At 36.6% G+C, this 63457-nt stretch overlaps 4 protein-coding genes across 4 annotated transcripts; 3 read left to right on the forward strand and 1 right to left on the reverse strand.

Annotated features, from left to right (window-relative positions):
• Positions 1-3192: 3192 nt before the first annotated feature.
• Positions 3193-12641, forward strand: LOC107808522 (SNF1-related protein kinase catalytic subunit alpha KIN10-like). Its single transcript, XM_075234391.1, has 11 exons — positions 3193-3500; positions 4471-4664; positions 5995-6179; positions 6268-6450; positions 6636-6767; positions 7239-7424; positions 9643-9732; positions 9813-9896; positions 10134-10271; positions 10660-10902; positions 12247-12641. Exons 2-11 carry the CDS (start codon positions 4475-4477, stop codon positions 12358-12360), a joined length of 1545 nt encoding a protein of 514 aa, XP_075090492.1. The 5' UTR covers positions 3193-3500; positions 4471-4474; the 3' UTR covers positions 12361-12641.
• Positions 12642-13340: 699 nt separating this feature from the next.
• Positions 13341-19743, forward strand: LOC142171413 (transcription factor DYT1-like). Its single transcript, XM_075233770.1, has 4 exons — positions 13341-13541; positions 13647-13820; positions 13915-14107; positions 19742-19743. Coding segments are annotated over exons 1-4 (570 nt in total).
• LOC107808521 (uncharacterized) lies at positions 15038-16410 on the reverse strand. Its single transcript, XM_016633059.2, has one exon. It carries the CDS (start codon positions 16290-16292, stop codon positions 15141-15143), a length of 1152 nt encoding a protein of 383 aa, XP_016488545.2. The 5' UTR covers positions 16293-16410; the 3' UTR covers positions 15038-15140.
• A 33608-nt stretch (positions 19744-53351) lies between the features above and the next one.
• LOC107760178 (ARF guanine-nucleotide exchange factor GNOM-like) lies at positions 53352-60727 on the forward strand. The gene is made up of 3 exons (XM_016578194.2): positions 53352-53479; positions 55491-56316; positions 56661-60727. Exons 2-3 carry the CDS (start codon positions 55579-55581, stop codon positions 60264-60266), a joined length of 4344 nt encoding a protein of 1447 aa, XP_016433680.2. The 5' UTR covers positions 53352-53479; positions 55491-55578; the 3' UTR covers positions 60267-60727.
• Positions 60728-63457: the final 2730 nt, after the last annotated feature.

Here is a 63457-nt window from a genome sequence, read left to right on the forward strand (position 1 = left end):
GATCGCTGTGATTCTCTTTAATTCAATTATATGTTGTTCATAGTTCATTCGTATTAAATTAAATCACGTATCCTTTAACCGCATATAAATTTAAATGTTACTCATTTTAAGGGTAAACAAAAGTAATCCTTGTTACCTGTGAGTTACATTTCTTATCGTATACTTATTGAAAACTATTTGAATCACCATATATCAAACTAAACAAATACACACAAAGAATACACAATTTTTTCAAAAAGCAATGGCTATATTAAGCACCAACGACAGAAATATGGCTCTTGGAAAATGGAAATACTAAACCCCTTAAGCAAAGACAATGCACTCAAATTCAGGAAAAGTTCTTGAAGTTTAAAGTAATAAAATCTTAAAATCCATGTCCTAATTTTCGAACTATAAATTTTCGAACTCTAGCTCATTCTTCGAGTTTTTTCATGTTTTAAATAAATATATTTTTGTTCAAATTTTATTTTTGTATTAAAAAATTAATTACTTTACCAATATAATTTAAAATATGACTAAATTCTAAGAGCCGGCCTAAAAAGTGGCCATGCCAGCTAATATTTTTCGTATAAGCATGCTGGATTAAGTTTCGAACTTTGAATATTGGATAATTGGCTTTTCTTAGCTTGTTGTTGGGCCTTGGGGATATCTAACAAACTTGTTAACCAAGACGTGGGCTGACCCGTTTAAGATTTGTTTCTTACTTCTCTTATTTGACAATCCAGGACGTTTGTTCTGTAAATTGATGCTGATTGTTGATGTTATAGTTGGCTTCTTCCTTTTGGTTGGTAACAATTGTGAATATTACCGTAACAAACAAAATAATCAATACACCTAAAGAGTACCTAGTTCCACAATAATCTTCTAGGAATAGTATTGTAGATCACTAGGGATCTCCGACTGCAAACTAATTACAAGTAAGTTTTCTAATACTTCTTTTCTAGACACTTGGACTATCTCTATTTTCTCTATACTTTCCTTTTTTATCTGTGTCACAACTAACTATATTTTTACAATTATTCCTTTGAAGATCTTCTAATTCCTTCCATACATGATATGCCTTTGCACTTCATATTGTTGTTACCTCCTTTTTGAATTTTATCCGACGCCTACAATCGATCCACTCCAATACTTATTTTGCTTCTCCCAACTGTATTTGAATTCCTAGCCATAGCTTTAGCTTTTGCGTGATTATTTTTATCCAGAAACACTCAGCAAAAAAGATGTTTTGATGTTTCATGTGTTTGACTCTCACATAGAAAACAACTGTTATCTACTACATTAATTTGTAGTCTATTTAACCTGTCCTTAGTTAGCAGCCTACCCTGCATTGTTATTCATTTGTTTGAATCTGTGTTTTGGTTGAGATATGGTGTTTCATATGAGGTCACATTAGTGCATTATAGCTGTTTGTAATAGAATATTTCCCATCCGGGGTGAGTTTATATTTCTCCTGGTTATACCATATTTTCATCTTCTCTTTCAGTGAATTGATATTCTTCCAATACCAGTTGCAGTCCTGTGGTAGCTTTTACTAAACAATTAACTTCTTATGAAAAACATTTTCTTAAATTAAGGTCATCTCCAACCTTTACCTCCATTTTCTCCTCCAAAATACAGTAATCTCCAAAATGCAGGAAAGTTACTTCAATCATTACTCCATTTTTTACTCCAAAAAAGAATATTCCATTTTATATTCTTCTCCCTCTTCAATATTTTATTAATATCTTTATTTAAATTTTATTTTCTTATTTCTATTAAAGAAAATCTATCTTTTTTTTTACATATTCATCACATATAATTTAATATAAAATTATTTTACACCATAAATTTTTAAATAATATAATTTGTAAGAAAATATTATACATTATATATATTAAAGGATAATTCAAATAAAAGTGAAATCATTGAGATACAAGATAATTCAATACATATTACATAATGGTAAAATTCATATTATATATTACATAAATATTCAACTTCCACCTCTAGTATGCTCCAATAAATGATCTATTAATTCATTACGAAGTGCAAAATGAGCATCCTTGTCCTTAATTTTTTTTTTGTCGAGCTAAAAATTGTTCAAATCGATGATTTTCATCTACTACCATTTCTACCGTTGGATGTGGACATTCTCCCATTCATCTTGAATTGGTGCATTAAGATCACGTTCATCCTCTATTATCATGTTGTGCAGTATAATACATGTAGTTATTATTCACACCTTTCAATTTTAGCAACATTTAATATTTTATATTTGCACCATTCATTTTTTGAGATGATTATATATTCTTTGTACAATTATAATTTATAATAAAATTAACTTACAATTTTACATAAAAATAGTAAATACACGAAAATTAATTTATCAAAATTATACGTCAAAGTTAAAATATAAAAATAATATTATAAAGATATTATATAAATATAATTAAGTATATATAAATAGATAAATTAAAATAGTTAAATAATAAAAATAATAATAAAATATGCATGAATAGTAATAAGGAGATGAATTGTATCCCTTAGAGGCAAAAATGGAGGAGGGTTGAAGATCCGTTAGGAGAGGTCGGAGATGGTGAGTTGACATAGATAAAGTAAATCAGATGGATTCGTTAAAGAGGCAACAATAACTTGATAAGATCAACGGTATGGATGTTTTCTCTAAAAAATAAAGGAGAAAAGTAGGTGTATGTTTTAATTATTGCTATTTCTTACAAAAAAAATAAAATTAAAACATCACATCACAGTTTTTATATGGACCACGTTGGCCCAAAAAGACACACTACTGATTAGTGATTATATGTGCCAGATTCCGTGGAAGGAAAAGATCGAAGGCTGATTCTCTCAAGACAACAATTTTATCATTATAATTCACATTTTAATAAAGTTAAAGTATATCATACTATTGGAGGAAATGGATTTTCATGTCATTTATAATATTAAAATTAAGAAAATATTATTTTTAAATTTTTTATGTGTAAAAAATTGATAAAAAATATTAGATAATTAGTGAATAAAATTATCAAAAACAATTAAAATTATTCGATACGAGAGGTAAAAATATACATAAACTTTAGCTATAGAAAAAATATAACATAGAATCTTTAAAAAATACTATAATAACTATAATGTAGAAAAATATACTCATACAGAATCTATTTTTTTAATATTGTCATTGTCATTAATTATACAGTAACTAATATTATAAGGCTAAAAAATGTTCTGTGAATGCGAGGGGGGAAATTAACGGAATCGAAACCAGTGAACTCTATTCTTGAGCTTCTGCTGTTCTGCAGGCATCTTAACACCCTCCCCCCACGCCCCCAACACCATCGACCCCACGACTAACCTCAACTTCTTCCCCTGTAATCCAGGAAGCCACTGCCACTCTCTTACATATGCCATCTTCCAATTCCATCCCCAAATGCTAAAGATAATTGCTTAATTTCCCAATCTGCCTTTTTCAATCTGCTTCTTGAGGTTTCAGCTTCTGCTAGGTGGGTCTGCATGTATTTTTCTTTGTTTCTTCCTGTCTTTTTTAGATCTGTGTTTGTTAGGGTTTTCAAGAATATGCCCCACTTGTATGTTACATATTTGGGTAATTTCAAGATTTAATTTTGATGTCATGGAGTTGATAATTTTTGCCATATAGGGTTTATTGGGGTTTGGGGGTGGGAGAAAATTTGCTATACAATTGAATTTGCTATACAAGTTAGCTCCTTTTCATTTCTTTAGGGTTTTGGTTCTATTTTGATAATTTCTCTTTTGATTTTTCCCAATTGGAGTGATAAAATGTGCCAATTTTAGCATAAGGGGCCAAATGAAGCTTTAGCCCAGTGGTTAACAAGTTAAGGTGGAGGTACTAAGATCAAGATGTCTTAGGTTTTTAATTTTTATTCTCATCAACATTTGGGTTTGTGTCCAATGTATATGTTGGTATTCTTTTCTTTCCACTAGCGTGTGAAAAAGGGTGTTGATTCGTATCAGTTGGCATAACGAATTTAGCATTTGGGGTGGGGGGTAAATCCAATTGCTCATTATTCATGTCTAAAGAATTTCTTCATCAAAATATTTTGTTATTTGAAGGTGTTATTAAGTACTTTTTTGGCCATCCGAAAATTCTACCTCTTTTAATTATCACGGAAGGCATACATGTTGTTTTAAGTGGAAGTTATGTTTTGATTCACTATCGCCTTGTCAGCTTGAGACAACTCGACAATTAAGCTCTCTGCAACTACTAGTGTATGCAACTTTAATAGATGAGCTTGGCAGTTGTGCGTTGTGCTTCCCAAATTATCGTGGTGTCAAAGGGAAATTCCATTTCGAAAATTACTGCAAATTTATTAACTACTATCAATTTTAAATTCTTTTTTGGGTCATTACTGGAAGGTGCCTTTTGGCATTGTTTTGTGTGCCCTTTCCAGGTGATGAATTTCTGATTCGCCTCAAAATTTCTCATGTTGATAGGAAAATGGATGGATCAACAGTCCAAAGCAGCAGCAGTGTGGACTCATTTTTACGGAACTATAAGCTCGGGAAAACTCTTGGCATTGGATCGTTTGGCAAAGTTAAAATAGCTGAACATACCCGAACTGGGCACAAAGTTGCTGTCAAGATTCTTAATCGCCGAAAAATCAGGAACATGGACATGGAAGAAAAAGGTATAGGAAAACAGGGAAATGCAGTCACTCTTTCCCTCACTATCCAAAGGATATGGGCAATGTCTCCTTTTTTCCCTTTAATTTTAGAAGGAAAAAAAAGAAGCAAAAATGTTTTTTTGGTGTGTGTGTGTGTGTGGGGGCAACTTGTATCTTTATTATGATAAAAGATGCATTCACCAAAGTTTTAGAATTACGACAAACCTGTGTGAAATATATTGCTGATTTGGGCACTATAGCCAAAACAATTCCTATTTTGACTATCACCTTCTCTATTACTGTGTTCTCATATGCAGGAATATGTTAGCTGGTTTTGTAGCAAGTTCTTTTTCTCCTTCTCTGCTTTGGGTTGTGGGGTTTACTTCCTAGACCAATGGTAGTGGTGACTAGCCTTTTAAGGTCGTTTGGCAGCCGGAAGGTTGCAATGAGTAAGTAAGATTGGGAGACCAAAGTCAGTTCTCCGTGCATTGGACACGTAACATACTTAATCAGTTGCTACATGGGTTCAGACACCCTGGTTATAGCATCCTCTTCTGCTGCGCCTAAATATCTATTTCTGCTAATATTTCACATTTTTCTATTTATGGTTCTTAAATAGCTATATGTCAACAAATCTTCTTTTCCTATGGCATTACATCTATGATCGTAGGAGCACTGGATTCCATGGCCCAAGCGAAAGTAAAGGGAATTCTAGCTCATAGTTCAATAGGATATTAGGTTATATTCGTACTGGTTTTTCATAAGGAACCATTGAAGGAATTCAATCTCTGCTCCTTTTACCTATATCTCAGTTGAAGCACTTAAAGGAGAATTTGGTGTCTTTTTGGTCAGTAATGGAAGCAATCGTCGATGAAGACTGATGTTTAACCTACTATTCGGCATGTTTGTTGCTTTATCATTCCTCCTCCTTTAGCTTTCTTTTTCTTTTTTCTTTTTCTGTTATGTCTTTTCAAGAACCCATATAAGTTGGTAATTACACTGTCACTTGATTTTATATGGGATTGAACTTTTCTTCCACTTAAACTTAACGAAAGGAAGAAAAATGTTCACTCTTCGTGATTAAAAAAATATTTTCCCTGTTATGAAGAAAACCTTTTATTCTTCCTGACACAAAGGTTGCAAGAAACTCCATATTCAAACTTTAGATCTCAAATCTCTAGGCGCTTGCATTTTGATTAGACTAGTTCCCTATGGGTTTTACCTTGATGGAGAATGATTTTGTTCTCAATGATTGACGATTACTTCCTCTTGGTTCTGGGTTGCAATTATCAATTTTATGCTGTTTATGGATGTCTGGACTATTTAAAGAGTTAATATTGTTGACATATTGCAGTGCGAAGGGAAATCAAAATATTGAGATTGTTCATGCATCCTCATATTATACGGCTTTATGAGGTCATAGAGACACCTTCAGATATATATGTTGTGATGGAGTATGTGAAATCTGGCGAGCTGTTTGATTACATTGTTGAGAAGGGCAGATTGCAGGAGGATGAAGCTCGTAATTTTTTTCAGCAGGTGGATGTCCCACTTCCTTTCCTGAGTTTTATCGTGCTGTTTAACTATTTTAAAGTAGTGATAGTATTCTAATTCTTCTAAAAAGCAGATAATTTCTGGTGTTGAATACTGCCATAGAAACATGGTGGTTCATAGGGACCTTAAGCCCGAAAACCTCCTTCTGGATTCCAAATGGAATGTGAAGATAGCAGATTTTGGTTTGAGCAATATCATGCGTGATGGTCATTTTCTGAAGACAAGTTGTGGAAGCCCGAATTATGCTGCCCCAGAGGTACTGAAGCTTCTAATAGGAGTTAATAGCATTTACTTTTTGTGGTTCAGCCCTTTACTGATTGATTTTTTTTTCATTGTGGTTCAGCCCAATACCTAGAGCGTATGCTGCATTTTGTTACCTGTCAGCATTATTTCTTCAAAAAAGTGCTTCTTGTGGTCATTACATTTTTTATTTTTCTGTAGGTTATATCAGGAAAATTATATGCTGGCCCTGAGGTAGATGTATGGAGCTGTGGCGTTATTCTTTATGCTCTTCTCTGTGGCACCCTTCCATTTGACGATGAAAACATTCCCAACCTTTTTAAGAAAATAAAGGTATATTTCAATATATTTGAAATCCAGCATGTTAATGTTGATTCTTAATTTGATTTTATCCTATACTGATTGAGCTGCCCCTTGGCTTGAATTATTGTGTTTCCATATTTGCGTTGTCGCAAATTCCGTTTCATGTGGGCATTCTACTATTTTGGTGGGCCTAAATTGACAACCAAATTTGGCCCCATATCCTAACTTTTAATATTACATACATGAGAAGTCAGATATTCTGATGAAATTATTCTCCCTGTCCCTTTCACAAAAATACAGAGATGAGTTGATATATTTATTGGATCCATCGGGGCTGACGGGGCTCGACCCTGCAGCTTCTGCCTTGATATGGCAGTGCTCTACTATTGGGTAGGGGTGTGCTAGCGAGCAAGAAAACGGATGGCACATGAATTATACGATATTATTTCTGTATGAACTGATTGCAGATGATTGTTTAACTGTATACCAATTTGTCTTTAGGGCGGAATATATACTCTGCCCAGCCATTTATCAGCTGGTGCAAGGGATTTGATTCCAAGGATGCTTATAGTTGACCCAATGAAGCGAATGACTATTCCTGAGATTCGCTTGCACCCTTGGTTCCAAGCTCATCTGCCACGTTATTTAGCCGTACCTCCACCAGATACAATGCAACAAGCCAAGAAGGTTAGTTCGAACGTACATCTGACTTATTAATGATTTGTCTTTTCTGCCATTATGTTTCATATGGTGCAAGTTATCTGCGGTGGAATAGACTCAATAATTTCTCCCAGATTTCACTTCTTTACTTATCTCATATAAATGGAAGTATTCTGTTCATCAAACAGAGAGCTTCTTTCTTGACTGGACCATTATGTGATGGAAACTCTGAGAATTGCCTTAAATTATTGCTCAGTTAGCTATAGAATCAGCTTAAAAAACTTTCTCTCCTTTTTCTTAAATCTTGGTTGCCATCGTAAATGGTAGAGCCTATTTGTTTATCCTATATGCACTGTCCGCCCCCCTCCCCTGCTCCCAGGAAAAAGAGTGAAAAGGTGAAAAGAATGATCAGAATTGCTCATATAATTTTATCTCAGTTTGTATAATTTTGGAAATGTTGTAAGGACCTGAAAATTGGGAAAGTTTACAATTGCTTTAGAAGTTACTGTTATTAAAGCCACACAAATCTACTTTAGGTAAAAAGATACATATTTTTTAAAGTTCAGAATAAAGACTTTAAAACAAGTGATCAGCAAGTTCTCCCTTGGGACAAGCGCACAGTTGCATATCTTACGAAAAGATCACATTTGTCGTGCTGTCACTACCATTCTTCTTGCGCTAGACACTCTCATTACATGTTGGTCAGATCATCAGAATATCCTTGTTCTTTCATCCAACTTTTAATTTATGACTTCCTTCACCCTTTTGCTTGCAACAAAGTCCCACTCTAGTTTCGCTGCTGTAGTTTTACTCCAGGTCCACTCTGCGAAATACACCTGACAAATATTAGTAGAAATTTTGCAACAACAACAATAGCAACAACCCAGTGTAATCCCACAAGTGGGGTCTGGGGAGGGTAGGATGTACGCAGCCTTACCCCTACCAGGAAGGGGAGAGAGACTGTTTCCGATAAGACCCTCGGCTAAAGAAAGGATGGAAGAAGCACCTATAGCAAGTAATATCAATACAAGGTATTTAGAAAACAAAACCCAAGAAAGCAAAAGAGAGTTTGAAAAAAGCACTAATAGTCAGTAATAACAATACAAGGAAGGCAAGTAACAACAATGCAAAATATGTGGTAATAGCAAACTTAGAATAAAAGGGATACCAACTAACAGTAATACTATTGAACTAAGGAAGACACATGGAAACGCTCGATTACCTACTAACCTTCTACCTTGATTCTCAACCTCCACACTCTCCTATCAAGGGTCGTGTCCTCGGTTAGCTCCAACTGTGCCATGTCTCGCCTGATCACCTCTCCCCAAGACCTCTTTGGTCTACCTCTACCCTTCCTCTTACCCCCAAGGGCAATCTCTCACACCTCCTGACTGGGGCATATGTGCTTCTCCTTTTAACATGCCCGAAACATCTTAGCCTCATTTCTTGCATCTTTTCCTCCACGGGGGCCATTCCCACCTTGTCCCGAATAACTTCATTCCTAATTCTATCTAACCTAGTATGCCCACACCTAAGTTGCTCCGACATGGCAGTTTAGGTGCCGCACTCGTGTCGACACGACACTAGTATGGGTGTGGGTATGAGATCCGTACCGGATCTGGTCAAACAATTGGGTGCTTTGACCACCGCGGACGAAATCAAAACCAAAATTAGGGTAAATTTGAAAAAAATAGCATATATTATCTAGGAAATCAATCCTTTACTTATTTACAACTTGAAAATAAAAAAGAAATCCACACTTTACATACTATACGTACGTATTCCACGAAATTTCTCGTAAGTTAGAGATATTTTTATATTTTTGAATTACTTTTAGCCGGATCCCCGCACCCGTATCCGTACTAGGATCCATATCCCCGAATCTTAGAATTTAAATCTCGAAGGATCAGATCTCTAGATCCGCACCCGTGTCGGATACCCGCACCCGTGTCCGAGCAACTTAGGCCCACACATCCATCTCAACATTCTCATTTCAGCTAATTAGGAAATTGATGTATTCATTGACATGCATGTGATGTGTAGGTGCATCACTGCATTTAGTTTTTTTTTTTAAAAATGCTTTTCTTTTCGGTCACTCAAATCTACTTGTATGATACCTGGGGCCTTTTTTTGCAATGAATTCGAGACTTGAAGCTTTTTGTATGAATTTTTAGGTCCAAACATGCTTTTATACTAGCAGAATTCTCGCCTAGTCAATTTCTTTTTGAGAATTATTTAATTGCAGATCGATGAAGAGATTCTTCAAGAGGTGGTTAAGATGGGATTTGACAGGAGCAACCTTATTGAATCTCTTCGCAATAGAGTCCAAAATGAGGTTCATCATCATTATCAACCATCTACCTTTTCTTTTTTCCTGGACTGCTTGTTTTCCTCATGTTTTTTGTTATATTTCAGGGCACTGTCGCGTATTATTTGCTACTAGACAATCGCCATCGTGTTTCCACTGGCTATCTGGGAGCTGAATTTCAGGAGTCTGTGGTGCGTCTTTGCTTGTATCCTTTGAACGAGGCTACAGTTTCTTTTGATCTGCTTTTGTATAATGAAGTCACCATCTTGCAATGAGTTTCTTCTCCATGATTATGTTGTATCTTTATTATGGTTACTGAATCCATCAGCAGCATTAAGTGGGGTATATAGTTGTGGTTGATTTTTCTACTCCAGATTTTTTACTGTAACATATCTGTATAATTGGATATATAAAAAATGCCCTTACAGGAATATGGCTACAATCGAAACAATTCAAATGAAGCTGTTACTTCCCCTGTTGGGCAACGCTTCCCAGGAATAATGGATTATCAGCAAGCTGGTGCGAGACAGTTTCCCATCGAAAGGAAATGGGCTCTTGGACTCCAGGTTGGTTTGTTTTCTCATGCACATAAGTGGACTTTTCTCTTTCTCTCTCTCTCTCTCTCTATATATATATATATATATATATATCTTTTTTTTTTGAATAAGTAAATCATTGGACATGCATACTTATTGATTAAATTAAAAAAGGTGCAAAAGGAGGTTATGTTAATATGTGAAGAGAGGGAAAGACTATATTAAAGAGCTCGGTTCTTATTTTCAGATAGAAATTTAATCAAGGTTCTGATAAGCTTTGGGATCATCTTGTTAATTCCATTGATAATTATGCACTATTATGCACGTATAGCCTCTGCTAATTGAATGGGTTCTTTGTTGGCCTTTATTCTGTTCAACAGTATGCTATAGATAATTGTCGTTTTGGTTTTTGCTGCAGTCTCGGGCACATCCACGTGAGATAATGACTGAAGTTCTGAAAGCTCTGCAAGAACTGAACGTATGTTGGAAAAAGATTGGTCAGTATAACATGAAATGCCGATGGATTCCTAGCGTACCTGGTCATCATGAAGGCATGGGTATTAATTCTATGCACGGGAGTCAGTTCTTTGGAGATGATTCAACCATTACTGAGAATGATGGGATCACTAAATTAACAAATGTGGTCAAGTTTGAAGTTCAGGTAATCAAACTTTTCATGGATCATACATCTAGTTTCTGTGAAATTCTGTTTATACAGGAGTACATTAATGATGCTTTGGCCTTAAGACAGTGTTTAAAAGCATGTGTATAACGAAAAAGTAGAATGTTATAGTAGAATTGTCAATGTTAATGACATCGACGAAGAAGTGGGTGAGAGAGAAGTCTGCACTTGCAATAATGAAATATGTTGCACATGATTGGTGGAAGTCTCATTTGTTTAATGCCTGTATCGTAAATGCTATTGCGTTTTTTAAGTGCATATCTACATCTATTTTATCAAATGGAGGGGCAGGGATTTCAGCAACTACTGATCTGTATGTATCCCACATTTCTAGCTTGCTTTTGCTTGGTGCTTGCCAATGTGTTTTAGATACAAATATTCACAGAATTATAGCCTGTTTGGCCAAGTTTTTTTTGGGGCCAAAAGTGTTTTTTTTGGCCAAAAGTGCTTTTAGCCAAAAATTGAGGTGTTTGGCCAAGCTTTTAGAAGGAAAAAAAGTGCTTTTGAGGAGAAACAGAAGCAGATTTTGAGAAGCAGAAAAAATGTAGCTTCTCTCCAAAAGCACTTTTCTGAGAAGCACTTTTGAGAAAAATACACTTACAAGCAGTTTTCAAAAGCTTGGCCAAACACTAATTACTGCTCAAAAGTGCTTTTCAAATTAGTTAGCCAAACACGAACCGATTCTCACCAAAAGTACTTTTTTGAAAAGCACTTTTGAAAAAAGTACTTCTCAAAATAAGCAGATTTTAGCCTGTTTCGCCAAACTGGCCAAAAGTTTTTTTTTTCCCGCCAAAAGTGCTCTTTTACCAAAGTTAAGGTGTTTGGCCAGAAGGAAAAAAGTGCTTTTGAGTAGAAGCAGTTTTGAGAAGTAGAAAAAAGTAACTTTTTTTTAAAATCACTTTTTTGAAAAGTACTTTTGATTACTTTTTAAAAGCTGGGCCAAACACTACTTGTTGCGTAGTGCTTTTCAAATTAATTAGCTAAATACAAACTGTTTCTCACCGAAAGTACTTTTTTGAAAAACAATTTTGAGAAAGACACTTTTCAAAATAAAGCACTTTTTAGGTTGGTCTTCAACATTGGAATGAATAAAATTTGGTCCTTATGTAATCTGAAGATTAAGAACTAGATGGATGGTAGTAGGTGATTTCTTCACATTTGCCTAAAGCCATTGCTTGCATAGTTATCCTATACCTATGCTAGATGTACTGGCAGAATAGTCGATTCTATCGTTTGGGTCTGCTTTTCTCGAGTCTATATTCTTGACTACAGCTTCTATGATTTTTGAAATGTTAATTGATATTTGAGTTCCTTTGGTTGCAGCTTTACAAAACTAGAGAGGAGAAGTACCTGCTTGACCTTCAGAGGGTTCAGGGTCCACAGTTCCTCTTCTTGGATCTCTGTGCTGCTTTTCTTGCTCAGCTTCGAGTCCTTTGAAGTCTATGAAATAAGGAGCTAACTTGGAAGACTATCGATGTTTTCCAGGAAAGCTCGGGCCTGTATATAATTGGTATACCAGCTCAGTTACTGCATTTGTCTGTTAACAAATTCCACCCTGCTTGGTCAGAGGTGCCTAGCAACTCTTTTTGTTGATTCGCTAGGAGTTCTAGCTACTCTTCTTTCGTGACATGTTTCTTCTCAACATTGTCAGTGTCTATGGAGTTTCAGTTACCTACACTTTCCACTTAAGGATTGAACTAAAGATTCCATTTTGCAAATGAGCAGTCTCTTTGACCCTTGTATTATTAGGATTGAATTTACTTTCCTTTTTTTCCTGATTATTGTTTGACATCCTGAGGATTTCTTTTCCTCTTTTTTCATTTTTTTGGGGGAATTAGCTAATGCAAAAGTATGTACCATGCGATGTAGTGAAAGGAATTGAAAATGGGAAAGTAGGATTTAGTACATTTGGAACAAATTAAGCTGAAATTTTAAGGAAAAAAGGGACGGTGAGGGCTAAAAATCCCCATTTACTTTAATGACAAACCTTGATTACCCAAGTGGAACGTGTCATGTAAATATTTCTGGAAATAGAAAGTGAAGTTCAAAGATACTTCATTGTACTTTGAGTGGTTAAAGTACAGGATACATGTTTGGAATATCATATGCTCTTCCTAATGCTTTACAAAATCAGGTTGTACTTAAAAATATTATTCTTGTCAGTGAAAAAGTGAAAAGAGAAATAAAATTTCCTGCTTCAATCATCTCTGGTCACTCATTTGTACTTTCTAACGCCACTAATACTAGTAACAACCACAAAATAGTCGCAAGCATAACTAACAACCAGTGCTGTGCCTCTTCTTTAAGTGGCACTCAACATTAGTCTTTAGATTTCCTTTCTAATTTGGGAATCCATTTTAACTTACTCTATATCAATTCTTTGTGACTTACAATTAATGGTAATTAAGTTTGAATAAATGGAATTCCTCAACACTCCATTTGATGATTCAAACATATCTGAAGAAAGTAAAGTAGGAGGGAAAATAGATAAAAGGAAGCAAATTGAGGGTGAAGTTAAAGAACACAAATCCAAGAACCTTATTCTTGAGAGAAAGAGGCGTCAAAAACTTAATGAAAGGCTTCTTGCATTGCGCTCATTGGTCCCAAATATTACAAATGCAATGTTCAAAACCCTTCATTCTTTATATAATTTTCAAGTGACAGTTTCCTAACGAATGGATTTTAACCATTTTCTAAAATCTTATATTCTTATCTGATTACAGATGACCAAAGAAACCATAATTACTGTCGCTATCACTTACATTAGCGAGCTACAAACAAATGTGAACAACTTAACTGAGCAGCTTCTAGAAATGGAGGCACCTTATATAGAGGAATTGGAGACAAAAAATGAAGAGATTATTGATATTGTAGAGGTAGGTAGCTTTATGTATAAAGCAAAGTTACAATCTTTATTGCTTAAGTTAAAAGTGTAATTTCCTAATCTACTACTACTAGACATTAAAACAATTTTTTTTCTTTCTAAAATAGCCTGAAGTTGAAGTGGCTCACATTGCTACAAGTAGGCTTTGGATAAAGATAGTTTGCCAGAAGAAAAGAGGTGGATTTACTAAACTGATGGAGGCAATGAATGTTCTTGCCTCAAAAGGAGCCCTTCTTGTTACTTCATCTGTGGAGGTAGGAAAACATATTGTTAAAAAAGTAAGTTTTTTTAGCAGCAGTTGTTAACTATTACCTGAAGATAAATCAAGATTCTGTAATACTACGAAAAAAATATCTTGCTTAGCATTTTATACTGTGGGGCTGCAATATAAGAACATAAACAATCTGTTTATCTCTATGTATTTCTGTTCATCAAATCAGAGGGATGCTGCTGGAGATTATCCGCGGAATCTAGAAAAATGAAATCCTAGCAGGAATTTGTTAGCTATGAATGTCAAAAGGATTCAATTATATTTTGTGCTCAAAAAAGAAAAATGAAAATCCTTTGTATCCAAATTGTCTTAAAAGAAGTTGTGTGAACTCTTGTTTTCAGCAACATATCCTATGTTTCTAGTTTATCATATACTAAAACTAAGGGTTAATGGACTGTTTAATTCAGTAACAAGATTAATTTGAGATACCAATAGGGCAAGGGGAGACAAATCTTCTTGAGAATCCGTTGGGGTCTCCAAACTCTTGAATAGGAACTTAAAGAAAGATAGTGAAGTCATATAGTTCTTTTTACCTTAATTTCCTTCTGTCTTTCTTTCTATTTCAAACTTCAAAGCTTGTGCTTTGGTTTAGATCACTGCTCACTAGAGGGGAGTGGTATGGAACTATGGAACATTGGTCCGTCCTGAAAAGCTGAGTTTTTCAGTTCACTCCCTTGTGCGGTTGGCCTTTTTGTGCCAATAAGTTTCCTGTTTCCTCATGGAATATATGGACATACCCGAGCAAGTTTCATTTGCAATATTTAGACAATGAATTAACACGAGTTAATTAGTTTGCAGAATATGGAGAATGAATTAATTAAATATTTGACGATAAAGAAAGTTCCACATTTTCTCGTCTCTTTTGGAAAACATAAAGAGTTAACACAAGTTTTAACTTGGAAGAGATCAAAACTTGGACATCAACACACATTCAACTGCTGAAACTCATTGTTCTGGTTAGTCATATATCAACTTTTCTATATATAAATATTGTTTTGCTGAGATCAACTTCTAGTAAAAGAAATAAAAGGAGGGGGGACACAAAATATTCTGCCAATTTTTTCAAGTAACAAAGCAAATTGGTGGGAGATCAATAGAGCTCCATATGGACAATTCACTCTCATAAGCATTCTCCGTCGACGAAAATGGCACTGCTTCTTCAACATTGCATTTTTCACTTTTCTCCTTCTCCTCCTGGTTCTTTTTGCATGCATTTCGGAGTGTGGATAATTGCTCAGACGTTTCCCATTGCGTTGCTCGAGCAGATTTCATCTTCAACTTCAAACATTCTGTAATCCCATTAAATGCATAAAGGGAAGCCGAAAACTTCCTCTCGTAATTCATCCTCCTCATTGCCTCACTCACCGCTGATGTTTCTTCCCCATAAACCATCCCATGTTCCATTGTCTCTGTTGATAGCTCTTCAGCTATCTCAAATGGCGAATAGTAACACGATCCAATTTCATCAAGAAAGTTGAAGTCAATTGACTCCATATCTTCTAATACATCAGTATTAATTGCCTCTCCTATCTCCTCTTCTTCGTCTCCCACTTCAATAATCTCTTCGTTCGAGCTTTGAAAGTTATTGACAGGCTGAATAAAATCACCCCAGCTAGTAACATTAGCGATCGTGTTGTTATCAGTTATGTGATCACCAGGGTAATTGAGATATTCAGTGTATAGTGAACCTGAAAAATCAGATACATTTTCTCCGAATTTTTCTTGCTGATTCTGCTGCTGGCGACCAATTTCAGGTACGGAACAAGATTTGGATGAGTCATCATCACCAGCAGCAGCTAAGGAATTATTTCTTTCTTTGAGCCTGGTAAGAAGAATATTAGTGATTTTGGGAGGCAAAGCTGAAGTGGAAGAAGAAGAAGAATTGGATAAAGAACAAGGCCAGAAATTTGTGCGAGTATTGGCTCCACGGAGCAAGCAAGCAGCTTCATCGTACGCTCGTGCTGCTTCCTCAGCAGTGTCAAAAGTTCCAAGCCACACTCTTATTTTCTGTATAGTGTCTTTTATTTCAGCAACCCATCTTCCTGATGGCCTTTGTCTAACCCCTATATATCTCTTTCGGGCTCGTTGAGCTCCGCTTTGTGTGGCTGCACCATCTGCTTCATTTACCATCTCGTTCCAGGCTGCTGTATTCCCTTGATCATCATGAGATTCATGAGTTTTCGCTAGTCCTTCAGCTTTTCTCTTCCTAGCCATTGTTTTGTGTATGTATTTGTATGTTTAATTTGTTATAGAGACGAAAGCTAAGAGAGCGAATGAGATTAGATATTCCAGTAGTCCTAATCGTAAATGATGGATACTAGGGGTTGTGTGTATCGACGACCCGTGCAATAAACAAGAATGGTGAATTGTGAAGGTGTTGGATGTGTGTTTGTGTAAGTAGCTAGGTTTTGTACACAACTAAGTTGGGATGTGAATGACATACTTAAACAGGGGAGAAAGAGGATTCTGTCAAATGTCAAATGGCAAATTATTAGAGTTGAAAGGTGGTGCTTTTCCTATTTGTTGAGACACATTTGTTTTATTGATTTGGCTTTCTAAAAGCAACATATGGAGGCCTCTGTTCTGATATATAGAAAACAAGAAACAAAAGGAATTAGAGAAGAGGGTTGTTAAAATATTAAGCTTAATTAATGTAAGTATTTAATGCTAGATAGTTTGACCCAGCACAACTTATGATTGTTTCCTCTTCTATGCTTTCTCTCTCTCGATATTTGTAGTCTGTTATGAACTGTATTTGTAAAATAATTCTGGAGAAGATAAAATAACATATAAACAGAAATATAAAAGAAATAGAATTTAATCCGAGTCCACTGAATTCACAGTGTTTTCTTAAGGAATTTAATCCCCTCCTAGTATCCAAGGTTGTGGATTATTTCCTCCCAGGATAGAACGAATTACACACTGGTGTAGCGATACTTCAAACACTAGTGTTTCAGCGAACACAAAGAACGATAGCAAATTACACTTACTGTTGCTTTGTTTGTAGTTAAAAGTTAAAACAATGCATAAGAAAGGAGGAAAAGTCAGAAACTCGTATTGAAAATCTGAGATAATGAACTGGCATTTATAACCAATGTTGAGCTCAAACTGAAGAGGTGCAACTCTTCAAATCCGAAGAGGTGCAAACTATTTCTCCATATTGTAAATGTCTTTTACAAAAACGAAGGGCATATACTATTCCGTTAGATTTAATATTAATATTCCGTTTACAAAAAATCGGATATTTAATAACATTTCTGTTATCAATCAATCGATCATTTGACCAAATCCGAAGCCGAGCCGAGCGAGCGACGACGCGAGGCTTGCCTTCTTCTTAACTCTTTAAGAGTTAGAAGAAGTGCAATTGTATATATACCCATCAAAATCTTTTCCTCTTCCAATATGGGACAATATTCCTTTGTCAATGAGGGAAACTCAAATATTTTCAATTTTCTTCAATTTCCCATTCACCCTCTTTTAAACTACATTTAAGCTTAAAAACCAAATAATTTTAAGTTACATTTAAGCTTAAAAATTCAACAATCCCCCACACGAATGGGGAATGACTATATCACGGAAATATGCATGAAAAACTGTGAGATTCGCAAGCAAGGATTAATTGCATCTCGATAAGTAGGTTTCCCCTTGAACTTTCCGTAGTGAATTTATGTTGGATATACTCGGTCAATCGGTAGATATGATATCTTTGAACCGTCGAACTTTGGTGTATACCTAGATAACCATAAGTCACACAACCAACCCTTAACCGTCTTTGGCTCTCATTGTTGTGTTCGTTTCAGCCGTGAACACCGCCTGGTTTAATAAGTGCGTAGAGAATTGGCCTTACAAAATTCTCCTTGAAGCGGCTAACACTTCACACTTACATAGGTGATTCCTAAACGTGTCATCCCGTAGATACACTATTTGATATACCCCGTATCAAATTTAGAAATCATTAAAAAGCCTTAATGCTTTATCCTTGGTACTGAACATTGTCTCATCACGAGAATGGACCAAACTTTTAGTTGACAATGTTGAACCGTCATTAATGACTTTGTTTGATCTCCTTGAACCTAGATTTTGGGATCTCCAGTCTTCTAGGTAGATTTACCGCCACAATGGCTTGTTCTCCGCCATAGTCCCATTTCCCTTGATGATTTCTCAACTACCTCTCTAGTTAGGCCTTTTATAAGTAGATCCGACACATTATCGCTTGACTTTACATAGTCAATCGTAATAATTCCTCTAGAGAGTAATTGCCTAACGATTTTATGTCTTTGTCGTATATGACAAGATTTACCGTTAAACATCACGCTCTCAGACCTTCCAATTGACATTTGACTATCGCAATGTATGCATATTGGTGCCAATATTTTGGGCCAAAATGGAACGTCTTCCAAGAAATTTCGGAGCCATTCAGCTTCTTCACCGGCTTTATCTAAGGCTATGAACTCAGCTTCCATTGTAGAGCGGGCAATACAAGTTTGCTTGGACGACTTTCAAGATACCGCTCCTCCACCAATAGTGAATACATATCCACTTGTGAATTTAGAATAAGTTGAACCGGTGATCCAATTTTCATCACAGTATCCCTCAATCACCGCAGGATATTTACTGTAGTGCAAAGCAAAGTCCTGAGTATGTTCTAAATATCCCAAAACTCGTTTCATTGCCATCAAATGAGATTGACCTGGATTGCTCGTGTATGGACTCAATTTACTTATAGCACATGCTATATCTGGTCCTGTACAATTCATGATATACATTAAGCATCCCAACACACGAGCATAATCCAATTGTGATATGCTTTGGCCTTTGTTCTTTGCTAATGCAAGATTCACGTCAATTGGAGTCTTTGCAACTTTAAACCCTAACTGCTTGATTTTTCCAAGTATTATCTTAATATAATGAGATTGTGACAATGCCAGACCTTGAGAAGTCTTATTGATCTTAATCCCGAGAATTAAATCAGCAAATCCCAAGTTCTTCATATCAAACTTCCTAGTTAGCATACGCTTAGTCGCATTTATGTTGGCAATATCATTACTCATTATCAGCATATCATCCACATATAAGCAAACGATGACTATGTTATTTGGAACATTTTTAATGTACACACATTTATCTTAAAACCATTTGACAACATTGTTTGGTCAAATTTCGCATGCCATTGTTTGGGTGCTTGTTTTAGTACGTAAAGAGACTTAACAAGTCTACATACCTTCTTTTCTTTACCTGGAACCATAAACCCTTCAGGTTGTTCCATGTAGATTTCTTTCTCCAAATCTCCATTTAAGAAGACCGTCTTAACGTCAATTTGATGAATTTGAAGACCATAAATTGCAGCTAATGCTACTAGCATTCGTATGTACGTAATTTTAATAACTGGAGAGTATGTATCAAAATAATCAAGACCTTCTCGCTGTCTATACCCTTTGACTACAAGTCTTGCCTTATATTTATCAATAGTTCCATCATCTTTCATTTTCCTCTTAAAAATCCATTTAGAACCTAAAGGTTTATTTCTAGGAGGAAGATCAACCAATTCCCATGTATGGTTGTTCAATATGGATTCTATTTCACTATTGACTGCCTCTTTCCATAACAATGATTCCGAAGAAGACATAGCTTCTTTAAATGTTCGAAGCTCATTTTCCAATAAGAAAGTCACAAAATCAGAGAAATGTTGCTGGAGATTATCCGCGGAATCTAGAAAAATGAAAATCCTATTAGGAATTTGTTAGCTATGAATGTCAAAAGGATTCAATTATATTTTGTGCTCAAAAAAGAAAAATGAAAATCCTTTGTATCCAAATTGTCTTAAAAGAAGTTATGTGAACTCTTGTTTTCAGCAACATATCCTATGTTTCTAGTTTATCATATACTAAAACTAAGGGTTAATAGACTGTTTAATTCAGTAACAAGATTAATTTGAGATACCAATAGGGGAAGGAGAGACAAATCTTCTTGAGAATCCGTTGGGGTCTCCAAACTTTTGAATAGGACCTTAAAGAAAGATAGTGAAGTCATATAGTTCTTTTTACCTTGATTTCCTTCTGTCTTTCTTTCTATTTCAAAGCTTGTGCTTTGGTTTAGATCACTGCTCACTAGAGGGGAGTGGTATGGAACTATGGAACATTGGTCCGTCCTAAAAAGCTGAGTTTTTCAGTTCACTCCCTTGTGCGGTTGGCCTTTTTGTGCCAATAAGTTTCCTGTTTCCTCATGGAATATATGGACATACCCGAGCAAGTTTCATTTGCAATATTTAGACAATGAATTAACACGAGTTAATTAGTTTGACAACATTGTTTGGTCAAATTTCGCATGCCATTGTTTGGGTGCTTGTTTTAGTCCGTAAAGAGACTTAACAAGTCTACATACCTTCTTTTCTTTACCTGGAACCATAAACCCTTCAAGTTGTTCCATGTAGATTTCTTCCTCCAAATCTCCATTTAAGAAGACCGTCTTAATGTCAATTTGATGAATTTCAAGACCATAAACTGCAGCTAATGCTACTAGCATTCGTATGGACGTAATTCTAATAACTGGAGAGTATGTATCAAAATAATCAAGACCTTCTCGCTGTCTATACCCTTTGACTAAAAGTCTTGCCTTATATTTATCAATAGTGCCATCATCTTTCATTTTCCTCTTAAAAATCCATTTAGAACCTAAAGGTTTATTTCTAGGAGGAAGATCAACCAATTCCCATGTATGGTTGTTCAATATGAATTCTATTTCACTATTGACTGCCTCTTTCCAAAACAATGATTCTGAAGAAGACATAGCTTCTTTAAATGTTCGAAGCTCATTTTCCAATAAGAAAGTCACAAAATCTGATCCAAATGAAGTAGACGTTCTTTAACGTTTACTACATCTTGGACCCTCCTGATTAAATGTACTTTCTTTTGTTTCTTCCCAAGGTCATTTAGATCCTTCACCAATTGACTCACATTCCTTTTTATATGGGTATATATTTTCAAAAAATTCAGCATTATCTGATTCTATAACCGTATTATTATGAATGTCGGGATTTTATGATTTATGAACCAGAAATCGATATGCTTTACTATTGGTCGCATATCCTATGAAAACACAATCAACGGTTTTTCGGTCCTATTTTTACTCTTTTGGGTTTAGGATCTTGCACTTTTGCCAAACACCCCCACACTTGAAAATAATTCAAATTGGGCTTCCTTCCTTTATATTTTTCATATGGAATGGATTGTGTTTTGCTATGGGGTACTCGGTTTAGTAACCGGTTAGCCGTAAGAACGGCTTCCCCCTACAATTTCTGTGGCAAACCAGAACTGATCAACAATGTGTTCATCATCTCTTTTAATGAACGATTATTTATTTCCGCAATCCCATTGGATTGGGGCGTGTAAGGGGCCGTTGTTTGATGAATTATTCCATATTCTAAATATATTTCTTCAAAAGGAGATTCATATTCGCTACCCCTATCACTTCTTATCATTTTAATTTTCTTGTTAAGTTGCATTTCAACTTCATTTTTGTATTGCCTGAATGCATCTATTGCTTCATCTTTACTATTAAGTAAATAAACATAGCAATATTGAGTACAATCGTCAATAAAAGTTATGAAATACTTCTTTCCACCACGAGATGGTATTGACTTCATGTCGCAAATATCTGTGTGAACTAAGTCTAAAGGATTTGAATTCCTTTCAATTAACTTATTAGGATGTTTAACATACTTAGATTCCACACTTATTTGACATTTTGATTTGTCGCATTCAAACATAGGCAATACTTCCAAATTAATATTTTTTCGCAAAGTTTTGTAATTGACATGACCCAAACGTATATGCCATAATTCATTTGACTCAAGTAAGTAAGAAGAAGCTGAAATTTTATTATTATTCTCAATAACCATTACATTCAGCTTGAAAAGGCCCTCAGTGAGGTAACCTTTTCCTACAAATATTTTATTCTTACTTATTACAACCTTATCGGATGCAAAAATACACTTAAACCCATTATTAACAAGAAGTCCAGCAGAGACTAAGTTCGTTCTAATCTCGGAAACATGAAGGACGTTGTTCAAGGTCACCACTTTACCAGAAGTCATTTTCATAAATATCTTTCCAGATCCTTCAATTTTGGCCATTGCAGAATTTCCCATAGAAAGTGTCTCTTCGGGTCCAACAAGAGCATATGTAGCAAACGCTTCTCTAACAGTACAAACATGGTGAGTGGTTCCAGAATCAATCCACCACTCCTTAGGATTTCCCACCAGATTGCATTCAGAAAGCATAGCACACAAGTCATCGATATCTTCGTGCTTTTCAACCATGTTTGATTGACCCTTCTTCTTGTCTTTCTTTGGAGGACGACAATCTGCAGATCTGTGTCTAGCTTTGCCACAGTTGTAGCAATTTCTATTGAACCGCTTGTTGCTTTTCGGTCCATAAGCCTTTTCCTCTTTCTATCCTCAACAATGTTTGCTCCCATTATTTTTGAGTTTCCATGACCTTTCTTTTCAGCAGCTTTGTTGTTCTCTTCGATTCTCAACCGAACAATGAGATCTTCAAGGGACATCTCCTTTCATTTGTGTTTCAAGTAGTTTTTGAAGTCCTTCCACAAAGGAGGCAGCTTCTCAATCATTGCTGCAACTTGGAATGCTTCATTGATGCCAAGACCTTCAATGAAAATTCTGTTAGTAGAAACAATATAATTAATACTTTCAACATTAGTATTAATTTGACTTATACCTTCAACAAGGATACCGTGAATAATCACTTGCAATTCTTGGACTTGGGTAATAACAGACTTGCTATCTACCATTTTATAGTCCAAAAATTTAGCGGTAATAAATTTCTTTAACCCGTCATCTTCATTTTGTATTTCCTTTCAAGAGCTATCCACAATTGTTTTGACGTCTCCATATTACTATAGACGTTATACAGATCATCTTCTAGTCCGCTAAGAATGTAATTCTTGCATAGAAAATCAAAATGCTTCCACAACTCAGTCGCGAGAAAGCGTTCATTTTCTGGAGTTTCGTCGGGCAGAACAGGAACATCTTCCTTAATGAACTTCTGGAGACTTAAAGTCGTCAAGTAGATCTTCTGCTTCCAGCGCTTGAAATCAATCCCGAAATTTTTTTCGAGTTTTTCTGCCAGTGCCAATGCCGGTGTTGTTCGGCTTGTCGATGCATTGGCAGTCACCATAGGAACAGTCTGGTTCCCGTTGTCATTCGTCATTTTTGCAAAGGAATGACACAAACAAACGTTAAAATCACGTAGATTTTAATCTCCATTGGAGTGGAAAACCACACAGGTTTTAATCCCCAGAAACAGTGAGTATAACACAAATGCAGAAAGTATTAAATTCCTTAAGCTTGTTATGAACTGTATTTGTAAAATAATTCTGGAGAAGATAAAATAACATATAAACAGAAATATAAAAGAAACAGAATTTAATCCGAGCTACCTGAATTCACAGTGTTTCCTTAAGAAATTTAATCCCCTCCTAGTACCCAAGATTATGGATTATTTTCTCCGAGGATAGCACGAATTACACACTGGTGTAGCGATACTTCAAACACCAGTGTTTCAGCGAACACAAAGATCAGTAGCAAATCACACTTAATGTTGCTTTGTTTTTAGTTAAAACAATGCAGAAAAAAGGAGGAGAAGTGAGAAATTCGTATTGAAAATCTGACAGAATGGACTAGTATTTATAGCCAATGTTGAGATCAAACTGAAGAGGTGAAACTCTTCAAAACTTAAGAGGTGCAACTCTTCAAATCCGAAAAGGTGCAAACTGTTTCTTTAAATCTGAAGAGGTGCAAAATGTTCTTCAAATCCGAAGAGGTGCAAACTGTTTCGGCCATATTGTAAATGTCTTTTACAAAAAGCGAAGGGCATATACTATTCCGTTGGATTTAATATTAATATTCCGTTTACAAAAAATCGGATATTTAATAACATTTCTGTTAATATTTACTATTAACAAATAAATTTGGTCCAAAAAATTGTATATATACCCATCAAAATCTTTTCTTCTTCCAATACAGAACAATGTCCCTTTGTCAAGGAGGGAAACTCAAATATTTTTAATTTCCCTCCATTTCTCATTCACCCTCTTTTAAGCTACATTAAAGCTTAAAACCCCAATAATTTTAAGCTACATTTAAGCTTAAAAATCCAACAATATCTGCAGCCCGACTTTGGTCACTGCAATATGTCCACTTGTTTTCTTATTGTTGTGTTTATACATTATGAAATGATTAATCCAAATTTTGTCACTTGTCGATCAATCGGTGCATATATGAAAACCTATCTTTTCTCTGATATTCAAGGAGATGTATAGACATTGAAATTATCACTTTATGCATGGAATAGAATTATTTCATCCTTTTCAGTGTATGAAACCCATAAGTTAAGGTTATCCAGAATTTGAGGTTTATGAGTTCAAAATCTTGATCTCTAGTTCAACCCCCGCCTATAGGAAGCCCATTTTACTGGAATTCCTTATTAAAAAAAGAGCACAAGCATCTTAGCAACACCATTTTACCTTTTAGGATATGAAATTGTAACTTTTTCATTTGAGCACATTATTTCTTCCACACACAAATAACGTCATAGACTCTTAGGCCGGTATATTAAGCCAAGTTAATCACTCATGCAGTAAGGGTTAAAATCTGTGACGATCCTTTTTTTTATTTTCCCTTTAAATGAGTCATAATTTTATTGCCACCGAAGAAAGAGTACATGTGTAGGAGGATATAACCAAGCCTTCTATACAAGATGAGATAAGGATAAGTCTAGCTAGGTAACCTTAGAGCAGCTAACTATTCTGCAAAAATACAAAAAGTGGCAATAAAGCTGTTACTTCAAGGTGGTTCATAGACAATCACACTTGGTTTTCTCCTTGACTCGAAATGAAGGAAGTTCCCATCTATCGGCAGAGGCGAACCTATGTGTATGGTTGTTGTAATGACCTAACCGGTCATTTTAATTTTTAGAATCCCGTTCCCTAAAATAAAACTTCTCGTATGTACTTTTAATGATTTATGACTTACGGGGATGGTTGGTTCGGGATTTGGAAGTGTTTGGGTTGAAACCGGAACACTTGGTTCCTTAAGTTGGCCTTAAAGTGCTAAGTTTGACTTCGGTCAACATTTTGAGAAAACGACCCCGGAATAGAATTTTGACGATTCCAACAACTATGTATGGTTATTTTGGACTTAGGAGCGTGTTCAGAATTTTATTTAGATGTCCGTAGTTAAATTAGGCTTGAAATGGCTAAAATAGGAATTTAAGTTTGGAAGTTTGACCGGGGAGTTGACTTTTTGATATCAGAGTCGGAATCTAGTTTTGAAAATTTTCATAGCTCCGTTATGTCATTTATGACTTGTGTGCAAAATTTGTGGTCAATCGGACTTGAATTGATAGGTATAGGTACATAATGTAGAAGTTGGAAATCTTAAGTTTCATTAAGCTTGAATTGGGAGATGATTCGTGGTTTTAGCGTTGTTTAGTGTGATTTGAGGGATCAACTAAGTTCGTATGATATTTTAGGACTTGTTGGTATAATTGGTTGAGGTCCCGAGGGGCTCAGGGTGAGTTCCGGACGACTAACAGATCACTTTTGGCCTTTGGAACACTACTGGTAACTGTTGGTATTTTCTTATGGTATCCTTATACGCGATCGCGTAAGTTGGTCTACGATCGCGTAGACTAATTTAGGCAGAGGTGGATTTGTTCTACGCGATCGCGTGAATGAGGTTGCAATCGCGTAAGGTTAATTTGGGCAGCTGGGAATTTGTTCATTGCGATCGCGTGGACACGTCCGCGATCGCGTAGGATTGGTCAGTGTGTGTATCGTGATCGCGTGTCATTGTTTGCGATCGCGTAGAGGAAATTTGAGAGGAAGCTGGGCCACACGTTTGTGCAACGCGATCGCGTGAAGAGGGATGCGATCACGTAGAGTCAGGACACGGTGCATCGCGATCGCGTGGGACTTGATGCGATCGTGTATGGTTACTGTTTGGGCAAACAAATTTGTTCTACGCGATCGCGTGAGGAAGTTCGCGATCGCGTAGAAGAAATCACTGGGCAGAGAGTTTAAGTTCTGAAAACATTTTCCGTTTTTAACAATTTGGAGATCGGATTTAGGCGATTTTTGGGAGATTTTCAGAGAAAATAATAGGGTAAGTGTTCTTAACTCAATATTGGTTAAATTACCCGAATCCATCACATTTTTTATCATTTAATTGGTGAATTGAGTTGGAAAAGTTTGAAAACTCTCTTGGATAGATTTGAGGATTTGAGGGCCGAATTGTTATCGAAATTTAGTGATTTTGGTATGGGTAGACACGTGGTTGAGTGGGTGTTCATATTTCGTAACTTTCGCCGGATTTCGAGACGTGGGTCCCACATGCAAATTTTTAATTAATTTCAGATTTTTATTGAAAATGTAGTATTTTCTTATAGAATTGATTCCTATAATTTTTAGTGATTGTATCGAATTATTTTTGGCTAGATTCGAGCCAGACAGAGTTGGATAATCGTGAAAAAGGCCCTCTAGTGGATTAAATTGGATCAAGACGAGGTAAGTCTCTTGTCTAATCTTGTGAGGGGAAAATTACCCCATAAGGATTAAATTGAATAATTATTGCTAATTGCGGGGGCTACGTGCGCACGAGGTGACGAGAGTCCGTGCGTAGCTACTATAAATGCTAAAGTCCGGGTAGTTTAGGACTCAAAACATGAATTATTTGTGTAAATTATATTCCCTGTTTAATAAATATTAAATTGATATATATGAATATATTGTGAGTTGTTAGATAAAGATATTAAAGAATGGAAATCTTATATGCTTGATTTTCTGTTTAAATCAATTAATTGTTAAAAGAAATTGTTCTTCCTCCTGAATTTATCTCATAATAAATATACTCTCTTTCCGGAGGTACATAAGAACATGTCCTCCTTTCTTGTGGAGCGGGCCGAACGCCTCGGCAGGATAGATGCATCTATGGATCGCGTCGCACGTCCCTTGACAGTGTACACGACACTCTGGATCGGGCCGTACATACTCGGCAGAAATCGCGCTTAATAATAATAATAATTACACGATACTTTAATAGCTTATTTCAGCTTGCGAAGCTAATTGATAAATTGGAAAATCCTTGGAATTTAATGAATTATTATTCTTTCTTGTTAAAGAATTAATTGTTATTCCTGTAATGATATTTAATTGATAAATTAGAAATTATTTGAATTGAAAAAAATTAATTAATATATTGAGAATTGTTGCATTTGAAGGAATTTGATTATTTTCACTGATTACATACATTATTTTAAATTTTATAAATCACGCTGATTTAAATATCCTAGTTGTATTTCAATTATTATTATCGACCCATAGTGAGTGTTAAAGTCGGTCATCTCGTCTCTACCACTTCGAGATTAGGCTTGATACTTACTGGGTACACATTATTTACGTACTCATACTACACTTGCTGCACTTTTGGTGCACGAACTGAGGCAAGTACTAGTGGGGGACCTATCGTCTTACACCCACATTATCCAAGGGCATAGTGGTGAGCTGTTTCTCTAATCCGTTCTGCAGCTACTAGTGTCTCTCTTTGTATTTTTCGTTTTGTCTATTTTGATTTCAGACAATATTTGAGGTTATGTATAATCTACTAGATGCTCATACACTTGTGACACCAGGTCTTGTCACACACATTGGTAGAGTTTGGATTTTATTATATTTTCTTGGTTTTAAATTTTATCAATGTATGCTTAATATATTAGTTGGCTTGCCTAGCTGTAGTGTTGGGCACCATCACGACTTATAGGTGGCATCGGGTCGTGACAGTTGCGGGGTCACCGGACCCCGATAGAGATTTTCATGACCCGAAATTTCCCACCGACGGGACCGTGATGGCACCTAACACTTCACTTGCTAGGCAAGCCAACGTTAAAAAAATTGTTAAACCAATTCCTTATTTTCCTTCAGTAAATAACAATAATTATCTAAGATGAAATGTAAGAGGTGCGGAATATGATAAAAACTGTATTCATTACTACCACCCGGATCTGGAGTCACAATCCACGAGCATTCTAGAATCTACTACAAGTAATAGTCTGAAATAAATACAAATGTCTGAATGAAAGAAATAGTAGAACAAAAAAGATAGACGGGGACTTTAAGGTCTGTGAACGCCGACAGATCTACCTTGAGTCTCCGGACATCGGACCAATAGCAAAATCTCGATCAACCCGAGCCGGTATCAAAATCTGGACAGAAAGTACAGAGTGCAGTATCAGTACAACCGACCCCATGTACTGGTAAGTGTCGAACCTAACCTCGACGAAGTAGTGACGAGGCTAAGGCAAGGCACCTACAAATCAACCTGTACAATTTAACAGTGTATATGCAAAGAACAGAAATGAAGAACTAAACAAAAAATGTCGGGAGGGGAACATATTTAGGGGAATGCAAGATAAAGAACTATAACAGAATGATCATCAGAGCAGTCAATATACCAGGAATCAACAGAAATAGTGAATACAGTAAGAAAAAATGCACGGCATCACCTTTCGTGCTTTTACTCTCAATCTCACCATAAAATTAATAGAAACGACACGACATCACCCTTCGTGCATTAAATCTCATATCATGGAACGACATCACCCTTCGTGCATTAACACTCACAATATGACACAACATCACACTTCGTGCATTAACACTCGCAATATGGAACGGCATCACCCTTCGTGCATTAACACTCACAATATGGCACGACATCACCCTTCATGCATTAACACTCACAATATGGCACGACATCACCCTTCGTGCATTAATACTCTCCTTTACCATAATGCAATGTATATATATCAACATAGAGGTAGAATAACAAGTACAAACCTTACTTCAACATTTGGTTCCATAATATCAATCTCAACTTTGAAATAAAAACTCAATTATCACCAGAAAATCTGTAAACATGATAAGAACGATAAATTGAACAACACTAGTATAACACATCGCAATTGGGCATAGGAATGAGCAATATAAGAAAAACTGAAAAACATGGAAAACAGGTAAATTGGCGGCGTATAAGTACTCGTCACCTCACATATACGCCGCTCACATGAATTTCACTTAGCAAGTAATCTAAGGTTCCTAATTCCCTCAAGTTAGAGTTAGACATAACACTTACATGGCTCCGAAGTCTAGTTAATTCTCAATCACAGCTTTTTCTTTGGAATTCACCTCCAAACCACTCGTATCTATTCAAAAATAACTCAATAATATCAAATATTGCTAAAGGAATCAATTATATTTCATAAATTAAATTTCCTAAATTTTCCTCCAAAAAGTCAAAAAATTGACCCCGGGCCCGCTTGGTCAAAACCCTAGGTTCGGACCAAAAGCCTTTTACCCATTCACCCCCGATCCCGAATATGTAATTAGTTTTGGAATCCGACCTCAAATTGGGGTCTAAATCCTCAAATTTCGAAATTCCTAAGTTCTACCCAAAAATCCTAATTTCACCATAACAATTCTAGGTTGAAATCTTATTATAAGATGTAAAAGATTGAAAGAAAAGAGTTAGGAATCACTTACCTATGATTTGGGAAAGATTTGGTCTTTGGAAAATCAACTCTTAAGGTTTAGGGTTTTGAAAAATTAAAGAATGAATGAAAAATCCAGTCTAAGTCTAAAGTTATCAGCTGCGGATGTCGCATTTCCGACCTGAGCTTTCGCAATTGCGAAGGAGTCATCGCAAATGCGAGAATCTTCATATTTCCGTTGTCTTCGCAAATGCGAAGAGTATGTCGCATTTGCGACAATTGGCCTATCGCAATTGCGGGTAAAAGTTCGCATTTGTGAACATGACCTTCCCCAGAACCCCTTCGCAATTGCGAGAACTGCTGGCCTAGGCTTTCTTTACAATTGCTATAAAAATCTCGCAATTGCCATACCTGCTTGGTTCGCATTTGCGAAGCCTGATCTCGTAATTGTGAGATCAGAGGTGTAACGACCCGACCAGTCGTTTTGAGTACTACAACCTTGCTTCTCCCTTTACTGCTTAAATTGTACTTTACAATTGTTGTGTGAATTGCTGGGGTAAATGGTTCGGGTCCGGTGAAGTTTTGGAATGAATTGGAACACTTAGTTCCAAGGTTTAAAGCTTAAGTTAAAATAGTGACCGGATGTCGACTTACGTGTAAACGACCTTGGAATTTAATTTTGATGATTCCAATAGCTCCGTATAGTGATTTTGGACTTAGGAGCGTGTCCAGAAAATTATTTGGAGGTCCGTAGTGGAATTAGGCTTGAGATGCCGAAAGTTGAATTTTTTGAGAAGTTTGACAGGGGAGTTGACTTTTTGATATTAGGGTCAGAATCCAATTCTGGAAATTTGAATAGGTCCGTAATGTGAAATGTGACTTGTGTGCAAAATTTGATGTCAATCGGACGTTATTTGATAGGTTTCAACGTCGTTTGTAGAATTTAGAAATTTCAAAATTTATTAGGCTTGAATCCGTGTGTAGTTCGTATTTTTAAGGTTGTTTGATATGATTTGAGACCTCGAGTAGGTCAATGGTGTGTTTTAGGACTTGTTGGTGTATTTGGACTGGGTCCCGAGTATCTCGTGGGAGTTACGGATGGTTGACGGATCAAATTCAACTTGAAACATTTCTGGAACTGCTGCCTACTGGTGTGATCGCAGGTGCAAAGCCGCATGTGCGCGAGATCAGTCGTAGAAGCGGCCAAGTGTGGGACTGGGCAGTGCTCGTAGGTGCGAGCAAATTGTCGCATCTGCGAGGCCGTAGGTGCGAAGGTGTTGGCGCAGACGCGGACTGGGGCTGGCTTGGGGTGAACGCAGGTGCGAAGGGTTTGCGCATCTACGAGCCCGCAGATGCGAGAAAAGGTTAGCAGATGCGAGTTTTTGGGAGGCTGGCTGTTTCCGCAGGCGTGCATTTTTTTCCGCAAAAGAGGATGCGCAGGTGCGAGCCCAGGCACCGCAGGTGCGAAAATGCCTGGGGCAGTGTTTAAAACAAGGGTTCCAAGAATATTTTTCATTTTCGGATTTTGGAGCTCGGGTTGGGCGATTTTGGAGAGGAAATTTTTCACACAACTTGGGGTAAGTGTTCTTAACTCCCTTGTGATTATATTCCATGAATTCATCTTCATTTTTGGTGTAAGATTACCAAATCTTCAAGAGAAGTAGAAGGAAATTTCTATAATGTCACAAATGAAATTTTCAAGTTTTAATACCGATTTGAAGTCGGATTTGAGTGAAGTTAGTATGGTGGAACTTGTAATTGGATGGGTTATCGTATTTTGTAAGGTTTGTCGGATTTCGAGACATGGTCCCCACGGGTGATTTTTGGGGCGTAATTTCGGATTTTTGTGGAAATTATTAGCATTTTGATATGGAAGTAATTCCTATGAATTGTGTGAACTGAATAAAATTAATTGTGGTAGATTCGAGCCGTTTGGGTGTTGATACGCGCATTATGGGATTTCTGGAGCATTGTTTAGCTTGCTCGACATTGGATTCGGCTTGTTCGAGGTAAGTAACTCTTCTAATCTTGGAGTTCAGTGTATGAACCCTGAATATATGTATTTTGTGAATTTTGGGAGGTGACGCACATTCTAGGTGACAGGCGTGTGGGCGTGCACTATAGAAATTGTGATATAATTGTTTTTGTGGAATTTTATAGTTAAATAATCTTGGCATTTTCCATGCGGTTTTATGTGTTAAAGAAATTGAGCTGAAAAGCATATTAAAAATCATGTTGAGGCTATGTGCCAGTATTATTGGGACCCTCAGGGGTCATATTGTTGTGAATTATTGTGTTAAATTAAAAATTCATACTTAGTCATATTCATTTCATTGCATATCATAACTCAGTTTTATGACTATATTTTAATGCATATAAATATTTTGCGCCGAATGCCCTATTTTACTGAAATGCCCGAGGGGCTTGAGAGGTTTATGATTGAGTGAGGCCGAGGGCCTGATTTGTGAGGATGAGTGTGGATCGGGGCTGCCCGCCTGCAACATACTTTATTATTATTGCACATGAGTTGTCCATGCAGATTATAGCGCTTGGGCTGAAGGAGCCCCTCCGGAGTCTGTACCCCAGTGAGCGCAGGTACCTACTGAGTACGAGTGCCGAGTACCGAGTGCTGAGTGACTGGGAGGCATGAAGGATTGTGAGGTATGCCTGAGTGGCAAGAGTGATTGTGAGGTATGCCCGAGTGGCAAGAGTGATTGTGAGGTATGCCCGAGTGGCACGAGTGACTGTGAGGTTTGCCCGAGAGGCTGTATATGAGTGATGTTCTGCCCGAGGGGCTGTTTATGATTTTTATCATTGAGTTGCATTGCATTGGCATGCACACATGACATACATGCATAGAGATGTATTTTTCCTCATGCTGTACAACATCACATCATTCATGATTTCTCACACATTTTTGACAGATGGGCACAGTGATGCATTTGTTTTACACGGGTTATCCGGAAGGAAAATAAAATATATTATTTATTATTGAAAATATTTTTGGAAAAATTTATTATTTTCAAACTATTTATATTATTGGAAACTTTGACAAACGATTTGGGTTTTCACTAATGTATTTGAAATGAAGAACTATTATTTTTGAAATCATGATTTGGCTGAGCATTTTATCTCTGAGTTACTTCTGGTATTATTTGCTTTATGTTATTATGGACTGTTGTGGACTATTGGTTATGGACCCGACCTTGGTGGAAGCTCGTCACTACTTTCAACCTATGGCTAGGTTTGTTACTTACTCAGTACATGGGGTCGGTTGTACTGATACTACACTTCTGCACATTGCGTGTAGATGTTGGCTGTTGTTGTTGCTGTTCTCGATGGTTGCGGGACTTGAATATGTACCTGCGTTCCTGTTGTAGTTGCCTTTTGTTCAGGGTAGCCTTAGATTTATAAAAGCTCTGTTTATGTATTACTCAAACAGACTATGTGTCACACCCCTTTTCTACCCGCAAAATGATATTGTGTGGATTAAAGGGTTTTTCCAATTAAAGTGACAAAATTGAGTAGGGATTATTTTATTTACAGAGTCGCCATTTGGAATTGATTTTATTTGTGTTCCAAGTCACCTTTTATTTGAATCCCTAATCAAAGGAAGATTTGACTCTATTATTATTGGTCTGCGAAAACAAAGTCCGGGTAAGAAATTCTGTTAACCGGGGAGAAGGTGTAAGGCATTCCCCGAATCCCGTGGTTCTAGCACGGTCGATTTTATTGACTAAAATTTGGCTTGAATTATTTTTGGATAAAGTGTGTATTATTTGCCTTAAGTTACTATTGTCTAGTGCTGCTTAATAATTAATAATTTTGGCCTAGAAGCGTGCAAGCACACAAAGTCCTTATTTGATTATATATATTAAAACAAAGAACGTGTCGGTACATATGGTTTAAATACAATTAATATTGAAAAGTCAAGGAGCGGAAATGCACACATGACTACTTTATTAAAAAAAAAATATATCGACCAAGGACCGTGTATGAATACATGGTCTACATCTCAAACATGCCTAAAATTGCCTATCGCTTAAATTAATTAAAATGCGCTTCTTTTTTATTTATTACTTATTCGACTGGGAAAAAAAATATTATTATTAAAAATAATTTTTTCACTAATGCAAGATATTAAACCCGGATAAGCTTATGTTAAACTTTTATGGTATTGGGCCACTTATTTTATTTAACAAAAAGACAATTTATTGGTTTTAAAAAAAATGCCCATCTTGTTTTCTATTGTCATTGGGCCTACAAATTTTAGCTTATTTGGCCCATGTTGCTTAAGAGCCTTGATGACCAAGACAACACAAAATAACAAGTATTCTTCTATGCCCAAATTGCTTCTTACATTGATGTCCAAACTAAAATTTATTTATTTTTTCATAAAAGAAACTTACATGCCAATTATTATCTTTTATCTTCTTAACCAACTATTTCTGAAGGACTAACATAATATTTCTACTCATCTACACCAATCATGATACTAATCAAACTACACTCATTAACAACATAGAAACCATGACTAAATAGAAAAACTACAAAAACGGTAATACTTCAATGCTAAAGAGAAAAACTATATTAAGTATAACATTATGTTGACTATAATTCAAAGCATCAAAACATTTGAAGCTAGAAGTCTTTCTTAGATAATTATACATGAACCATGAAAGTAACTCACGAAAAAGAGCCCAAACTAAACAAACATGGTTAAAAGTGGGGTCTTAATCTTTTCCTTAAACTAAGTAATCTTAACAGAATGCAATTTCAATCACATATATAAAGAAGAAAATGATAATTTAACTAATTTTTAACAGATTTACATGATGATAACACTAATATAACATTCATCTTGAAACAAAATCAGATCTAATATGCTCCATCAACCGAACCAGGATCAAATCCTTCTTATCATCATCAAGAATCTGCAATATAAGAATTTGAAAGTTATCTGGTTTGTGGAATAATAAAATACAGCAGTGCAACAACAAAAAACTCAGCAGCAAATACAGTAGAAACAACAACAACTCAAGTGTTAAGACAACCCAGAAAAACTCAATAAAGATGCTTGAAACTGGTAGCTATCAACTTCACAAATTGCCTAAGGGATCTTTCTATTATTTATTGAGGTTTTTGCACTCAAATAATCCTCACAAAACTCTGAAATTTCAGCTTGTTATATGTATTAAGCTGCTGATTTTTCTCAAAGATATATGTCTTTAAGCAACTCTCCAAGATATATCTCAGTATAAGATAGAGTGTGTAATAGAGTGTCACCCTTTTCAGTGAGTAAGCCTCTGCATTCTAAGTGTAAGAGAGTCATTTTTATAGGAGAAAAGCAGCCCTTTCAATAGGCAAATAAAGTTAGATTTTTGGACAGATTTTGGTTCACCAAAAATCTGTCCAAAAGACTGACTTTGTGTGCTAAACACTGTTCAAGGTCTGTCCCAAAGGTGAAAGGACAACCTGAAAATCTGCTGTGTCAGAAGCAAGGAGAAAAAATGTCCTTTCAGCCACCCTACTAGTAAAAGTAAGCTACTATTACCCTATTTTGTGATAAAATAAACTAAACTTCAGATTTTAACCATCAACAACAAACTACTTGCTCAACACAAATCAAACTTGGACAACTATGAACTGACAAAGCATAGACGAGACTAAAAATATAATTGAACTAAGTATTAAAACCAACTTGATGGGAATGAATTCTATTTGTACAAACTAATTACTAAACAAACAACTAAATTCACAAACTAATGCTCAAAACAGAACGAGCATCGTTAACAATCGAACAACGACTAACAACAACTAAATAATCGACTAACTAATTGAACGATTTAACTAATACACTAAAGAACATGTTTAAATCAATAACGAATCTAACAAACCACTAAACTAAATAGAGATAGCTAATTAAATAAACCTAACTTGAAACTCTAATTAACAAGAAATAACCAAAACAGAAAAAAAAAATCAGAAACTAATCTACTAAATAAAAAACAAATCAGAAATTAATTAAAGAGATGACGATTATACCTAACAAGTATGCTTGAAGCCGTTCGAGCCACGAGAAAATGCCGAAGATGCTAAAAGGCGACTACCCGACTCCGAAACACATGTTTCTTTCGGGTAGATGCTAGAACAAAATGCGTTTCAGCATCTCGCCAAAAGAAACGAGTGTCTTTGAGTCGAAAAATAACTAAAATGGGGGTTCAGGGCATTTTGGTGGTGGTGAGGCGGTGGAGTCGTGGCGGCGGCGAGGTGCGGGCCGGCGACGGCGAGGATTTTAGGGGTGAAATGGGTAGGAAAAGAAAGGTCTCGTGGAGCTCTATCCATTCATGTATGTGTTGTAGGGTGCTGTTGGCCGGAGCTTCAAGAATTTGGACCAAAAAGTGGCGGCAAAAGTTTCTTAGATCTAAACTTCAAGGAGTTTGAGGTTTTTTTGAAGGAATTGGTTTGAAGATATGGGAAGAGGAGGTTGTGGAGATTATATGGTATTAATTTGGAGGTGTTTGGAGGTGGTCCGCCGCCGGTGGGTGATTTCCGGCGGCAGCGGCGGAGAGAAGAGAGAGAAGAGAGAAAGAGTTATGGGGGAAATGAGGAGATTTTTCAGATTTTTGAGGCTTTAAATACCTCTTGAGAGATCAAATATGTACCATTAGATCAATGTGTGAGATTTGATCTTGGGTCACTTAATGAAACGCCGTAGTTTTGAGGCAAAACTATGTCGTTCCGGACCCTTTCAAAGGCAGCCCCTTATCTTGCACTTTTGGCCACTTTCTCTTTCAAATTTGGCCCAATTTCTTTCTCAATCCTACTTATTAAACTAAATTTACACAAACAAATAAATTAATTAAGTAACTTATTCAAATGATCAATTAACTAGATTAATTCACTAATTGAATAGTTAGTTAGTTCCTAAAATACACAAATAAAGAAAGAACTATTTTTTTTGGTATTTTTATGATAGGAAATATGCAATCAAAGACACAAAAATTGGGAAATATAATTAAAGTAACAAAACACTAATGACTTTAGGAGGTGTTAAAATAATACAAAAATTAGGTATTCACAGCTGCCCCTCTTTGCTCGAGAACATGAAGAGTTTTCGTGCAAAGAAAAGTGAATTCCATGGCTAATTTTTGCTCACATATTACTCCAATGAAAGCATTTTGTTTTTAAAATGGTGACCGAACCCTGCTTCCGAGGTAGCCTACATATCCTTGTTTAGAGGAATCAGGTCAGTGTAGTTCTGGGAAAATTTGATAGATGGGACTACTAGACACTAGATTTAAGACTGTTGTTGCTGTTGTTGTTGTTGTTGTTGTTGTTGTTACTGTTCCTTGATGCTTGCATCAAAAGGAAAAGATAAAGAACTACATATGTCTGGAAACTAAGAGTTACAAAATTCCTAATCTATGTGTCTTGTGGAGTCAAATCTTGATTCTTGACCTGCTCGCTTGTGTTGACCTTAGATTGGATCTTGATGCTCTTTGAGGAAAGGATCATGGCTCATTCTCGATTTCTTGCTTTCCGGATCAGAGTTCGGGAAAATGAAACTCGAGAAGCTGGGCTGCTGACACATTATCCAAGCTAACTCCAACTATCTTGTGACCGAAAAACTTCTTTATTCTGATGAGAAAGCTGAAACTGCAAGCTTTAATCGTCACAACATGTGCTCTATGGTAGGGACTGCAAAGCCATCAAAGACAAACAAAACGAAAAAAATGTTCTGCCCAAGTTTGGCACTGAGAAAAGTTTGCGAGTTATTGGGTAAAACTGTAGGTCAGCTTATTTTATTTGAAAGATCCAAAAATGAAACTAAAGGCTCAGGAAAGGATGTTCTTATCTTAGGTATAAAATTGATATAACTTGGAATTAGGAGGTGTGTGTCCCATGGGTATCATTGGAATGGCTGTGAGATTGAAAGACTCGAACTAGGAATTGCATCTCCTTGGGATAATGACTCATATTAAGGAGTGCATCTCCTATTAAAATGAATACGGTTGACTCAAGCTAGGAAGTGTGTCTCCTACGAGTGAGGTTGAAAGACTCGGACTAGGAAGTGCATCTCCTAGGATTAATGGTTCATATTAGGAAGTGTGTCTCCTATTGGAATAACTCGAGCTAGGAAGTGCATCTCCTACGAGTGAGGTTGAAAGACTTGGAGGGAATGTAACCAGGGGTTGGCGCCCTGTATCACTAAGAAAGAATGTAACCAGGGGTTGGCACCCTGTATCACTAAGAAAGAATGTAACCAGGAGTTGGCGCCCTGTATCAATAAGGGGGAATATAATCAAGGGTTGGCGCCCAAACTAGGAAGTGCGTCTCCTACGAGTGAGGTTGAAAGACTTGGAGGGAATGTAACCAGGGGTTGGCACCCTGTATCACTAATAGAACGAATGTAACTAGGGGTTGGAGCCCTGTATCACTAACAAAGAATATAACCAGGGGTTGGCGCCCTGTATCACTAAGGGGGAATATAATCAAGGGTTGGCGCCCAAACTAGGAAGTGCGTATCCTACGAGTGAGGTTGAAAGACTTGGAGGGAATGTAACCAGGGGTTGGCACACCGTGTCACTGAGAATGAATGTAACCAGGGGTTGGAGCCCTGTATCACTAACAAAGAATATAACCAGGGGTTGGCGCCCTGTATCACTAAGGGGGAATATAATCAAGGGTTGGCGCCCAAACTAGGAAGTGCGTCTCCTACGAGTGAGGTTGAAAGACTTGGAGGGAATGTAACCAGGGGTTGGCGCCCTGTATCACTGAGAACGAATGTAACCAGGGGTTGGCGCCCTGTATCACTAACAAAGAATGTAACCAGGGGTTGGCGCCCTGTATCACTAAGGGGGAATATAATCAAGGGTTGGCGCCCAAACTAGGAAGTGCGTCTCCTACGAGTGAGGTTGAAAGACTTGGAGGGAATGTAACCAGGGGTTGGCGCCCTGTATCACTGAAGGAGGAATATAATAAAGGGTTGGTGCCCAAACTAGTAAGTGCGTCTCCTACGAGTAAGTTTGAAAGACTTGGAGGGAATGTAACCAGGGGTTGGCGCCCTGTATCACTGAGAATGAATGTAACCAAGGGTTGACACCCCGCATCACTAACAAAGAATGTAACCAGGGGTTGGCGCCCTGTATCACTAAAGGGTAATATAATCAAGGTTTGGCGCCAAAACTAGGAAGTGTGTCTCCTACGAGTGAGGTTGAAAGACTTGGAGGGAATGTAACCAGGGGTTGGCGCCCTGTATCACTAACAAAGAATGTAACCAGGAGTTGGCGCCCTGTATCACTAAGGAGGAATATAATCAAGGGTTGGCACCCTGTATCAGTGAGAAAGAATGTAACCAGGGGTTGGCACCCTGTATTACTAAGAGAGAATATAGCCAGGGATTGGCACCCTTTATCGCTGAGAGAATATAACCAAGGGATGGCGCGTTGTATCACTTAGAGAGAAAGTAACCAGGGATTGGATACCTTGTTTTAAAGTGGAACCTCACTAAGGATTAGTGTACCTTAGGTTGGAAAATACATCTAGGAATTGGTGTACCCTATACTGAACATGCGACTAGGGTGTGGTGTGCCCTATATCAAAATGGAACCTCAACTAAGGACTGATGTACCTTATGCTGGAAAATGTAGTGGTTGATGAAGTTATTATGGGCATGCCTAGAAAGCAGAAGTAGAGTCTTTGAAGAACTTACATTTGGTACATTCGTACTTTGAGAACTTCATTTCTACACTACTTTGTTTCCTGCTTCAAACAAAGAAAGATTTGTGAGTTTAACAGTGGTGGTCGGTTTGTGGCCTTGATGCCCTGAGTAGTTTGAATTTGCGGCCACCTTGCTGAAAAAGAACTGATTCTTTCAGCGCGATACCGAGTTGCTCGGATACTCTGTATTGCTTTCTGGAAATCTTGGGTTTCCATCGTTGCTCTCGACTATTTTCGTACCCGAATGTCTAAGGTGATGTTGAACCGTGTCTATAAAGCAAGTCTTCACTTTGGAGGTTTTTTCCTTTAAAAATCAAACTTGATTATCTTGCACCCAATATCAGTTTGTGTCTGTGGTGCTATCAGCTTTGCCCATGGAGCAAGTCTTACTTAGTGACCTTTTCGATTTCTTCGAAACACTTTGTTCGGCTTATCAGACGAAATCATAGTTGGATTTGTGCCTTCGTCAATACCGTGTATGCCTTACATCATTTGTTTTGCACTTAAGGGGAACATTGATCAATTTTGTGTCCCTTTCTTTGTTGGCCTCTAAGCAAATAGACCAGCAAAGTTTTCTCTTTGGAACTTTCGTCTGCATGAAACCTCAAATATCGTTTAATCTCAATAACTTATTATGCATGTTGCCTTCTGGATATGTCCTTTTTGATGTGCTAGGATAGAACTCGTTTTGTATAGTTAGAAAGCTGGTAACAGATTTTGAAATTATTTCTCTTTTGTTTTTATAAAAACTGACTCAAAATAATAATGCAAATGAATAAAATGACTCGATGTGAAAATGAGAAAGAATAGTATTTAACTAAAAAATGACACTTTACGAGGAGAGAAAGATAGAGTGGGCTCTTTTGAATATGGTAGTTAAGTTTTAATGATCATGACATGCATTTTGGATTGAGCGGCCAAATCTATCTAGCCAATCTACCCTTTCTACTTGTTGTTCCCTTTCGTCTTTGAAATTGGCCTCTTTGTGCCAATCATTTGCATAAAATCATAGCTCACCTTCGACTGGTAGTGCCCCGGAAGGTTTTCACCAACCGATCTCTCTCATTTATTTATCTCTACTTACCATCACCTTACAGTGCCCATGAGGGTTTTCACTAGTAAGACTCTTTTTTTTTTTTTTTTTTTTTTGCTTTCTTGTGTGAGCAACTTGACATTGTTCTATGTCGTGTGACAACTGTTGCTTATTACGTGCTTCACTTGTCATTCTTAGAGATTAATTGGGAGGTCTTTATTTGTATGAATTTTGGATAAGGTTAAAAAGAAATGGTTGTATGAAGGCTCAAAATAGACTCAAGATGATGTGGTTGTATACTTACAACTCTTGGAATCGACTCTTCATAAAAACATAAATAAAAAATAAAAAACTCCCGCCCCAGTTTCAGATACTGGAGAATTTTTATTTTTGATTTGGTTGGACTGAACCCTAGTATAGAGCTGCCTACGTATCCTTTAAAGGAATCAAGTCAAACGTAGTTCAAACTAACACAAAAGATTTCTTTGTTTTTTTTCTTTTCATTTTTCATTTTTCTTTTCTCCTTTCCTTTTCTTCTCTTTTTTTTAAACAACAAATTGACCTAGCTCCTATTTTCTGGTGGCATGTTTTTTTTTTCTTTTTCTATAGTTGATTCCAAAAGAGGGGGTTCAAAGAAAAATAAAATAGGCTCAAAAGGGGTGACGAAGGGTATAAGTATTTAGGTAGCAGAAAAATGGCCTCCCGCCTCAAGAATGTCAAACATACTATCTCTTCTCAGGTTCGGCATTGATAGACATGAATGTCTTCTTGGTTTTGCCAGTTGTACAACTCCGTAGTCAATATCTTGTTCGCAACAAATGATCTTTCACAAATTGGAGCCATATTTTATTGGTCTTTGCCTTGATGTGAAATGATACATTTTAGTACCAACTAATCTATTTTAAATTCCCTGGAATGCACCTTCTTTGGAGATTTGGGTCGTCTTCCCTGATATGATTAGATTATGGCAGGTCGTGGCCAAAGAGCCTTTCATCGATTAGTCCGACTAGGCTTCAAAACTTTCAATTATTCTTAAGCCAGTATTCATGATAGGTTTGAGATAAACATCTTTAATCTCTACGGATATGACTATATTGGTTCCATGTGACACAAGCTTATCATCAAAGTTCTTCAACTTCTTATTTATCCTTCGAGTATTTTTTTCTCGATTCAATTCAAGATTAGACATGCTTTCTAAAATCTAGCCGAAAACTCCGCATGCATGTCATGTCACTAAAATTGGCGTGAAAAGAACTATATATGCAAAAGAACCATACATAGTGGATTAAAATGAGACAAAGCGAAAAGTTGCATTTTATTGATTAAAGGATAGAGAGGTTTGATGACAGGACAATCAAACAACATCTGGATCACAACCTCGAAATAATACGGATGATAGAAATTATGACAAAATAAGTTACCAATACTCCTTCCCGGCAAGGTGGGGAGTGTCTTTCCAATTATCAAGCCCAAACATCTTAGCTACGAATTTGCGCATCAACATCAAACAGGACCTTCAACAATTTTGATTGCCTTGCATTCAGGGGACAGGTTCTTGACATTTTTCACCAAACCGTACCCATATTCTTTATCATTGTAAATCATATGAACAGTGCGTGCTTGGTCATGACGTTTAGGATGACATTATCTTGAACCACGATCATTCCTTCTTGAATCATCATTTCTATTTCCTTATTCAAAGCCCGACAATCCTCAATGCTATGCCCCTGGATATTAGAATGGTACATTCACCGTACATCAGGGTCAAAAACCTTTTGAATATAGATCAGGAACATACCCTTGAAGCGGCTCAATCATGCCACAACGTTTTAGCGTTTCAAACAAACTTATGTAGGATTCTACGATTGGCGTGAAATTGTCCCTCTACTTATGTTCCTTTTCACACTCTTGTTTTGGACGAGGACGAAAGTATGTTAAAGTCGGGGCTCGCATATGTTGGCGATTGGATGGCTTGGTATAAGACTGAGCATTGAATGTTGCATACTGTGGAGCAACTGAGTATCGTGGATCCGGGGGTTGAGATGTTCCCCTTTGTTCTCTTTTTGCCCGTGATGCCATCATGGCCTCCTCATCTTTCTTCTTTTGATTAACAAGGTTGTCCGGCCTATTCTGGATTTCTTGGGTGGATGCTTTGAGATCTACTTGACTTATAATTCAGCCAGTATTGAGGCCATTCTCGATCATTTCTCCTATCTTGATTGCGTCAGCAAAAGGTCTGCCCATTGCGGACATCATATTTTGAAAATAATCAAGATCCTGAGCCTGAAAGAAGACAGTGATTAACTCATTGTCATATATGGGTGGCTTAACTCTAGATGTTTGCTCTCTCCACCTAACGGCATACTCCCTGAAGCTTTCAGTCAGCCTTTTCTTCATATTGGACAGGGAATTGCGATTTGATGCAATGTCAATGTTGTACTGAAATTGTTTGATGAAGGCTTGGGCCATGTCATCCCAAATGTGCCAGTGAGAGAAATCTTGGTCAATGAACCATTCAGAGGCTATCCCCACAAGGCTCTCCCCGAAATAAGCCATCAACAACTCTTCTTTTCCTCCCGCGCCCCTTAGCTGGTTGCAGTACTTTTTCAAGTGGGCGATAGGGTCACCGTATCCATCATATTTCTCAAATTTAGGGGTCTTGAACCCTGGTGGAAAATGGATGTGAGGAAACAAGCATAAATTACGGAATGAGACACTTTTGTAACCACCTAGTCCTTGTATGTTCTTTATGTTCAGCTCAAGACTTTTCATTTTCCTGACCATCTCATCTGGCTCTCCTGTCTTGAGAGCTTTTTCGTTTTCTGTAGGTGACTCATACTGTATGGTCTGATTATGTGGAGTCGAAACCTTAAAAGCCATATCTGGAGAGTAGCACTGGCCATCATAAGCATGATATAATGGCTCAATGTTTGGTCTCGACATATGATTTGGTGGCAGGATTGTATACACTGGCGCGCCAGACATAACGAGAGGGGTGTTCCTAACCGGTGTGGCATGAGGTCGTACATTGGAAGTACCAGGGGCGGCAGGGAAATTATAATTTGGCACATACCCCGGATACAGAAGGTGATCACTCGTTGTGGGGAGCGGTGGTTGAGTATCCTGGGGTACGGTGTAAGTTCCCTCTGAGGGACCCTGAGGCGGAGGCTGACCGGAGACCCAAGCCTGATACACGTCAGACATTTGTCATTTTAATCTTCTTACTTCCTCCGACTCTTTCTCAACTGATTGACCCTGAGGGTCGTCACTAACCACCTCGATTTCATCATTGTTAGCCATTGCGACCTTCTTCTTAGAGGTAAAGTAATGATGTGTTGCCAGTTTCACCACAAACCAACCACCTTAAACTTACTAGATAAGAGACAACAAACGTGTTAGGGTTAAGCATTTTATAGATATGAATCAGACGTAATATGCCATGATCCTAACAATATCACCACTTCTAACATGCTTTTGGAAGGCTTCATGTTTCATTCCGGCTTATAAGGTTGTTGCATATTATTTTCTCTCTTTCTTATCTTTTCTTCTTCTTCTTCTTATTCTTTTTTTTTAAACTCCTTTTTATCTTCTTCCCTTTATTTTGGAATTATTGAGAAATATTTCGATCGAACATTTTGGGGGTTGCCTACGTATCATGTCGCCGAATGAATCAGATCGTTACGTAGTTCAGGGAGATTGGGAATAGACTGACCCATTTTTCATTTTCTTGTTTTTATTTATTTATAAAGATTTTTAAATATATATATTAATGGAATTTTGAATTTTTTTTTAAAAAAAGGAATTCTAAGAAGGAAGAAAATATTTTGGATTTTGATTTGAAGATTATTTTTGTTCTTTTTTTCTTTTTCGAATGAAAGGATTTGGAAAAGAAGGAAAATATTTTTGGATTTAATTTTTTTTTGGATTTTCTAAGGATAGAATTCTAGAGAGGGAATCAAGGAAAGGGAAACTATTTTTGAATTTTTCTTTTTAAAAAAAACAAAAACAAATTGGGGCCGGAACCGATCAGGTTTGCTTACGTATCTCATATTCGGTAAGAATCAGACCCGCGTAGTTCGGTGGATGAGAAATAAAAAGGTAAACTAACTCCTTTTTTTTCATATACAATTAATCCGACAAAACCTCCTAGCAAAGGAAATATTTTTTAATTTTTTGTTTTGATTTTTTTTTGGTTTTATTTTTGATTTGGTGAAAGAATATTTTTTTGGATTTTGGGAGAAAGACTTTTTTTTTTTTAAAAAGAAGAAAATATTTTTGGATTTTTGGTCTCAAAAAAAGAAACTTCTAAAGAAGCAATTATAGGAAGATATCTTTTTGGATTTTTAAAAATTGGGGGCCGGAACCGATGAGGTTTGCCTACGTATCTCACTTTCGGTGAGAATCAGACCCGCGTAGTTTGGTGATAAAATTTTCAATGAAACTAACTATATTTTTTCTCTTTATGAAAAATTAATCATGGACACCAAACGCACCAAATCACTTTGGTTTTTTTTAATTATTTATTTTAAAAAGAACGAACATTTGTATAGAAATCGGGAGCATGTTTTTATTTTTTTTATTGTTCTCTGCTTATTCAACTATTCCACCCTAAAGTCGGTCGACATGCAAGCCTCCCAAATAAAGTAACATGTAGCACATAAGTGAACGTTATGGTCTTAAAGAGGATACCTGTCTTTTACGGACCCGACCCCTGTGTCGAGTTTCACTAAGTCAAATGCACGTGATGCAAATAAAGCGAACCTACTAGGGATATCCGGCATGAGGTATGTTCTTCTAGGTTTTAAATCCTGATGGAGAAGGTGTCTAGACTGGCTTACTCGAGCGGACAACCCGAGCCGAGGAGCGTCAAGCGTTACCAGTAGTAGAACAACACTAGCTAGCTAACGACTCTCTCGCCTAAGCATGTGTGACTAAATCCTTCACCAGAAGCTGGTAGACTAACTGCTTTATCTCAAGACAGAAATTTTGTGATGCCGGTAGTCAAACACAACATAACTAACTATAAGAAGACTCAGAGGGGTGCGAGAGAGGATACCATTTATATGTACAGTTCAACAATATCAAAACAGTATAAAGTGGACAAGTAACAGATTAGGCCCAAATAAATCACAATATATACAAAAATTAATAAAGCCAAATAAAGTCAATATACAAGCTCGAATTCTTAATGTCCCCAGTAGAGTCGCCAGAGTTGTCACACCCCTTTTCTACCCGCAAAATAATATTGTGTGGATTAAAGGGTTTTTTCAATTAAAGTGACAAAATTGAGTAGGGGTTATTTTATTTACAGAGTCGCCACTTGGAATTGATTTTGTTGGTGTTCCAGGACACCTTTTATTTGAATCCCTAATCAAAGGAAGATTTGACTCTATTATTATTGGTCTGCGAAAACAAAGTGCGGGTAAGGAATTCTGTTAACCGGGGAGAAGGTGTAAGGCATTCCCCGAATCCCGTGGTTCTAGCACGGTCGCTTTTATTGACTAAAATTTGGCTTGAATTATTTTTGGTTAAAGTGTGTATTATTTGCCTTAAGTTACTATTGTCTAGTGCTGCTTAATAATTAATAATTTTGGCCTAGAAGCGTGCAAGCACACAAAGTCCTTATTTGATTATATGTATTAAAACAAAGAACGTGTTGGTACACATGGTTTAACATGCCTAAAATTGCCTATCACTTAAATTAATTAAAAAGCGCTTCTTTTTTATTTATTACTTGTTCGACTGGAAAAAAAAATATTATTATTAAAAATAATTTTTTCACTAATGCAAGACATTAAACCCGGGTAAGTTTATGTTAAACTTTCATAGTATTGGGCCACTTATTTTATTTAACAAAAAGATAATTTATTGGTTTTAAAGAAAATGCCCATCTTGCTTTCTATTGTCATTGGGCCTACAAATTTTAGCTTATTTGGTCCATGTTGCTTAAGAGCCTTGATGACCAAGACAACACAAAATAACAAGTATTCTTCTATGCCCAAATTGATTCTTACATTGATGTCCAAACTAAAAATTATTTTTTTTTTCATAAAAGAAACTTACATGCCAATTATTATCTTGTATCTTCTTAACCAACTATTTCTTAAGGACTAACATAATATTTCTACTCATCTACACCAATCATGACACTAATCAAACTACACTCATTAACAACATAGAAACCACGACTAAATATAAAAACTACAAAAAACGGTAATACTTCAATGCTAAAGAGATGAACTATATTAAGTATAACATTATGTTGACTATAATTCAAAGCATCAAAACATTTGAAGCTAGAAGTCTTTCTTAGATAATTATACATGAACCATGAAAGTAACTCACGGAAAAGAGCCCAAACTAAACAAACATGGTTAAAGTGGGGTCTTTATCTTTTCCTTAAACTAAGTAATCTTAACAGAATGCAATTTCAATCACATATATAAAGAAGAAAACGATAATTTAACTAATTTTTAACAGATTTACATGATGATAACACTAATATAATATTCATCTTGAAACAAAATCAGATCTAATATGTTCCATCAACCGAACCAGGATCAAATCCTTCTTATTATCATCAAGAATCTGCAATATAAGAATTTAAAAGTTATCTGGTTTGTGGAATAATAAAATACAATAGTGCAACAACAAAAAACTCAGCATCAAATACAGTAGAAACAACAGCAACTCAAGTGTTAAGACAACCCAGAAAAACTCAATAAAGATGCTTGAAACTAGTAGCTATCAACTTCACAAATTGTCTAAGGGATCTTTCTATTATTTTTTGAGGTTTTTGCACTCAAATAATCCTCACAAAACTCTGAAATTTCAGCTTGTTATATGTATTAAGCTGCTGATTTTTCTCAAAAATATATGTCTTTAAGCAACTCTCCAAGATATGTCTCAGTATAAGATAGAGTGTGTAATAGAGTGTCCCCATTTTCAGTGAGTAAGCCTCTGCATTCTAAGTGTAAGAGAGTCCCTTTTATAGGAGAAAAACAACCCTTTCAATAGGCAAATAAAGTTAGATTTTTGGACAGATTTTGGTTCACCAAAAATCTGTCCAAAAGATTGACTGTGTGTGCTAAACACTGTTCAAGGTCTGTCCCAAAGGTGAAAGGACAACCTGAAAATCTGCTGTGTCAGAAGCAAGGAGAAAAAAATATCCTTTCAGCCACCCTACTAGTAAAAGTAAGCTACTATTACCCTATTTTGTGATAAAATAAACTAAACTTCAGATTTTAACCAAAAAAAAAACTACTTGCTCAACACAAATCAAACTTGGACAACTATGAACGGACAAAGCATAGACGAGACTAAAAACGTAATTGAACTAAGTATTAAAATCAACTTGATGGGAATGAATTCGATTTGTGCAAACTAATTACTAAACAAACAACTAAATTCACAAACTAATGCTCAAAACAGAATGAGCATCGTTAACAATCGAACAACGACTAACAACAACTAAATAATTGACTAACTAAGTGAACGATTTAACTAATACACTAAAGATCATGTTTAAATCAATAACGAATCCTACAAACCACTAAACTAAATAGAGATAGCTAATTAAATAAACCTAACTTGAAACTCTAATTAACAAGAAATAACCAAAACAGGAAAAAAAAAATTAAAAAAATCAGAAACTAATCTACTAAATAAAAAAAAATCAGAAATTAATTAAAGAGATAACGATTATACCTAACAAGTATGCTTGAAGCCGTTCGAGCCACGAGAAGATGCCGGGGATGCTAAAAGGCGACTACCCGACTCTGAAACACATGTTTCTTTCGGGTAGATGCTAGAACGAAATGCGTTTCAGCATCTCGCCAAAAGAAACGAGTGTCTGTGAGTCGAAAAATAGCTAAAATAGGGGTTCGGGGCATTTTGACGGTGGTGAGGCGGTGGAGCCGTGGCGGCGGCGAGGAGCGGGCCAGCGGCGACGGGGATTTTGGAGGTGAAATGGGTAGGAAAAGATAGGTCTCGTGGATCTCTATCCATTCATGTATGTGTTGTAGGGTGGTGTTGGCCGGAGCTTCAAGAATTTGGACCAAAGAGTGGCGGCTAAAGTTTCTTAGATCTAAAATTCAATGAGTTTGAGAGTTTTTTGAAGGAATTGGTTTGGAGATATGGGAAGAGGAGGTTGTGGAGATTATATGGTATTAATTTGGAGGTGTTTGGAGGTGGTCCGCCGCCGGTGGGTGATTTCCGGCAGCGGCGGCGGCGAGAAGAGAGAAAGAGTTAGGGGGAAATGGGCGAATTTTTCAGATTTTTGAGGCTTTAAATAACTCTTGAGAGATCAAATATGGACCATTAAATCAAGGGGTGCTCAATGGGTGAGATTTGATCTTGGGCCACTTAATGAAACGACGTAGTTTTGAGGCAAAACTACGTCATTCCGGACCCTTTTAAAGGCAGCCCCTTATCTTGCACTTTTGGCCACTTTCTCTTTCAAATTTGGCCCAATTTCTTTCTCAATCCTACTTATTAAACTAAACTTACACAAACAAATAAATTAATTAAGTAACTTATTCAAATGATCAATTAACTAGATTAATTCACCAATTGAATAGTTAGTTAATTCCTAAAATGCACAAATAAAGAAAAAACTATTTTTTTGGTATTTTTATGATAGGAAATATGCAATCAAGGACACAAAAATTGGGGAATATAATTAAAGCAACAAAACACTAATGACTTTAGGAGGTGTTAAAATAGTACAAAAATTAGGTATTCACACTATGTATTTATTTCATTTCCGCTTTGTATACTCTATTATTAGAAATTCATGATTTGTACTACTAGTTCTTGGGGGATGTATACGATTAAGATGTTTATTCACTTAAATTACTTTAATAATTGTTATTAAAATTGGATAATCGAAAGTTGGCTTACCTAGCGGGTTGGGTTAGGTGCCATCACGACTAGTTGGATTTTGGATCGTGACAAGAGGCCTGCTACAGACACCAGTTACACCAACAAATTTCTAAGTTCCAAAATCACTCTGTAGCCTACCCGAAACTCACTCAAGCCCTCGGGGCTCCAAACCAAACATGTACGCAAGTCTAAAAATATCATACGAACTTGATCGCACGATCAAATCGCCAAAATAACACCTAGAACTACGAATTTAGCACCAAATCAAATGAAATTCTCAAGAACACTTTAAAATTCATATCTTCTCAACTGGACGTCCGAATCACGTCAAATCAACTCCGTTTCTCACCAAATTTCACAAACAAGTCTTAAATATCATAATGAACCTGTACCGGACTCCGAAACCAAAATATAGACCCGATACTAACAATGCCAAATTTCAATCAATTTTACTAAAAACAAATAATTTCCAAACTTTTAATTTTCATCAAAAATTCATAACTCAAGGTAGGAACCTCCGAATTCGATTCCATGCGTACTCCCAGGTCCCATAATTCAATACGGACCCACCGGGACCGTTAAAACATGGACCAGGGCCCGTTTACCAAAAATATTGATCGAAATCAACTAAAATCAACTTTTAAGGCATAAATTCTTATTTTTATCTATTTTCAACATAAAAGCTTTCCAAAAACCTGTCCGGACTACGCACGCAAATCGAGGAGGGTAAGAATGAGATTTGTACGGCTTAAGAGCGCAGATTCGAGTTCTAAAACATAAGATGACCCTTTGGGTCATCACATTCTCCACCTCTAAAATAACCGTTCGTCCTCGAACGGATATAGAAAAGTACATGGGCTGGTGAAAAGGTGGAAATATCTACTCCGCATATCGGACTCGAACTCCCAAGTAGCTGCCTCAATAGCCTGACCCATCTACTGCACTCGAACTGAAGGGTAACTCTTTGACATCAACTGACGAACATGCCGGTCTAGAATGGCCACCAGCTCCTCCTCGTAAGTAAAATCTTTGTCCAACTGGACAGAGCTGAAATCTAACACGTGGGACGGGTCACCATGATATTTTCGGAGCATAGACACATTAAAAACCGGATGAACTGAGGATAACCCTGGAGGCAACACAAGTCTATAAGCTACCTCCCCCACTCTCTCGAGGATCTCAAATGGCCCAATATACCTAGGGCTCAACTTTTCCTTCTTCCCAAATCACATAACACCCTTCATGGGCGATACCCGAAGCAATATTCTTTCTCCAACCATGAATGCAATAGCACGAACTTTACGATCAACATAACTCTTTTGCCTGGACTGACGTGTACGAAGTCGATCATGTATAATCTTGACCTTGTCCAAAGCCTCCTGAACTAAATCTGTGCCCAATAACTGAGCCTCCCATGGACTCAGAGGAAGTTCGATGTAGTTTGGGTTAGATATCCCCACCTTTTCACCAGCCCATGTGCTTTTCTATGTCCGTTCGAGGACGAACGATTATTTTAGAGGTGGAGAATGTGATGATCCAAAGGTCATCTTATGTTTTAGAACTCGAATCTGCGCTCTTAAGGCTTAAAATATCATTCTTACCCTCCTCGATTTGCGCGTGCAGTCCGGGCAGGTTTAAAATATTGACCGAAGTCAACTAAAATCAACTTTTAAGGCATAAATTCTTATTTTCATCAATTTTCAACATAAAAGCTTTCCGGAAACCTGCCCGGACTGCGTACGCAAATCGAGGAGGGTAAGAATGAAAATTTTAATTTTAAGAGCGCATATTCGAGTTCTAAAACATAAGTCATCACAGAGATCTTGTATATGTATATGTACATACCTTGAAAATGATTATATAAATAATTTAGCTTTTTAGGGGGCGCTGTTGAGTAAGACAACGGTGCCCCCTCACATTAAAATTCTGGGTCCGTCTCTGTCTATCGGTATTCATAAAATATGACATGGCGCGGTAGAGTAACAAAAACAGTGTATATATACACAGCTTCATTACTTGTATGGCTTAGAGTAGCGGTGACATTCCTCATATACGATACTGTAATTGATACTTCTCAAATGACTTCACGTACGTAAATGCATAATCAGAGTTAATAAGGAAAGTTTGACATGTTAGAGGAAACAATTCTTGTTTAAGCAGATTTAACACATCTACAAATTTAATTAGTGTTAAGCTTTCAAAAATTTAGTGCATAGTTACTTGCATTTCGATCTGCATAACTTTATGTTAAATGCCAGCTAAACTGGATATCTATATTTGCTTAATTGCATATGTTTGTTATCATCAATGCGCTCTTGTTATGTCCATCTCCAATTTGTACAAAAAGTTGTATGGTTTGGACAATATTATGAAAGAGCTTTTTGAGGATTTTTTTGGGAAGAAGTTTTGGTAGAAAGTTTGCGGCCAGGGGAGTGAGCACAAAGAGTATAAAAAAACAAGCTTGTACTAAAACAAAAAGGCAAAACAAAGAGCTCGAAATGCCCTTTTGTGTTTTTAATGCTGGTTTTGTTTATTTGATTCGTTTCGAAGTAGTCGTAAAAAATTTCATCTGCTGTGTGGAGTTGCTGATTCCTTCAACAAAAGCAAGATGTCACTCTATGCCCCTCCAAATGGAAGTTCCAAAACAATTCATATTCCCAATAGCAAACAATGAATATTTTATATTTTGATGGAAATAATAATGGAGAACGACTCAACTTCTACTAGAAATTCATGTTTGGACATTTACATAAGATCTCAAATTCTCCCCCTAAGTAAAACTACGAGGATATTGTTGTTGTTCTTATGGTGAGAGGCATATATCATCAATTTATAGATGTTTAATACTTTTTCTCCAAAAAAAGAATAATGCATATAAAAGAGATTTATTCATTTTAGGAGTTTTTTCCCTTCTTTCAAGAAAGAGAATCTTAATAAATTAGAAATTCAGGATAAAACCCTAACAAATGTCTATCCTTATAATTTGATTGAGTAAACCAAATTACGTGCACTAGTTGCATAAATATAAGTATATTCTATACCATAACACATATAACATAAATTATACTCCCTCCGTTCACTTTTAGTTGTCAAGTATTTCTAGAAATAAATTTTTATTTTTACTTGTCACTTTTCGTATATCAAGAAAAAAAATATTATTTTTTCTGTTTTGCCCTTAGTATTAATTGTTCATTCCAAATAATTTTTCAAATCCATTAAGACTATACATCAATTAATATGAATATTATGGTAAATTATGTATTTTATTTATTATTTCTAAATGGGTGTGCAAAATCAATAATGGACAAGCAAAAGTGAACGAAGAGAGTATACTGTAAAAGTAAAAATTGTGTGACATACTTATATTAGTTCTTATATTAGACCTTAAATTTAAATTGTATGCTAGTGTGTTGTTGGAAAAACACCTAAGTGGACCGAGTATAATAAACCATATTAATTAGCTATTGACTATTTAGTTATTAATAAATAAAATAGGTTGTTTGGACTATGTTCAATTCTGTAAAACATGTTACACGTTCCTCTGGTTTCGGAAGACATTTCTTTTTCGTAATGCAAACACAATTTTTCCAGTTAGGTCATGATATGATTTAGTTAACAGCCTATAATTTGCTCGACATAACATTACATTCCATCAAACTCAGTGCTTTTCTTACCATACAACGAAAAAAAAGAAAGAACAGATAATTAAAAAAATATAATTTCTTTCATTCCCAGTTTGGGTGAAACAGTTAAAATTTGGTTTTGTAATTTTTTGGACCAAAAAAGTTTTATAATTTTTCGGAAAAAAATAATTTTGATCTATTGAGCCTTTATTTATTTTTGTTAATATTAAAACAACAATAATAATAAAACATTAGTTCCAAGCAAGTTAGGTTTACTAAATGAATCCCGATCTACTATATTCTCCAATTAGACTCATCTAAGGCAAATATTTTATAGTATAAAAAACAAAAACTAGAAGTACTAAAGTTTTCTATATTTTCTAATATAAAAAAAATGAGACAAAATTCTCAAACATGCAAAAGGTAATTAAGAGAGAGAATAATAATGAAAACATAAAAATTGACTTTCTGACCCATCGTTTAAAGAATGACAAAGAAACCTCCAAAAAATCAACTAGCAAAAATCATCTGGGAGCGAGGACCGTGGTGACGAGAGCAGCTTTCAACATTAATGTCTGTAAGGTATTTTTCACTTTCCTCTTGATCCAATGGATCACTTATATATATATATATATATACATATATATGGAAGCTGAATTTCGAAACTCCAAACTGATCTTCAGTTTATTATTTCATTCTCAATTATGTTCCCGATTGTTGATTTTAGTGGCCAATTATTAGATCCCGTAGTTCGAATTTAAAGCTATTTTTCCTGAATTTTCTCTCACACAGTTTCTTTTCATCATCATAATTGATGTGACATTGTGAAATAATTATATAATGAGTTTTGTATGCTATTGAAAACCGAAAAGGTGATTTTGACTTTGCAATTGGTGGTCTTAGATAATTTTGTGATTTTTTTTGTATGTCATACCCTAAACCGTAAGATCATTTGAATTGAATTGAAATGTGATTATTCGGAATGTCGAGTCAATTTTCCTTTTTCTGCTATTTGCCTTTTTGGTATGGGATTATTTGTTTCAGTGGGTGGGGTGGTGCTGGTGTTTTTTTTCCTTACTAAATTATACAAATCATTTATACCTCAATGTCAGGCTGGTTGCAGTCAGTTATACAATCTTCTATATTCATTTTGCTCTAATGGTGCTCATTTCATTCCAATGCTAAAAATTTACATTTTAAGCTATGTTGTTTTGACTCTTCAAAAACATTTCTGGGTACGTGTCGGATCCTTCAAAAATAGTGCATTTTTTGAGGATATGACGTTGGTGCATCAACATTTTTGGAGAGTCCGAGCAACATAGATTATAAGATTTATTAGGGGTTCTCCATGATAATCATTTAGGAGAGAAGTTCAATATTGATTGCAGAATGCTGAAGGCAAAGCTTATTCTTGATATTTCTAAGAATGCAAAGATCTATGGGTTAGGACAAAGCTTTTCTTTGTTCTTGCTTGAGAGTATTGGATAGAAGTGCTTGACAGAATGATCTAGATGATATATTAAATGAACGTAACATAGCATTTCGTGTTGTGCTCCTTTTAACTTATCTTTATTTTCCACTTGTTGCGTCAAAGAAAGATAACCATATAAGAGAGAGAGTTTGACATTTGAAAGCAGCAGAAACTTGGAAACTTGGACGCCTAGAAGAGTACTTGAAGAGTAGGGTTGACTTTCTAATAATTGATATTCAAGTTGGAGAAGAATTATCAATTATTCAGGAAATTATAAATTTATTTACTTACCAACATTACCAAATTACTTAAACCCATTTATTAAACTTTCATAATAATTTTTTTTTATTACTGCCGAAATCTCTATTGTTTTTCATTGGCAAGGGGAAAGTTAATTTACAGAGAAATTCAATTTTGAATGAATCTATTGGATGACAACATTATGATTGGAATACTCTTAAGTCACTGACGATAATTTACAATGCTGTAAATATGGTGTAATGCTGCAAAGGACTTCTTTGTTCAAAAACTATTAACTTTATGTATTAAAAAATACGTATTAGTTTAAGTACTTGGAACGAATTTGGTTTTATTAAATTTTACTTATTTTCTTGTAGAATATTAACTTTAGAGAGTCGACTATACCTATCGACTAGCTAACCATTTTACTTTTTCCTTGAGATAATGCGTATTAGCATGCAAAGATATCCAAAACCTTCTTCAACATGTAACTTTCTTTGGTGCTTCGTGTGTGGTATTGAAGTTGTTATGCATTAGATAGATAATAAATCCCTCTTGCATGTGTAATCCCCTAATGTTTATCACCACATATGTGGGTTCTAATTTAGTGTTTAAGTGTCTGAGATTTAATATTTTAATTACATTGGAAAAATCTTATCCAGTACTATGCTGCTGTAGCTATGAAGACGTCCAGTTATTTGCTTCATCTACAATAAATTGAATCTAGAATGACTCATTTTAGTACAGATGTAAAAGTATCTGTTGGCATCGTTTTTTTCTTTCTTTCTACATTTTCTCTTTTTTATCAGATATAATAGTAGAGCATAATTTGAAAATGGTTCTAGTCAGTGTCACTCAGTTTTCTATCCCGCTCTTTTGCAGGGACTGATTTTGCCAAGATGCTGCTTGATTCATGCTGTAGCCTTTTGATTCTTTTACAATTCAAGTGAGCTGAATTAAAAGTTAAATCATGATGGGGTGCCTTAATCAGCAGAATGAAGTCCATACTTCATTTTCAGAACCCAAGGATTGTACTTTAAAGCCTTTAAAAGGTGCCTTAGCATGTATGGTAAATTCAGAAATTGGTGCTGTTTTGGCCGTTATGAGGAGAAATGTAAGGTGGGGATTTCATTATGCTGATGATGACGATCAACTAGAGCATCCTCTCATCCATTCTTTCAAGGAATTGCGGAAAAATATCTTCTCATGGATACATCATTGGAACAGTGTTGATCCGCTTATATATCTACAGCCCTTCTTGGATGTGATTCAATCTGATGAAACTGGTGCACCAATAACCGGTGTCGCATTGTCATCTGTTTACAAATTCTTAACCCTTGAAATAATTGATTCAGCTATCTTGAATGTGGACAAAGCTTTGCATCAGATAGTTGACACCGTAACAAGTTGCCGCTTTGAAGTGACTGATCCTGCCTCTGAGGAAGTGGTGCTGATGAAGATACTTCAGGTTCTTTTGGCTTGCATGAAAAGTAAGGCATCAGCAAATTTGAGTAATCATCATGTGTGCAACATTGTAAACACCTGCTTTCGGCTTGTTCATCAAGCTACTGCCAAAAGCGAACTACTGCAGAGAATAGCAAGACACACGATGCATGAGTTGGTGAGACATATTTTCTCTCACCTGCCTAACATTGACAGCAGAGGGCATGAATTTGATGAGCAAAGTAGATTGTGTGCTGACGCAGAGGTAATTGGGACTCTTGATTTGTATATTTACATTTACTTTTTATATCTCTTTTATGTTTTCTTTGAATGAGACCATAGCTGCATGTACTAGTGATTCCTGGTCAAATTTGACTTTTTAAAATGTACAGTTTAAATTAATAAAATCAATATTAGGATTGCAAATTGGCCTTTTGAATTGAACCTAGTGTGATTCTTATCCAAGCCTTCTTAACTTTTATGCTGATTCACAAAATTGGTTGAAGCTTGCATATGGCTTACACTCAGCTCAAGATGAATTTGGGGCTAGGCCAAATACTGAAATCTGACAGAATCCCTTCTTGTTTACCGTCACTTACTTTTATGCAGGCAGGCGAAAAACAACATGACAATGGTTGTGTTAGTGCAGAATCGACTGGTAAGTCAGTATCGGCTGCAGTTCCTTCAAATGCATCATCAGTCAGCAAGAGGGATGAAACAGCAGATGAGAAAACTCAAAAGGAGGAGATTGCTTGTAATATAGAAAATTCTATGATGGATCCACATGGGATCCCTTGCATGGTGGAGATATTTCATTTCCTATGTTCTCTTCTGAATGTGATGGAGTCCATTGAAATTGGTTCAAGATCGAACCCTATAGCATATGATGAAGATGTTCCCTTGTTTGCGCTGGGTTTAATTAATTCAGCCATAGAAGTAAGTGGTGCCTCTCTTGGAAATCATCCCGAGTTATTGGCTCTGATACAGAAGGAGTTGTTCCACAATCTGATGCGTTTTGGCTTGTCAATGAGTCCTTTAATTCTTTCAACAGTTTGTAGCATTGTTCTAAATCTGTATCATCATATGCGTACTAAGTTAAAACTACAGCTTGAAGCTTTCTTCTCTGGTGTGTTATTGAGGATTTCCCAAAGTAAGCACGGAGCTTCTTATCAACAGCAAGAGGTTGCGATGGAAACGCTTGTTGACTTCTGCAGGCAGCTTATGTTCATGCCTGAGATGTATGCAAATTTTGACTGCGACATTTCTTGCAGCAATGTATTTGAAGACCTTGCAAACTTGTTATCAAAAAGTTCCTTTCCGGTCAACACTCCGCTATCAGCTTTAAATACGCTTGCCTTGGATGGTCTAGTTGCCATGATCCAGGGTATGGCCGAGAGAATAAGCCAGGATTCATTAGTTTCTGAACAAGCTTCAGTAGATCTTGGTGAATATAGACCATTTTGGACAGAGATATGCAAGGACTACAGTGATCCTAATCATTGGGTTCCATTTGTTCGTAAGATGAAGCTCATAAAGAGGAAATTGTTGATCGGAGTCGATCACTTTAACCGAGATCCAAAAAAGGGTATGGAATTTCTCCAAGGAGTGCATTTGTTACCTGAGAAACTTACCCCAATAAGTGTAGCATGCTTTTTCAGGTATATGAATGGCCTAGATAAGAATCTTATCGGGGATTTCCTGGGAAGTCATGAAGACTTCTATATTCAAGTGCTTCACGAATTTGCTGGAACATTTGATTTCCGGGACATGAACTTAGACATAGCCTTGCGAATCTTTTTGGATACTTTCAGATTGCCTGGAGAATCGCAGAAAATACAGAGGGTGCTTGAGGCATTTGCTGAAAGATATTACGAGCAGTCACCAAATATTCTGGCCAATAAAGATGCTGCGCTGTTGTTGTCATACTCACTTATCATGCTTAACACTGATCAACACAATACACAGGTCAAAAAGAAGATGACAGAGGAAGATTTCATCCGCAACAACCGGAGAATAAATGGAGGAAATGACCTCCCTCGGGAATTTTTGTCTGAGCTTTACCACTCCATCTGTGAGGATGAGATCCGGATTATCCCAGATCGAGGTGCTGGTACTCCGATGATGGCACCAAGTCATTGGATTGGCCTAGTTCATAAATCAAGGCAAACTTCCCCATATATTGTATGTGATCCTGGTCCTTATCTTGATTACGACATCTTTGCTATTTTGTCTGGTCCTGCGATTGCTGCCATCTCAGTGATTTTTGATAATGTGGAGCAAGAAGATGTTTGGAAAACATGTATCAATGGATACCTTGCCATTGCCAAAATTGCAGCTGCATATAGCTTCGATGATGTATTAAATGATTTGGTGGTATCTCTTTGCAAGTTCACTACCCTATTGCTTCCTTCTTATGTTGATGAATTTATTGTTGCATTTGCGGAAGATGGTAAAGCTAGATTGGCCACATTGGCAGTCTTCACAATAGCAAACAAATATGGTGACCACATTCGTTCTGGTTGGAAGAACATCCTGGATTGCATTTTGAGTTTGCACAAATATGGCCTTCTTCCCACACGTCTCTTTAGTGATGCTGCTGATGACTTAGAGCCTCCTGCTGATGCGGACCCAAGGAAACCTGCGACACTTTCTCCATCACCAACTCATGTTCCTTCTTTGGCTCCATCAAGGAAATCATCTGGCTTAATGGGCGTATTTAGCCAACTGTTATATCTTGATGCAGAAGAACCTGCACCACAGCCAACTGAAAAACAACTTGCCGAACGTCAGCAGACTCTTCAGACGATTCAGAGATGTCAAATTGATAGCATCTTTGCTGAGAGTAAATTTTTGCAAGCAGAGTCCTTGTTGCAGCTTGTTCGCGCCCTTGTGTTGGCTGCGGGCCAGCCTCGCAAAGGAACTAACTCTTTGGAAGATGAAGAGACTGCAGTATTTTGTCTAGAGTTGCTTATTGCTATCACAATAAATAACCGGGACAGAATAATGCTTCTTTGGCGGGTTGTTTATGATCACATAGAAAGTGTTGTCCATTTAACAACAATGCCGTGTACTTTGGTAGAGAAGGCTATCTTTGGTCTGCTTCGCATATGCCAAAGGTTGCTTCCTTACAAGGAAAATCTGACAGATGAGCTCCTCAAGTCTCTGCAACTTATATTGAAGCTTGATGCTCGGGTTGCTGAGGCGTTTCTTGAACAGATAACCCAGGAGGTTATGCACCTTGTCAAAGCAAATGCTATGCAGATACGATCACATACGGGCTGGCGGACGATTATATCTCTGCTTTCTTTTACTGCTCGGCATCCAGAAGCATCTGAAACAGGATTTGAGACACTATCATTCATCATGCATGATGGGGCCCACCTCTTGCCTGCTAATTACATCCTCTGTTTGAATGTGGCAGCGCAGTTTGCCGACTCCCGCATCAGAAATGTTGATCAATCTGTGAGATCTTTAGACCTGATGGCTGGATCACTTGTTTCTCTGATTAGATGGTCTCACAAGGCGAAGGAGGCACTTGGGGAGGAGGCTGCTATAAAAATGACCCAGGATATAACGGAGATGTGGCTCAGGCTGATACAAGGAGTCCGAAAATTTTGTTTGGACCGGAGAGAAGAGGTTAGGGATCACGCCATCTTGATGTTGCAGGGGTGCTTGACCGGAGTTGATGGGATTCTTATCCCGAAAGAATTGTGGTTGCAATGTTTTGATCAGGTGCTATTTACATTGCTGGATGAATTACTCAATCTTGCCCAGAAGAGTTCCGTGAAGGATTACAGGAGCACTGAAGAAGCAATTGTTGTGGCCCTGAAGCTCATGTTCAAAGTGTTTTTACAGTCTTTGCAGCAACTTTTCCAGTTGACATCCTTCTGCAAACTATGGTTAGGGGTATTGGGTCTAACAGAGAGATGCATGAAGGTGAAATTCAAAGGGAAAAGGAGTGAGAAGATCCCTGAACTCATTCCCGAGCTCCTAAAGAATACTCTACTTGTCATGAAAACAAGTGGAATTCTGGTGCCAAGTGATCCCAGCGGAGGGGACAGTTTCTGGAAGTTAACATGGTTGCCTGTCCACAATATATGCCCATCCCTTCAATCAGAAGTCTTTCCCACTAATGAATTGGAGCAGTTGGAAAAGCAGCACGTCCAAGCAGGTTGTAGTCCTCTTACAGAGGGAAATGTTCTCGTCTCCCCCTAGTAATATCACAGTTTTGGTATAGTGAAATTGACATATTCTTTGTTGGCACCATCATTAGCATAATTAGATGGTGAATTTTTCAGCTGAGAGCAGATTAAGCTTAAAAGATCTATTGCAGCACCATTTGGGAGCTGCAGGAGCAAATCCAGTATCAGCTTCTTCGCTGTTTCCTTTGTGATATCTTCGTCTGAAAGCTTTATAGTGCTTTCATTTCACTTTTTAAAAGGATTTATGCAGCCCTGTTGGCTGTCGATACAAGATTTAAGTAAGGGGGTTACTTAAGTGCAATTTTGTGTTGCCATCGCGGTACCTGTACTTAAGTCGGATAGTTTTTACCATTTTTGCTGTACAATACTACCATACTAGTACAAAATAGTGATTGATAGTACAAAATATTCCGATCAGGTTGATACATAGTTTTCTTCAAATGATATGTTCCAATTAACTAAGAAATTTCATAGCCGATGTTGATTAGTTCACTGAATTTTATCAGTTTTTCAGCTGCTTTATGCTATACGGTGCTGCTGTTGGAGGATGGTGTTGCGGAAGCCAAATGTATATAGTATGAATGAGTCACAACTACTATACCAAAAATTATGACAATCACTAAATAATAAACAAGACAATAAGACAACAATAAAAGAACACCAGAATTTACGAGGTTCGGTCAATTATGCCTACTTCCTCGGACACAATCAATATTTTATTCCACTCCAAAATTACAAGTGAAATAATACTAAAGAGAGAAGATACAAATGCATTAAGAAGATAAAAAAGGCAAATGAGAGGTGTGTTTGAATCCTAAACATTAGGCCTCCTTTTATAGGGTGAAATTCTCATTCAAAATTGTCATCCACCGATGTGAGACTTTTGACAATTTCAACAAATCTCCACCTTGGCAAAATTCCACATCTTCAATTTTCTCTCAATAACAAATTTTGGTTGTGTCTTCATCTTCAATCTTTAGTGTTCAACAATGTTGATCAAATCCAAACAATGTTGAAACTTGACCGCAGTCACCACTTTTGTCAGCATATCAGCAGGGTTCTCCGTAGTATGAATTTTTTTCACTGTGACTCCACCTTCTTCTATGATTTCTCGTACGAAATGATACCGAACATCAATGTGTTTCGTCCTTGCATGATAAACTTGGTTCTTCGCTAATTGAATAGCACTTTGACTATCACAAAAAAATGTAATATTTTTTTGGTCAATACCAAGCTACTTTAGCAACCCTTGAAGCCAAATTGCCTCATTCACAGCCTCTGTAATAGCCATGTACTCTGCCTCTGTTGTAGACAAAGCAACTGTTGACTGCAAAGTAGACTTCCAACTAACTGGTGCCTTTGCAAAAGTAAACACATAACCAGTAGTTGACCTTCGTTTATCCAGATCACCCGCAAAATCTAAGTCACAATATCCAACTACAGACCGATTGCCTTCCTGCTCAAAAACTAACCCAACATCTACAATACTATGAATATACCGTAGAATCCATTTCACAGCTTGCCAATGCTCCTTTCCTGGATTATGCATATATCTGCTAATAACTCCAACGGATTGTGAAATGTCAGGTATCGTACAAAACATTGCATACATCAAGCTACCAACAGTATTTGCGTATGGTACCCTTGACATATACTCATGTTTAGTTTCATCCTTTGGCGACATAGTAGTACTTAGCTTAAAATGGGGAGCAAGAGGCGTACTAATTGGCTTAGTCTTCTTATCTATGCCAAAACGCTGTAGTACTCTCTTCAAATATTCTTTCTGAGATAAACAGAGTTTCTTTGAACGTCTATCTCTTATTATCTCCATGCCAAAAAATTTCTTTGCCTCACCCAGATCCTTCATCTCGAACTCCTCCTTCAATTGAATCTTCAACTTATCAATTTCTTCCGAATTCTTGGAAGTTATCAACATATCATCAACATATAGGAGAAGATATACAAAGGAACCATCATTAAGTTTGCGCAAATACACACAATGATCGTATTTGCTTCTCTTGTACCCTTGTCGCAACATAAACTTGTCAAATCGCTTGTACCATTGTCCAGAAGATTGTTTCAATCCGTACAACGATTTTTCAAGTTTGCATACCATATTTTCTCTTCCAGCAACTTTGAATCCTTCTGGTTGATTCATGTAGATTTCCTCCTCCAAGTTTCCATGTAAAAACTACGTTTTTACATCCATCTGAACTAGTTCCAAATCCAACTGTGCTACCAAAGCCAACATAATTCTAATGGAGGAATGTTTTACAACTGGAGAAAATACTTCATTGTAATCAATTCCCTCATTCTGAGCATATCCTTTGACCACCAATCTTGCTTTGTAGCGAACATCTTCTTGGTTAGGAAATCCTTCTTTCTTTGCAAATACCCATTTGCACCTAATTATTTTCTTTCCCTTCGGGAGATTGGCCAATTTCCATGTATGATTCTGATGAAGGGACTGCATTTCTTCATTCATGGCAATCCTCCACTTATCTTCTTCTAAACTTTGGATTGCGTCTTTATAAGTGGTAGGAACACCATCAGCTACAATTGAGGTTGCGCAAGTAACCGTCTCTATGAGACGAACAGGTTTCGTTATTGTCCTTTTTGGCTTGCTGGTTGCTATTGATTCAAGTTGTTGTCGAGGTTCCTGAGTTGGAATCTCCCTCTCTACTGGCTCTTCTTCCATAGGGTAATCTTCATGAGTTTCCTCCTCTGCTTCTTGTGTAGGAAAAATAAATTTTCCCTCAAACTCCACCTGCTTTGATGCACCACCAGTTTGTTTGACATCTTCAACTGTCACCTTATCTGTTATGGCAGATTCATCAAAGGTAACATCTCTGCTGAATATAATATTCCTTGTCTCTGGACACCATAAGCGGTATCCTTTGACTCCAGAAGTAATCCCCATAAATATAGCCTTTTTTGCTCTCGGATCCAATTTTGACTCTTTCACATGATAGTATGCAATTGAGCCAAACACGTGCAAAGAGTCATAATCTACAGCAGGTTTTCCATACCATTTTTCAAATGGTGTCTTGCCATCAATAGCAGTAGATGGTAGACGATTAATGAGGTGGCATGTATATGTAATTGCCTCAGCCCAAAATTCTTTGCCCAAGCCAGCATTGGACAACATACACCGTACCTTCTCTAGTAAAGTCCGGTTCATACGTTCTGCCACTCCATTCTGTT

Source organism: Nicotiana tabacum, chromosome 17 (genome assembly GCF_000715075.1).
Source record: "Nicotiana tabacum cultivar K326 chromosome 17, ASM71507v2, whole genome shotgun sequence".
Lineage (NCBI taxonomy): Eukaryota > Viridiplantae > Streptophyta > Magnoliopsida > Solanales > Solanaceae > Nicotiana > Nicotiana tabacum.

What these genes read in the sequence shown, in the direction of transcription:
- LOC107808522 (XM_075234391.1), top strand. Translation starts at nt 4,475, where the DNA reads ATGGATGGATCAACAGTCCAAAGCAGCAGCAGTGTGGACTCATTTTTA. An exon ending in CTCGTAATTTTTTTCAGCAG is followed by an intron (nt 6,180 to 6,267) that starts GTGGATGTCCCA and finishes TCTAAAAAGCAG; the next exon opens with ATAATTTCTGGTGTTGAATA. An exon ending in CAATGCAACAAGCCAAGAAG is followed by an intron (nt 7,425 to 9,642) that starts GTTAGTTCGAAC and finishes ATTTAATTGCAG; the next exon opens with ATCGATGAAGAGATTCTTCA.
- LOC142171413 (XM_075233770.1), top strand. Translation starts at nt 13,341, where the DNA reads ATGGAATTCCTCAACACTCCATTTGATGATTCAAACATATCTGAAGAA. An exon ending in TGGTCCCAAATATTACAAAT is followed by an intron (nt 13,542 to 13,646) that starts GCAATGTTCAAA and finishes ATCTGATTACAG; the next exon opens with ATGACCAAAGAAACCATAAT. An exon ending in TAGGTAGCTTTATGTATAAA is followed by an intron (nt 13,821 to 13,914) that starts GCAAAGTTACAA and finishes TTTCTAAAATAG; the next exon opens with CCTGAAGTTGAAGTGGCTCA.
- LOC107808521 (XM_016633059.2), bottom strand. Translation starts at nt 16,292, where the DNA reads ATGGCTAGGAAGAGAAAAGCTGAAGGACTAGCGAAAACTCATGAATCT.
- LOC107760178 (XM_016578194.2), top strand. Translation starts at nt 55,579, where the DNA reads ATGATGGGGTGCCTTAATCAGCAGAATGAAGTCCATACTTCATTTTCA. An exon ending in GATTGTGTGCTGACGCAGAG is followed by an intron (nt 56,317 to 56,660) that starts GTAATTGGGACT and finishes ACTTTTATGCAG; the next exon opens with GCAGGCGAAAAACAACATGA.